Source organism: Leptosomus discolor, unplaced genomic scaffold (assembly GCF_034619465.1).
Source record: "Leptosomus discolor isolate bLepDis1 unplaced genomic scaffold, bLepDis1.hap2 HAP2_SCAFFOLD_27, whole genome shotgun sequence".
NCBI classification, from domain to species: domain Eukaryota; kingdom Metazoa; phylum Chordata; class Aves; order Leptosomiformes; family Leptosomidae; genus Leptosomus; species Leptosomus discolor.
Window position 1 is genome coordinate 3,623,677 of NW_028237782.1, and position 72,089 is coordinate 3,695,765.

Genomic DNA, 72,089 nt, shown 5'->3' on the forward strand with positions numbered 1-72,089 from the left:
CGTTGGGCTTTACCTCTAGATGTTGGGTTTTACCTCTAGACGTTGGGTTTTACCTCTGGATGGTGGGTTTTACCTCTAGATGGTGGGATTTACATGTAAATTGTGGGCTTTAAAACTAGATTTTGGGCTTTACCTTTTGATTTTGGGTTTTAAATCTAGATTTTTGGCTTTTCCTCTAGAAGTTGGTCATTACCTCTGGACGTTGGGCTTTACCTCTAGATGTTGGTCTTTAAGTCTAGATATTGGACTTTACCTCTAGATGTAGGGGTTTACATCTAGATGTTTTGCTTTACATTTAGATTTTGGGCTTCACCTCTAGATGTTGGGATATACCTCTATATGTTTTGCTTCACCTCTAGATGTTGGGCTCTAACCTCTAGATGTTGGGCTTTTTATCTAGACTTCGGAATTTATCTCTAGAATTTGGGCTATACTTCTATATGTTGGGCTTTACCTCTCGATTTTGGGTTTTATATCTAGATGTTTGCCTTTACCTCTAGAAGTTGGGCTTTCCCTATAGACATTTCGCTTTACGACTAGATGTTCAGCTTTACATCCGAAGTTGGGCTTAAACTCTAGATGTTGGGCTTTAACCCTAGATGTTAGGCTTTACCTCCAGATTTTGGGATTTACAAATAGATGTTGGGCTTTATATCTAGACTTTGGGCTTTTAATCTAGACTTTGGGCTTTAACTCTAGATGTTGGGCTTTACATTGCTTCGGCTTTAGCTCTACATGTTCTTCTTTACCTCTAGATGTTTGTCATAACCTCCAGATGTTGGGCTTTATATCTAGGCTTTGGTCTTTAAATCTAGACGTTGGGGTTTACCTCTAGATTTTGGGCATTGCACTGCTTCTTCTTTACCTCTAGATGTCCTGCTTTACCTCTTGATGTTTTTCTTTACCTCAAGATTTTGGGTTATACATCTAGATTTTTGGCTTTACCTCTAGATGTTGGGCTTTACATCTAGATGTTTGGCTTTCCCTCAATACATTCTACTTTACCTCTAGATGTTGGGATTTAAATCTAGATTTTCTGCTTTAGCTCTAGACTTTGGGCCTTACATCGCTTGTTTTTTACCTCTAGATGTTGGGCTTTATCTCTAGATATTGGGCTTTACCTCTAGATGTTGGGTTTTACTTCTAGATGTTGGGTTTTTTCCTCTAGATGTGGGATTCATATCTAGAGGTTGGGCTTCTCCTCTAGATGTGGGGCTTTATATTTAGATGTTGGGCTTTACCTCTAGATTTTGGGATTTACCTCTAGATGTTGGGTTTTTCCTCTAGATATTGGGCCTTACCTCTAGATTTTGGGATTTACCTCTAGATGTCTGTCTTATCTTTAGGTGTTGGGTCTTAACATTGGATTTGGAATTCACCTCTAGATGTTAGGCTTTACGTCTAGATTCTGGGCTTTACCTCTAGATGTTGAGCTTTACTTCTAGATTTTGGGTTTTCCATCTGGATTTTTGGCTTCTCTCTAGAAGCTGGGCTTTACCTCCAGACGTTGGGCTTTACCTCTAGATGTTGGGTTTTACCTCTAGACGTTGGGTTTTACCTCTGGATGGTGGGTTTTACCTCTAGATGGTGGGATTTACATGTAGATTGTGGGCTTTAAATCTAGATTTTGGGCTTTACCTTTTGATTTTGGGTTTTAAATCTAGATTTTGGCTTTTCCTCTAGAAGTTGGTCATTACCTCTGGACATTGGGCTTTACCTCTAGATGTTGGTCTTTAAGTCTAGATATTGGACTTTACCTCTAGATGTAGGGGTTTACATCTAGATGTTTTGCTTTACATTTAGATTTTGGGCTTCACCTCTAGATGTTGGGCTTTGCATCTAGACGTTGGACTTTACCTCTAGAAGTTGATATTTATATGTAGACATTGGGCTTTACGTTTAGATGTTGGGCTATACCTCTAGATATTGGCTTTAGATCTAGAATTTGGGATTTACATGTAGATTGTGGGCTTTAGCTCTAGATGTTGGGCTTTACCTCTAGATTTTGGTTTTTAAATCTATATATTTGGCTTTTACTCTAGATGTTGCGTTTTAACTCTAGATATCTGTCTTTACCTCTAGATGTTGGGCTTTACCTCTGTATTTTGGGCTCTAACTCTAGGTATTGGGCTTTAAATCTAGATTTTGGGCTTTACCTTTAGATTTTGGGTTTTAAATATAAATCTTTGGCTTTTCCTCTAGAAGTTGGTCCTTACCTCTAGACGTTGAGCTTTACATCTAGATGTTTGGGCTTTACCTCTAGATTTTAAGCTTTACCTCTAGACTTTGTGCTTTAACTCTAAATGATGCGCTTTAACTTTAGATATTGGGCTTTACCTCTAGAAGTTTGGGTTTTACATCTAGGTGTTTGGCTTTAACTGTAGGTGTCGGGCTTTAACACTAGATTTTGGAATTCACCTCTAGTTGTTAGGCTTTACCTCTAGATGCTGGTCTTTACCTCGAGATGTTGGGCTTTAGATCTAGAAGTTGGGCTTTACATCTAGATTTTGGTCTTTACCTCTAGATGTTTGGCTTTAGATCTAGAAATTGGGATTACATCTAGATTTTCGGCTTTATCTCTAGATGTTGAGATTTACCTCTAGATTTTGGGCTTTGCATTGCTTAGTCTTTACCTCTAGATGTCCTGCTTTACCTCTAGATGTTTGTCTTTACCTCAAGATGTTGGGATTTAGATCTAGATTTTTGGCTTTACCTCTAGATGTTGGGCTTTACATCTAGATGTTTGGATTCCCCTCAATACATTCTGCTTTACCTGTAGATGTTGGGCTTTAAATCTAGATTTTCTGCTTTAGCTCTAGACTTTGGGCCTTACATCACTTGGTTGTTACCTCTAGATGTTGGGCTTCATCTCTAGATATTGGGCTTTATCTCTAGATATTGGGCTTTACCTCTAGATGTTGGGTTTTACTTCTAGATGTTGGGTTTTTTCCTCTAGATGTGGGATTCATATCTAGAGGTTGGGCTTCTCCTCTAGATGTGGGGCTTTATATTTAGATGTTGGGCTTTACCTCTAGATTTTGGGATTTACCTCTAGATGTTGGGTTTTTCCTCTAGATATTGGGCCTTACCTCTAGATTTTGGGATTTACCGCTAGATGTCTGTCTTATCTTTAGATGTTGGGCCTTAAAGTTAGATTTTGGAATTCACCTCTAGATGTAAGGCTTTACGTCTAGATGTTGGGCTTTACCTCTAGATGTTGGTTTTTACATCTAGATGTCTGTCTTTAACTTTAGATGTTGGGTCTTAACATTGGATTTGGAATTCACCTCTAGATGTTAGGCTTTACGTCTAGATTCTGGGCTTTACCTCTAGATGTTGAGCTTTACTTCTAGATTTTGGGTTTTCCATCTGGATTTTTGGCTTCTCTCTAGAAGCTGGGCTTTACCTCCAGACGTTGGGCTTTACCTCTAGATGTTGGGTTTTACCTCTAGACGTTGGGTTTTACCTCTGGATGATGGGTTTTACCTCTAGATGGTGGGATTTACATGTAGATTGTGGGCTTTAAAACTAGATTTTGGGCTTTACCTTTTGATTTTGGGTTTTAAGTCTAGATTTTTGGCTTTTCCTCTAGAAGTTGGTCATTACCTCTGGACGTTGGGCTTTACCTCTAGATGTTGGTCTTTAAGTCTAGATATTGGACTTTACCTCTAGATGTAGGGGTTTACATCTAGATGTTTTGCTTTACATTTAGATTTTGGGCTTCACCTCTAGATGTTGGGCTTTACATCTAGACCTTGGACTTTACCTCTAGAAGTTGATATTTATATGTAGACATTGGGCTTTACCTATAGATGCTGGTCTTTACCTCGAGATGTTGGGCTTTAGATCTAGAAGTTGGGCTTTACGTCTAGATTTTGGGCTTTACCTCTAGATGTTGGGCTTTACCTCTAGACATTGTCTTTAACTCTAGATGTAGACTTTTACATTTAGATGTTTGGTTTTACCTGTAGATCTCAGGGTTTAATTCTAGATTTTGCTATTCACCTCTAGATGTTAAGATTTACCTCTAGATATTGGGCTTTACCTCTAGATGTTAAGCTTTTATTCTAGACATTGGGCTTTACCTCTAGACTTTGGGCTTTACCTCTAGATGATGTGCTTTAACTCTAGATATTGGGGTTTACCTCTAGAAGTTGGGGTTTACATCTAGGTGTTTGGCTTTAACTGTAGGTGTCGGGCTTTAACACTAGATTTTGGAATTCGTCTCTAGATGTTAGGCTTTACGTCTAGATGTTGGGCTATACCTCTAGATATTGGCTTTAGATCTAGAATTTGGGATTTACATGTAGATTGTGGGCTTTAGCTCTAGATGTTGGGCTTTACCTCTAGATTTTGGTTTTTAAATCTATATATTTGGCTTTTCCTCTAGATGTTGCGCTTTAACTCTAGATATCTGTCTTTACCTCTAGATGTTGGGCTTTACCTCTGTATTTTGGGCTCTAACTCTAGGTGTTGGGCTTTAAATCTAGATTTTGGGCTTTACCTTTAGATTTTGGGTTTTAAATATAAATCTTTGGCTTTTCCTCTAGAAGTTGGTCCTTACCTCTAGACGTTGAGCTTTACATCTAGATGTTTGGGCTTTACCTCTAGATTTTAAGCTTTACCTCTAGACTTTGGGCTTTAACTCTAAATGATGCGCTTTAACTTTAGATATTGGGCTTTACCTCTAGAAGTTTGGGTTTTACATCTAGGTGTTTGGCTTTAACTGTAGGTGTCGGGCTTTAACACTAGATTTTGGAATTCACCTCTAGTTGTTAGGCTTTACCTCTAGATGCTGGTCTTTACCTCGAGATGTTGGGCTTTAGATCTAGAAGTTGGGCTTTACATCTAGATTTTGGTCTTTACCTCTAGATGTTTGGCTTTAGATCTAGAAATTGGGATTACATCTAGATTTTCGGCTTTATCTCTAGATGTTGAGATTTACCTCTAGATTTTGGGCTTTGCATTGCTTAGTCTTTACCTCTAGATGTCCTGCTTTACCTCTAGATGTTTGTCTTTACCACAAGATGTTGGGTTTTACATCTAGATTTTTGGCTTTACCTCTAGATGTTGGGCTTTACATCTAGATGTTTGGCTTCCCCTCAATACATTCTGCTTTACCTCTAGATGTTGGGCTTTAAATCTAGATTTTCTGCTTTAGCTCTAGACTTTGGGCCTTACATCACTTGGTTGTTACCTCTAGATGTTGGGCTTCATCTCTAGATATTGGGCTTTACCTCTAGATGTTGGGTTTTCCTTCTAGATGTTGTTTTTTCCTCTAGATGTGGGATTCATATCTAGAGGTTGGGCTTCTCCTCTAGATGTGGGGCTTTATATTTAGATGTTGGGCTTTACCTCTAGATTTTGGGATTTACCTCTAGATGTTGGGTTTTTCCTCTAGATATTGGGCCTTACCTCTAGATTTTGGGTTTTACATCTAGATATCTGTCTTATCTTTAGATGTTGGGCCTTAACTTTAGATTTTGGAATTCACCTCTAGATGTAAGGCTTTACGTCTAGATGTTGGGCTTTACCTCTAGATGTTGGGTTTTACATCTAGATGTCTGTCTTTAACTTTAGATGTTGGGTCTTAACATTGAATTTGGAATTCACCTCTAGATGTTAGGCTTTACATCAAGATTCTGGGCTTTACCTCTAGATGTTGGGATTTACCTCTAGATTTTGGGCTTTGCATTGCTTCGTCTTTACCTCTAGATGTCCTGCTTTACCTCTAGATGTTTGTCTTTACATCAAGAATTTGGGTTTTACATCTAGGTGTTTGGCTTTAACTGTAGGTGTCGGGCTTTAACACTAGATTTTGGAATTCACCTCTAGTTGTTAGGCTTTACCTCTAGATGCTGGTCTTTACCTCGAGATGTTGGGCTTTAGATCTAGAAGTTGGGCTTTAGATCTAGAAGTTGGGGCTTACATCTAGATTTTGTTCTTTACCTCTAGATGTTTGGCTTTAGATCTAGAAATTGGGATTACATCTAGATTTTCGGCTTTATCTCTAGATGTTGAGATTTACCTCTAGATTTTGGGCTTTGCATTGCTTCGTCTTTACCTCTAGATGTCCTGCTTTACGTCTAGATGTTTGTCTTTACCTCAAGATGTTGGGATTTAGATCTAGATTTTTGGCTTTACCTCTAGATGTTGGGCTTTACATCTAGATGTTTGGCTTGCCCTCAATACATTCTGCTTTACCTGTAGATGTTGGGCTTTAAATCTAGATTTTCTGCTTTAGCTCTAGACTTTGGGCCTTACATCACTTGGTTGTTACCTCTAGATGTTGGGCTTCATCTCTAGATATTGGGCTTTATCTCTAGATATTGGGCTTTACCTCTGGATGTTGGGTTTTACTTCTAGATGTTGGGTTTTTTCCTCTAGATGTGGGATTCATATCTAGAGGTTGGGCTTCTCCTCTAGATGTGGGGCTTTATATTTAGATGTTGGGCTTTACCTCTAGATTTTGGGATTTACCTCTAGATGTTGGGTTTTTCCTCTAGATATTGGGCCTTACCTCTAGATTTTGGGATTTACCGCTAGATGTCTGTCTTATCTTTAGATGTTGGGCCTTAAAGTTAGATTTTGGAATTCACCTCTAGATGTAAGGTTTTACGTCTAGATGTTGGGCTTTACCTCTAGATGTTGGGTTTTACATCTAGATGTCTGTCTTTAACTTTAGATGTTGGGCCTTAACATTGGATTTTGGAATTCACCTCTAGATGTTAGGATTTACGTCTAGATTCTGGGCTTTACCTCTAGATGTTGAGCTTTACTTCTAGATTTTGGGTTTTCCATCTGGATTTTTGGCTTCTCTCTAGAAGCTGGGCTTTACCTCCAGACGTTGGGCTTTACCTCTAGATGTTGGGTTTTACCTCTAGACGTTGGGTTTTACCTCTGGATGGTGGGTTTTACCTCTAGATGGTGGGATTTACATGTAGATTGTCGGCTTTAAATCTAGATTTTGGGCTTTACATTTTGATTTTGGGTTTTAAATCTAGATTTTTGGCTTTTCCTCTAGAAGTTGGTCATTACCTCTGGACGTTGGGCTTTACCTCTAGATGTTGGTCTTTAAGTCTAGATATTGGACTTTACCTCTAGATGTAGGGGTTTACATCTAGATGTTTTGCTTTACATTTAGATTTTGGGCTTCACCTCTAGATGTTGGGATATACCTCTAGATGTTTTGCTTCACCTCTAGATGTTGGGCTCTAACCTCTAGATGTTGGGCTTTTTATCTAGACTTCGGAATTTATCTCTAGAATTTGGGCTATACTTCTATATGTTGGGCTTTACCTCTCGATTTTGGGTTTTATATCTAGATGTTTGCCTTTACCTCTAGAAGTTGGGCTTTCCCTATAGACATTTCGCTTTACGACTAGATGTTCAGCTTTACATCCGAAGTTGGGCTTTACCTCTAGATGTTGGGCTTTAACCCTAGATGTTAGGCTTTACCTCCAGATTTTGGGATTTACAAATAGATGTTGGGCTTTATATCTAGACTTTGGGCTTTTAATCTAGACTTTGGGCTTTAACTCTAGATGTTGGGCTTTACATTGCTTCAGCTTTAGCTCTACATGTTCTTCTTTACCTCTAGATGTTTGTCATAACCTCCAGATGTTGGGCTTTATATCTAGGCTTTGGTCTTTAAATCTAGACTTTGGGGTTTACCTCTAGATTTTGGGCATTGCACTGCTTCTTCTTTACCTCTAGATGTCCTGCTTTACCTCTTGATGTTTTTCTTTACCTCAAGATTTTGGGTTATACATCTAGATTTTTGGCTTTACCTCTAGATGTTGGGCTTTACATCTAGATGTTTGGCTTTCCCTCAATACATTCTACTTTACCTCTAGATGTTGGGATTTAAATCTAGATTTTCTGCTTTAGCTCTAGACTTTGGGCCTTACATCGCTTGTTTTTTACCTCTAGATGTTGGGCTTTATCTCTAGATATTGGGCTTTACCTCTAGATGTTGGGTTTTACTTCTAGATGTTGTTTTTTCCTCTAGATGTGGGATTCATATCTAGAGGTTGGGCTTCTCCTCTAGATGTGGGGCTTTATATTTAGATGTTGGGCTTTACCTCTAGATTTTGGGATTTACCTCTAGATGTTGGGTTTTTCCTCTAGATATTGGGCCTTACCTCTAGATTTTGGGATTTACCTCTAGATGTCTGTCTTATCTTTAGGTGTTGGGTCTTAACATTGGATTTGGAATTCACCTCTAGATGTTAGGCTTTACGTCTAGATTCTGGGCTTTACCTCTAGATGTTGAGCTTTACTTCTAGATTTTGGGTTTTCCATCTGGATTTTTGGCTTCTCTCTAGAAGCTGGGCTTTACCTCCAGACGTTGGGCTTTACCTCTAGATGTTGGGTTTTACCTCTAGACGTTGGGTTTTACCTCTGGATGGTGGGTTTTACCTCTAGATGGTGGGATTTACATGTAGATTGTGGGCTTTAAATCTAGATTTTGGGCTTTACTTTTTGATTTTGGGTTTTAAATCTAGATTTTGGCTTTTCCTCTAGAAGTTGGTCATTACCTCTGGACATTGGGCTTTACCTCTAGATGTTGGTCTTTAAGTCTAGATATTGGACTTTACCTCTAGATGTAGGGGTTTACATCTAGATGTTTTGCTTTACATTTAGATTTTGGGCTTCACCTCTAGATGTTGGGCTTTAAATCTAGACGTTGGACTTTACCTCTAGAAGTTGATATTTATATGTAGACATTGGGCTTTATGTTTAGATGTTGGGCTATACCTCTAGATATTGGCTTTAGATCTAGAATTTGGGATTTACATGTAGATTGTGGGCTTTAGCTCTAGATGTTGGGCTTTACCTCTAGATTTTGGTTTTTAAATCTATATATTTGGCTTTTACTCTAGATGTTGCGTTTTAACTCTAGATATCTGTCTTTACCTCTAGATGTTGGGCTTTACCTCTAGACATTGTCTTTAACTCTAGATGTAGACTTTTACATTTAGATGTTTGGTTTTACCTGTAGATCTCAGGGTTTAATTCTAGATTTTGCTATTCACCTCTAGATGTTAAGATTTACCTCTAGATATTGGGCTTTACCTCTAGATGTTAAGCTTTTATTCTAGACATTGGGCTTTACCTCTAGACTTTGGGCTTTACCTCTAGATGATGTGCTTTAACTCTAGATATTGGGGTTTACCTCTAGAAGTTGGGGTTTACATCTAGGTGTTTGGCTTTAACTGTAGGTGTCGGGCTTTAACACTAGATTTTGGAATTCGTCTCTAGATGTTAGGCTTTACGTCTAGATGTTGGGCTATACCTCTAGATATTGGCTTTAGATCTAGAATTTGGGATTTACATGTAGATTGTGGGCTTTAGCTCTAGATGTTGGGCTTTACCTCTAGATTTTGGTTTTTAAATCTATATATTTGGCTTTTCCTCTAGATGTTGCGCTTTAACTCTAGATATCTGTCTTTACCTCTAGATGTTGGGCTTTACCTCTGTATTTTGGGCTCTAACTCTAGGTGTTGGGCTTTAAATCTAGATTTTGGGCTTTACCTTTAGATTTTGGGTTTTAAATATAAATCTTTGGCTTTTCCTCTAGAAGTTGGTCCTTACCTCTAGACGTTGAGCTTTACATCTAGATGTTTGGGCTTTACCTCTAGATTTTAAGCTTTACCTCTAGACTTTGGGCTTTAACTCTAAATGATGCGCTTTAACTTTAGATATTGGGCTTTACCTCTAGAAGTTTGGGGTTTACATCTAGGTGTTTGGCTTTAACTGTAGGTGTCGGGCTTTAACACTAGATTTTGGAATTCACCTCTAGTTGTTAGGCTTTACCTCTAGATGCTGCTCTTTACCTCGAGATGTTGGGCTTTAGATCTAGAAGTTGGGCTTTACATCTAGATTTTGGTCTTTACCTCTAGATATTTGCCTTTAGATCTAGAAATTGGGATTACATCTAGATTTTCGGCTTTATCTCTAGATGTTGAGATTTACCTCTAGATTTTGGGCTTTGCATTGCTTAGTCTTTACCTCTAGATGTCCTGCTTTACCTCTAGATGTTTGTCTTTACCTCAAGTTGTTGGGTTTTACATCTAGATTTTTGGCTTTACCTCTAGATGTTGGGCTTTACATCTAGATGTTTGGCTTCCCCTCAATACATTCTGCTTTACCTCTAGATGTTGGGCTTTAAATCTAGATTTTCTGCTTTAGCTCTAGACTTTGGGCCTTACATCACTTGGTTGTTACCTCTAGATGTTGGGCTTCATCTCTAGATATTGGGCTTTACCTCTAGATGTTGGGTTTTACTTCTAGATGTTGGGTTTTTTCCTCTAGATGTGGGATTCATATCTAGAGGTTGGGCTTCTCCTCTAGATGTGGGGCTTTATATTTAGATGTTGGGCTTTACCTCTAGATTTTGGGATTTACCTCTAGATGTTGGGTTTTTCCTCTAGATATTGGGCCTTACCTCTAGATTTTGGGTTTTACATCTAGATATCTGTCTTATCTTTAGATGTTGGGCCTTAACTTTAGATTTTGGAATTCACCTCTAGATGTAAGGCTTTACGTCTAGATGTTGGGCTTTACCTCTAGATGTTGGGTTTTACATCTAGATGTCTGTCTTTAACTTTAGATGTTGGGTCTTAACATTGAATTTGGAATTCACCTCTAGATGTTAGGCTTTACATCAAGATTCTGGGCTTTACCTCTAGATGTTGGGATTTACCTCTAGATTTTGGGCTTTGCATTGCTTCGTCTTTACCTCTAGATGTCCTGCTTTACCTCTAGATGTTTGTCTTTACATCAAGAATTTGGGTTTTACATCTAGGTGTTTGGCTTTAACTGTAGGTGTCGGGCTTTAACACTAGATTTTGGAATTCACCTCTAGTTGTTAGGCTTTACCTCTAGATGCTGGTCTTTACCTCGAGATGTTGGGCTTTAGATCTAGAAGTTGGGCTTTAGATCTAGAAGTTGGGCTTTACATCTAGATTTTGGTCTTTACCTCTAGATGTTTGGCTTTAGATCTAGAAATTGGGATTACATCTAGATTTTCGGCTTTATCTCTAGATGTTGAGATTTACCTCTAGATTTTGGGCTTTGCATTGCTTCGTCTTTACCTCTAGATGTCCTGCTTTACGTCTAGATGTTTGTCTTTACCTCAAGATGTTGGGATTTAGATCTAGATTTTTGGCTTTACCTCTAGATGTTGGGCTTTACATCTAGATGTTTGGCTTGCCCTCAATACATTCTGCTTTACCTGTAGATGTTGGGCTTTAAATCTAGATTTTCTGCTTTAGCTCTAGACTTTGGGCCTTACATCACTTGGTTGTTACCTCTAGATGTTGGGCTTCATCTCTAGATATTGGGCTTTATCTCTAGATATTGGGCTTTACCTCTGGATGTTGGGTTTTACTTCTAGATGTTGGGTTTTTTCCTCTAGATGTGGGATTCATATCTAGAGGTTGGGCTTCTCCTCTAGATGTGGGGCTTTATATTTAGATGTTGGGCTTTACCTCTAGATTTTGGGATTTACCTCTAGATGTTGGGTTTTTCCTCTAGATATTGGGCCTTACCTCTAGATTTTGGGATTTACCGCTAGATGTCTGTCTTATCTTTAGATGTTGGGCCTTAAAGTTAGATTTTGGAATTCACCTCTAGATGTAAGGCTTTACGTCTAGATGTTGGGCTTTACCTCTAGATGTTGGGTTTTACATCTAGATGTCTGTCTTTAACTTTAGATGTTGGGCCTTAACATTGGATTTTGGAATTCACCTCTAGATGTTAGGCTTTACGTCTAGATTCTGGGCTTTACCTCTAGATGTTGAGCTTTATTTCTAGATTTTGGGTTTTCCATCTGGATTTTTGGCTTCTCTCTAGAAGCTGGGCTTTACCTCCAGACGTTGGGCTTTACCTCTAGATGTTGGGTTTTACCTCTAGACGTTGGGTTTTACCTCTGGATGGTGGGTTTTACCTCTAGATGGTGGGATTTACATGTAAATTGTGGGCTTTAAAACTAGATTTTGGGCTTTACCTTTTGATTTTGGGTTTTAAATCTAGATTTTTGGCTTTTCCTCTAGAAGTTGGTCATTACCTCTGGACGTTGGGCTTTACCTCTAGATGTTGGTCTTTAAGTCTAGATATTGGACTTTACCTCTAGATGTAGGGGTTTACATCTAGATGTTTTGCTTTACATTTAGATTTTGGGCTTCACCTCTAGATGTTGGGATATACCTCTATATGTTTTGCTTCACCTCTAGATGTTGGGCTCTAACCTCTAGATGTTGGGCTTTTTATCTAGACTTCGGAATTTATCTCTAGAATTTGGGCTATACTTCTATATGTTGGGCTTTACCTCTCGATTTTGGGTTTTATATCTAGATGTTTGCCTTTACCTCTAGAAGTTGGGCTTTCCCTATAGACATTTCGCTTTACGACTAGATGTTCAGCTTTACATCCGAAGTTGGGCTTAAACTCTAGATGTTGGGCTTTAACCCTAGATGTTAGGCTTTACCTCCAGATTTTGGGATTTACAAATAGATGTTGGGCTTTATATCTAGACTTTGGGCTTTTAATCTAGACTTTGGGCTTTAACTCTAGATGTTGGGCTTTACATTGCTTCGGCTTTAGCTCTACATGTTCTTCTTTACCTCTAGATGTTTGTCATAACCTCCAGATGTTGGGCTTTATATCTAGGCTTTGGTCTTTAAATCTAGACGTTGGGGTTTACCTCTAGATTTTGGGCATTGCACTGCTTCTTCTTTACCTCTAGATGTCCTGCTTTACCTCTTGATGTTTTTCTTTACCTCAAGATTTTGGGTTATACATCTAGATTTTTGGCTTTACCTCTAGATGTTGGGCTTTACATCTAGATGTTTGGCTTTCCCTCAATACATTCTACTTTACCTCTAGATGTTGGGATTTAAATCTAGATTTTCTGCTTTAGCTCTAGACTTTGGGCCTTACATCGCTTGTTTTTTACCTCTAGATGTTGGGCTTTATCTCTAGATATTGGGCTTTACCTCTAGATGTTGGGTTTTACTTCTAGATGTTGTTTTTTCCTCTAGATGTGGGATTCATATCTAGAGGTTGGGCTTCTCCTCTAGATGTGGGGCTTTATATTTAGATGTTGGGCTTTACCTCTAGATTTTGGGATTTACCTCTAGATGTTGGGTTTTTCCTCTAGATATTGGGCCTTACCTCTAGATTTTGGGATTTACCTCTAGATGTCTGTCTTATCTTTAGGTGTTGGGTCTTAACATTGGATTTGGAATTCACCTCTAGATGTTAGGCTTTACGTCTAGATTCTGGGCTTTACCTCTAGATGTTGAGCTTTACTTCTAGATTTTGGGTTTTCCATCTGGATTTTTGGCTTCTCTCTAGAAGCTGGGCTTTACCTCCAGACGTTGGGCTTTACCTCTAGATGTTGGGTTTTACCTCTAGACGTTGGGTTTTACCTCTGGATGGTGGGTTTTACCTCTAGATGGTGGGATTTACATGTAGATTGTGGGCTTTAAATCTAGATTTTGGGCTTTACCTTTTGATTTTGGGTTTTAAATCTAGATTTTGGCTTTTCCTCTAGAAGTTGGTCATTACCTCTGGACATTGGGCTTTACCTCTAGATGTTGGTCTTTAAGTCTAGATATTGGACTTTACCTCTAGATGTAGGGGTTTACATCTAGATGTTTTGCTTTACATTTAGATTTTGGGCTTCACCTCTAGATGTTGGGCTTTACATCTAGACGTTGGACTTTACCTCTAGAAGTTGATATTTATATGTAGACATTGGGCTTTACGTCTAGATGTTGGGCTATACCTCTAGATATTGGCTTTAGATCTAGAATTTGGGATTTACATGTAGATTGTGGGCTTTAGCTCTAGATGTTGGGCTTTACCTCTAGATTTTGGTTTTTAAATCTATATATTTGGCTTTTACTCTAGATGTTGCGTTTTAACTCTAGATATCTGTCTTTACCTCTAGATGTTGGGCTTTACCTCTGTATTTTGGGCTCTAACTCTAGGTATTGGGCTTTAAATCTAGATTTTGGGCTTTACCTTTAGATTTTGGGTTTTAAATATAAATCTTTGGCTTTTCCTCTAGAAGTTGGTCCTTACCTCTAGACGTTGAGCTTTACATCTAGATGTTTGGGCTTTACCTCTAGATTTTAAGCTTTACCTCTAGACTTTGGGCTTTAACTCTAAATGATGCGCTTTAACTTTAGATATTGGGCTTTACCTCTAGAAGTTTGGGTTTTACATCTAGGTGTTTGGCTTTAACTGTAGGTGTCGGGCTTTAACACTAGATTTTGGAATTCACCTCTAGTTGTTAGGCTTTACCTCTAGATGCTGGTCTTTACCTCGAGATGTTGGGCTTTAGATCTAGAAGTTGGGCTTTACATCTAGATTTTGGTCTTTACCTCTAGATGTTTGGCTTTAGATCTAGAAATTGGGATTACATCTAGATTTTCGGCTTTATCTCTAGATGTTGAGATTTACCTCTAGATTTTGGGCTTTGCATTGCTTAGTCTTTACCTCTAGATGTCCTGCTTTACCTCTAGATGTTTGTCTTTACCACAAGATGTTGGGTTTTACATCTAGATTTTTGGCTTTACCTCTAGATGTTGGGCTTTACATCTAGATGTTTGGCTTCCCCTCAATACATTCTGCTTTACCTCTAAATGTTGGGCTTTAAATCTAGATTTTCTGCTTTAGCTCTAGACTTTGGGCCTTACATCACTTGATTGTTACCTCTAGATGTTGGGCTTTATCTCTAGATATTGGGCTTTACCTCTAGATGTTGGGTTTTCCTTCTAGATGTTGGGTTTTTTCCTCTAGATGTGGGATTCATATCTAGAGGTTGGGCTTCTCCTCTAGATGTGGGGCTTTATATTTAGATGTTGGGCTTTACCTCTAGATTTTGGGATTTACCTCTAGATGTTGGGATTTTCCTCTAGATATTGGGCCTTACCTCTAGATTTCGGGATTTACCGCTAGATGTCTGTCTTATCTTTAGATGTTGGGCCTTAAAGTTAGATTTTGCAATTCACCTCTAGATGTAAGGCTTTACGTCTAGATGTTGGGCTTTACCTCTAGATGTTGGGTTTTAGATCTAGATGTCTGTCTTTAACTTTAGATGTTGGGTCTTAACATTGGATTTGGAATTCACCTCTAGATGTTAGGCTTTACGTCTAGATTCTGGGCTTTACCTCTAGATGTTGAGCTTTACTTCTAGATTTTGGGTTTTCCATCTGGATTTTTGGCTTCTCTCTAGAAGCTGGGCTTTACCTCCAGACGTTGGGCTTTACCTCTAGATGTTGGGTTTTACCTCTAGACGTTGGGTTTTACCTCTGGATGGTGGGTTTTACCTCTAGATGGTGGGATTTACATGTAGATTGTGGGCTTTAAATCTAGATTTTGGGCTTTACCTTTTGATTTTGGGTTTTAAATCCAGATTTTTGGCTTTTCCTCTAGAAGTTGGTCATTACCTCTGGACGTTGGGCTTTACCTCTAGATGTTGGTCTTTACCTCTAGATTTTAAGCTTTACCTCTAGACTTTGGGCTTTAACTCTAAATGATGCGCTTTAACTTTAGATATTGGGCTTTACCTCTAGAAGTTTGGGTTTTACATCTAGGTGTTTGGCTTTAACTGTAGGTGTCGGGCTTTAACACTAGATTTTGGAATTCACCTCTAGTTGTTAGGCTTTACCTCTAGATGCTGGTCTTTACCTCGAGATGTTGGGCTTTAGATCTAGAAGTTGGGGTTTACATCTAGATTTTGTTCTTTACCTCTAGATGTTTGGCTTTAGATCTAGAAATTGGGATTACATCTAGATTTTCGGCTTTATCTCTAGATGTTGAGATTTACCTCTAGATTTTGGGCTTTGCATTGCTTCGTCTTTACCTCTAGATGTCCTGCTTTACGTCTAGATGTTTGTCTTTACCTCAAGATGTTGGGATTTAGATCTAGATTTTTGGCTTTACCTCTAGATGTTGGGCTTTACATCTAGATGTTTGGCTTGCCCTCAATACATTCTGCTTTACCTGTAGATGTTGGGCTTTAAATCTAGATTTTCTGCTTTAGCTCTAGACTTTGGGCCTTACATCACTTGGTTGTTACCTCTAGATGTTGGGCTTCATCTCTAGATATTGGGCTTTATCTCTAGATATTGGGCTTTACCTCTGGATGTTGGGTTTTACTTCTAGATGTTGGGTTTTTTCCTCTAGATGTGGGATTCATATCTAGAGGTTGGGCTTCTCCTCTAGATGTGGGGCTTTATATTTAGATGTTGGGCTTTACCTCTAGATTTTGGGATTTACCTCTAGATGTTGGGTTTTTCCTCTAGATATTGGGCCTTACCTCTAGATTTTGGGATTTACCGCTAGATGTCTGTCTTATCTTTAGATGTTGGGCCTTAAAGTTAGATTTTGGAATTCACCTCTAGATGTAAGGCTTTACGTCTAGATGTTGGGCTTTACCTCTAGATGTTGGGTTTTACATCTAGATGTCTGTCTTCAACTTTAGATGTTGGGCCTTAACATTGGATTTTGGAATTCACCTCTAGATGTTAGGATTTACGTCTAGATTCTGGGCTTTACCTCTAGATGTTGAGCTTTACTTCTAGATTTTGGGTTTTCCATCTGGATTTTTGGCTTCTCTCTAGAAGCTGGGCTTTACCTCCAGACGTTGGGCTTTACCTCTAGATGTTGGGTTTTACCTCTAGACGTTGGGTTTTACCTCTGGATGGTGGGTTTTACCTCTAGATGGTGGGATTTACATGTAAATTGTGGGCTTTAAAACTAGATTTTGGGCTTTACCTTTTGATTTTGGGTTTTAAATCTAGATTTTTGGCTTTTCCTCTAGAAGTTGGTCATTACCTCTGGACGTTGGGCTTTACCTCTAGATGTTGGTCTTTAAGTCTAGATATTGGACTTTACCTCTAGATGTAGGGGTTTACATCTAGATGTTTTGCTTTACATTTAGATTTTGGGCTTCACCTCTAGATGTTGGGATATACCTCTATATGTTTTGCTTCACCTCTAGATGTTGGGCTCTAACCTCTAGATGTTGGGCTTTTTATCTAGACTTCGGAATTTATCTCTAGAATTTGGGCTATACTTCTATATGTTGGGCTTTACCTCTCGATTTTGGGTTTTATATCTAGATGTTTGCCTTTACCTCTAGAAGTTGGGCTTTCCCTATAGACATTTCGCTTTACGACTAGATGTTCAGCTTTACATCCGAAGTTGGGCTTAAACTCTAGATGTTGGGCTTTAACCCTAGATGTTAGGATTTACCTCCAGATTTTGGGATTTACAAATAGATGTTGGGCTTTATATCTAGACTTTGGGCTTTTAATCTAGACTTTGGGCTTTAACTCTAGATGTTGGGCTTTACATTGCTTCGGCTTTAGCTCTACATGTTCTTCTTTACCTCTAGATGTTTGTCATAACCTCCAGATGTTGGGCTTTATATCTAGGCTTTGGTCTTTAAATCTAGACGTTGGGGTTTACCTCTAGATTTTGGGCATTGCACTGCTTCTTCTTTACCTCTAGATGTCCTGCTTTACCTCTTGATGTTTTTCTTTACCTCAAGATTTTGGGTTATACATCTAGATTTTTGGCTTTACCTCTAGATGTTGGGCTTTACATCTAGATGTTTGGCTTTCCCTCAATACATTCTACTTTACCTCTAGATGTTGGGATTTAAATCTAGATTTTCTGCTTTAGCTCTAGACTTTGGGCCTTACATCGCTTGTTTTTTACCTCTAGATGTTGGGCTTTATCTCTAGATATTGGGCTTTACCTCTAGATGTTGGGTTTTACTTCTAGATGTTGTTTTTTCCTCTAGATGTGGGATTCATATCTAGAGGTTGGGCTTCTCCTCTAGATGTGGGGCTTTATATTTAGATGTTGGGCTTTACCTCTAGATTTTGGGATTTACCTCTAGATGTTGGGTTTTTCCTCTAGATATTGGGCCTTACCTCTAGATTTTGGGATTTACCTCTAGATGTCTGTCTTATCTTTAGGTGTTGGGTCTTAACATTGGATTTGGAATTCACCTCTAGATGTTAGGCTTTACGTCTAGATTCTGGGCTTTACCTCTAGATGTTGAGCTTTACTTCTAGATTTTGGGTTTTCCATCTGGATTTTTGGCTTCTCTCTAGAAGCTGGGCTTTACCTCCAGACGTTGGGCTTTACCTCTAGATGTTGGGTTTTATCTCTAGACGTTGGGTTTTACCTCTGGATGGTGGGTTTTACCTCTAGATGGTGGGATTTACATGTAGATTGTGGGCTTTAAATCTAGATTTTGGGCTTTACCTTTTGATTTTGGGTTTTAAATCTAGATTTTGGCTTTTCCTCTAGAAGTTGGTCATTACCTCTGGACATTGGGCTTTACCTCTAGATGTTGGTCTTTAAGTCTAGATATTGGACTTTACCTCTAGATGTAGGGGTTTACATCTAGATGTTTTGCTTTACATTTAGATTTTGGGCTTCACCTCTAGATGTTGGGCTTTACATCTAGACGTTGGACTTTACCTCTAGAAGTTGATATTTATATGTAGACATTGGGCTTTACGTTTAGATGTTGGGCTATACCTCTAGATATTGGCTTTAGATCTAGAATTTGGGATTTACATGTAGATTGTGGGCTTTAGCTCTAGATGTTGGGCTTTACCTCTAGATTTTGGTTTTTAAATCTATATATTTGGCTTTTACTCTAGATGTTGCGTTTTAACTCTAGATATCTGTCTTTACCTCTAGATGTTGGGCTTTACCTCTGTATTTTGGGCTCTAACTCTAGGTATTGGGCTTTAAATCTAGATTTTGGGCTTTACCTTTAGATTTTGGGTTTTAAATATAAATCTTTGGCTTTTCCTCTAGAAGTTGGTCCTTACCTCTAGACGTTGAGCTTTACATCTAGATGTTTGGGCTTTACCTCTAGATTTTAAGCTTTACCTCTAGACTTTGGGCTTTAACTCTAAATGATGCGCTTTAACTTTAGATATTGGGCTTTACCTCTAGAAGTTTGGGTTTTACATCTAGGTGTTTGGCTTTAACTGTAGGTGTCGGGCTTTAACACTAGATTTTGGAATTCACCTCTAGTTGTTAGGCTTTACCTCTAGATGCTGGTCTTTACCTCGAGATGTTGGGCTTTAGATCTAGAAGTTGGGCTTTACATCTAGATTTTGGTCTTTACCTCTAGATGTTTGGCTTTAGATCTAGAAATTGGGATTACATCTAGATTTTCGGCTTTATCTCTAGATGTTGAGATTTACCTCTAGATTTTGGGCTTTGCATTGCTTAGTCTTTACCTCTAGATGTCCTGCTTTACCTCTAGATGTTTGTCTTTACCACAAGATGTTGGGTTTTACATCTAGATTTTTGGCTTTACCTCTAGATGTTGGGCTTTACATCTAGATGTTTGGCTTCCCCTCAATACATTCTGCTTTACCTCTAAATGTTGGGCTTTAAATCTAGATTTTCTGCTTTAGCTCTAGACTTTGGGCCTTACATCACTTGATTGTTACCTCTAGATGTTGGGCTTTATCTCTAGATATTGGGCTTTACCTCTAGATGTTGGGTTTTCATTCTAGATGTTGGGTTTTTTCCTCTAGATGTGGGATTCATATCTAGAGGTTGGGCTTCTCCTCTAGATGTGGGGCTTTATATTTAGATGTTGGGCTTTACCTCTAGATTTTGGGATTTACCTCTAGATGTTGGGATTTTCCTCTAGATATTGGGCCTTACCTCTAGATTTCGGGATTTACCGCTAGATGTCTGTCTTATCTTTAGATGTTGGGCCTTAAAGTTAGATTTTGCAATTCACCTCTAGATGTAAGGCTTTACGTCTAGATGTTGGGCTTTACCTCTAGATGTTGGGTTTTAGATCTAGATGTCTGTCTTTAACTTTAGATGTTGGGTCTTAACATTGGATTTGGAATTCACCTCTAGATGTTAGGCTTTACGTCTAGATTCTGGGCTTTACCTCTAGATGTTGAGCTTTACTTCTAGATTTTGGGTTTTCCATCTGGATTTTTGGCTTCTCTCTAGAAGCTGGGCTTTACCTCCAGACGTTGGGCTTTACCTCTAGATGTTGGGTTTTACCTCTAGACGTTGGGTTTTACCTCTGGATGGTGGGTTTTACCTCTAGATGGTGGGATTTACATGTAGATTGTGGGCTTTAAATCTAGATTTTGGGCTTTACCTTTTGATTTTGGGTTTTAAATCCAGATTTTTGGCTTTTCCTCTAGAAGTTGGTCATTACCTCTGGACGTTGGGCTTTACCTCTAGATGTTGGTCTTTACCTCTAGATTTTAAGCTTTACCTCTAGACTTTGGGCTTTAACTCTAAATGATGCGCTTTAACTTTAGATATTGGGCTTTACCTCTAGAAGTTTGGGTTTTACATCTAGGTGTTTGGCTTTAACTGTAGGTGTCGGGCTTTAACACTAGATTTTGGAATTCACCTCTAGTTGTTAGGCTTTACCTCTAGATGCTGGTCTTTACCTCGAGATGTTGGGCTTTAGATCTAGAAGTTGGGCTTTACATCTAGATTTTGGTCTTTACCTCTAGATGTTTGGCTTTAGATCTAGAAATTGGGATTACATCTAGATTTTCGGCTTTATCTCTAGATGTTGAGATTTACCTCTAGATTTTGGGCTTTGCATTGCTTCGTCTTTACCTCTAGATGTCCTGCTTTACCTCTAGATGTTTGTCTTTACCTCAAGATGTTGGGATTTAGATCTAGATTTTTGGCTTTACCTCTAGGTGTTGGGCTTTACATCTAGATGTTTGGCTTGCCCTCAATACATTCTGCTTTACCTCTAGATTTTGGGCCTTACATCACTTGGTTGTTACCTCTAGATGTTGGGCTTCATCTCTAGATATTGGCCTTTACCTCTAGATGTTGGGTTTTTCTTCTAGATGTTGGTTTTTTCCTCTAGATCTTGGGATACACCTCTAGAGGTTTGGCTTCTCATCTAGACATTGGGCTTTATATCTAGATGTTGGGCTTTACCTCTAGATGTTGGGCTTTACCTCTAGATGTTGGGCTTTACATCTAGATGTTGGACTTTACCTCTAGAAATTGGGCTATACCTCTACATGTTGGGCTTTACCTCTAGATTTGGGGTTTTACATCTAGATATTTGCCTTTATCTCTAGATGTTCGGCTTTACCTCTAGATGTTGGGCTTTACCTCTAGATGTTGGGCTTTACCTCTAGATGTTGGGCTTTACCTCTAGATTTTCGGCTTTATCTCTAGATGATGCGCTTCAACTCTAGATATTGGGCTTTATCTCTAGAAGTTGGATTTTACATCTAGGTGTTTGGCTTTAACTGTAGGTGTCGGGCTTTAACACTAGATTTTGGAATTCACCTCTAGATGTTTGGCTTTACCTCTAGATGTTGGGCTTTACCTCTAGATCTTTGGCTTTAGATCTAGAAATTCGGCTTTACATCTCTAATTTGGGCTTTAGCTCTAGATGTTGGGGTTTACCTCCAGATTTTGGGTTTTGAAATTCAGATTTTTGGCTTTTCCTGAAGAAGTTGGGCTTTACCTCTAGAGGTTGGGCTTTACCCATAGATGTAGGGTTTTACGTCTAGATGTTTGCCTTTAGCTCTAGATGTTGGGCTTTATCTCTAGATGTTGGGATATACCTCTAGATGTTGGGCTCTAACGTCTAGATGTTGGGCTCTAACCTCTGGATGTTGGGCTTTTTATCTAGACTTTGGAATTTATCTCTAGAATTTGGGCTATAATTCTATATGTTGGGCTTTTCCTCCCGATTTTGGGTTTTATATCTAGATGTTTGGCTTCACCTCTAGAATTTGGGCTTTACCTATAGACATTTGGCTTTCCGACTAGATGTTGAGCTTTACATCAGAAGTTTTGCTTTACCTCTAGATTTTGGGCTTTACCCCTAGATGTTGGGCTTTACCTCTAGATTTTGGGATTTACCTCTAGATATTGGGCTTTACCTCTAGATTTTGGGGTTTAAATCTAAATTTTTGGCTTTACCTCTAGATGTTGGGCTTTACCTCTAGATGTTAGGCTTTACCTCCAGATGTTGGGATTTACAAATAGGTGTTGGGCTTTATATCTAGACTTTGGGCTTTAAATCTAGACGTTGGGCTTTAACTCTAGATGTTGGGCTTTACATTGCTTTGGCTTTACCTCTGGATGTCCTTCTTTACCTCTAGATGTTTGTCATAACCTCCAGATGTTGGGCTTTATATCTAGACTTTGGGCTTTAAATCTAGACGTTGGGGTTTACCTCTAGATTTTGGGCTTTGCACTGCTTCGTCTTTACCTCTAGATGTCCTGCTTTACCTCTAGATGTTTGTCTTTACCTCAAGATTTTGGGTTATACATCTAGATTTTTGGCTTTACCTCTAGATGTTGGGCTTTACATCTAGATGTTTGGCTTTCCCTCAATACATTCTGCTTTACCTCTAGATGTTGGGCTTTAAATCTAGATTTTCTGCTTTACCTCTAGATTTTAGGCCTTACATCGCTTGGTTTTTACCTCTAGATGTTGGGCTTTATCTCTAGATATTGGGCTTTACCTCTAGATGTTGGGTTTTACTTCTAGATGTTGGGTTTTTCCTCTAGATGTGGGATTCATATCTAGAGGTTGGGCTTCTCCTCTAGATGTGGGGCTTTATATCTAGATGTTGGGCTTTACCTCTAGATTTTGCGATTTACCTCTAGATGTTGGGCTTTATCTCTAGATATTGGGCTTTACCTCTAGATGTTGGGCTTTACATCTAGATGTCTGTCTTTAACTTTAGATGTTGGGCCTTAACATTGGATTTTGGAATTCACCTCTAGATGTTAGGCTTTACGTCTAGATTTTGGGCTTCACCTCTAGATGTTGGGCTTAGATCTAGAAGTTGTGCTTTACATCTAGATTCTGGGCTTTACCTCTAGATGTTGAGCTTTACTTCTAGATTTTGGGTTTTCCATCTGGATTTTTGGCTTCTCTCTAGAAGCTGGGCTTTACCTCCAGACGTTGGGCTTTACCTCTAGATGTTGGGGTTTACCTCTAGACATTGGGTTTTACCTCTGGATGGTGGGTTTTACCTCTAGATTGTGGGATTTACATGTAGATTGTGGGCTTTAAATCTAGATTTTGGGCTTTAACTTTTGATTTTGGGTTTTAATTCTAGATTTTTGGCTTTTCCTCTAGAAGTTGGTCATTACCTCTAGACATTGGGCTTTACCTCTAGATGTTGGTCTTTAAGTCTAGATATTGGACTTTACCTCTAGATGTAGGGGTTTACATCTAGATATTTTGCTTTACATTTAGATTTTGGAATTCACCTCTAGTTGTTAGGCTTTACCTCTAGATGCTGGTCTTTACCTCGAGATGCTGGTCTTTACCTCGAGATGTTGGGCTTTAGATCTAGAAGTTGGGCTTTACATCTAGATTTTGGTCTTTACCTCTAGATGTTTGGCTTTAGATCTAGAAATTGGGATTACATCTAGATTTTCGGCTTTATCTCTAGATGTTGAGATTTACCTCTAGATTTTGGGCTTTGCATTGCTTCGTCTTTACCTCTAGATGTCCTGCTTTACCTCTAGATGTTTGTCTTTACCTCAAGATGTTGGGATTTAGATCTAGATTTTTGGCTTTACCTCTAGGTGTTGGGCTTTACATCTAGATGTTTGGCTTCCCCTCAATACATTCTGCTTTACCTCTAGATTTTGGGCCTTACATCACTTGGTTGTTACCTCTAGATGTTGGGCTTCATCTCTAGATATTGGCCTTTACCTCTAGATGTTGGGTTTTACTTCTAGATGTTGGTTTTTTCCTCTAGATCTTGGGATACACCTCTAGAGGTTTGGCTTCTCATCTAGACATTGGGCTTTATATCTAGATGTTGGGCTTTACCTCTAGATGTTGGGCTTTACCTCTAGATGTTGGGCTTTACATCTAGATGTTGGACTTTACCTCTAGAAATTGGGCTATACCTCTACATGTTGGGCTTTACCTCTAGATTTGGGGTTTTACATCTAGATATTTGCCTTTATCTCTAGATGTTCGGCTTTACCTCTAGATGTTGGGCTTTACCTCTAGATTTTCGGCTTTATCTCTAGATGATGCGCTTCAACTCTAGATATTGGGCTTTATCTCTAGAAGTTGGATTTTACATCTAGGTGTTTGGCTTTAACTGTAGGTGTCGGGCTTTAACACTAGATTTTGGAATTCACCTCTAGATGTTTGGCTTTACCTCTAGATGTTGGGCTTTACCTCTAGATCTTTGGCTTTAGATCTAGAAATTCGGCTTTACATCTCTAATTTGGGCTTTAGCTCTAGATGTTGGGGTTTACCTCCAGATTTTGGGTTTTGAAATTCAGATTTTTGGCTTTTCCTGAAGAAGTTGGGCTTTACCTCTAGAGGTTGGGCTTTACCCATAGATGTAGGGTTTTACGTCTAGATGTTTGCCTTTAGCTCTAGATGTTGGGCTTTATCTCTAGATGTTGGGATATACCTCTATATGTTTTGCTTCACCTCTAGATGTTGGGCTCTAACCTCTAGATGTTGGGCTTTTTATCTAGACTTTGGAATTTATCTCTAGAATTTGGGCTATACTTCTATATGTTGGGCTTTTCCTCCCGATTTTGGGGTTTATATCTAGATGTTTGGCTTCACCTCTAGAAGTTGGGCTTTACCTATAGACATTTGGCTTTCCGACTAGATGTTGAGCTTTACATCAGAAGTTTTGCTTTACCTCTAGATTTTGGGCTTTACCCCTAGATGTTGGGCTTTACCTCTAGATTTTGGGATTTACCTCTAGATATTGGGCTTTACCTCTAGATTTTGGGGTTTAAATCTAAATTTTTGGCTTTACCTCTAGATGTTGGGCTTTACCTCTAGATGTTAGGCTTTACCTCCAGATGTTGGGATTTACAAATAGGTGTTGGGCTTTATATCTAGACTTTGGGCTTTAAATCTAGACGTTGGGCTTTAACTCTAGATGTTGGGCTTTACATTGCTTTGGCTTTACCTCTGGATGTCCTTCTTTACCTCTAGATGTTTGTCATAACCTCCAGATGTTGGGCTTTATATCTAGACTTTGGGCTTTAAATCTAGACGTTGGGGTTTACCTCTAGATTTTGGGCTTTGCACTGCTTCGTCTTTACCTCTAGATGTCCTGCTTTACCTCTAGATGTTTGTCTTTACCTCAAGATTTTGGGTTATACATCTAGATTTTTGGCTTTACCTCTAGATGTTGGGCTTTACATCTAGATGTTTGGCTTTCCCTCAATACATTCTGCTTTACCTCTAGATGTTGGGCTTTAAATCTAGATTTTCTGCTTTACCTCTAGATTTTAGGCCTTACATCGCTTGGTTTTTACCTCTAGATGTTGGGCTTTATCTCTAGATATTGGGCTTTACCTCTAGATGTTGGGTTTTACTTCTAGATGTTGGGTTTTTCCTCTAGATGTGGGATTCATATCTAGAGGTTGGGCTTCTCCTCTAGATGTGGGGCTTTATATCTAGATGTTGGGCTTTACCTCTAGATTTTGCGATTTACCTCTAGATGTTGGGCTTTATCTCTAGATATTGGGCTTTACCTCTAGATGTTGGGCTTTACATCTAGATGTCTGTCTTTAACTTTAGATGTTGGGCCTTAACATTGGATTTTGGAATTCACCTCTAGATGTTAGGCTTTACGTCTAGATTTTGGGCTTTACCTCTAGATGTTGAGCTTGACTTCTAGATTTTGGGTTTTCCATCTGATTTTTGGCTTCTCTCTAGAAGCTGGGCTTTACCTCCAGACGTTGGGCTTTACCTCTAGATGTTGGGGTTTACCTCTAGACATTGGGTTTTACCTCTGGATGGTGGGTTTTACCTCTAGATGGTGGGATTTACATGTAGATTGTGGGCTTTAAATCTAGATTTTGGGCTTTAACTTTTGATTTTGGGTTTTAAATCTAGATTTTTGGCTTTTCCTCCAGAAGTTGGTCATTACCTCTAGACGTAGGGCTTTACCTCTAGATGTTGGTCTTTAAGTCTAGATATTGGACTTTACCTCTAGATGTAGGGGTTTACATCTAGATGTTTTGCTTTACATTTAGATTTTGGGCTTCACCTCCAGATGTTGGGCTTTACATCTAGATGTTTGGCTTTCCCTCAATACATTCTGCTTTACCTCTAGATGTTGGGCTTTAAATCTAGATTTTCTGCTTTACCTCTAGATTTTGGGCCTTACATCCCTTGTTTTTAACTCTAGATGTTGGGCTTTATCTCTAGATATTGGGCTTTACCCCTAGATGTTGGGGTTTACTTCTAGATGTTGGGTTTTTCCTCTAGATGTGGGATTCATATCTAGAGGTTGGGCTTCTCCTCTAGATGTGGGGCTTTATATCTAGATGTTGGGCCTTAACATTGGATTTTGGAATTCACCTCTAGATGGTGGGTTTTACCTCTAGATGGTGGGATTTACACGTAGATTGTGGGCTTTAAATCTACATTTTGGGCTTTACCTTTTGATTTTGGGTTTTAAATCTAGATTTTTGGCTTTTCCTCCAGAAGTTGGTCATTACCTCTAGACGTAGGGCTTTACCTCTAGATGTTGGTCTTTAAGTCTAGATATTGGATTTTACCTCTAGATGTAGGGGTTTACATCTAGATGTTTTGCTTTACATTTAGATTTTGGGCTTCACCTCCAGATGTTGGGCTTTACATCTAGATGTTTGGCTTTCCCTCAATACATTCTGCTTTATCTCTAGATGTTGGGCTTTAAATCTAGATTTTCTGCTTTACCTCTAGATTTTGGGCCTTACATGCCTTGTTTTTAACTCTAGATGTTGGGCTTTATCTCTAGATATTGGGCTTTACCCCTAGATGTTGGGTTTTACTTCTAGATGTTGGGTTTTTCCTCTAGATGTGGGATTCATATCTAGAGGTTTGGCTTCTCCTCTAGATGTGGGGCTTTATATCTACATGTTGGGCCTTAACATTGGATTTTGGAATTCACCTCTAGATGTTAGGCTTTACGTCTAGATTTTGGGCTTCACCTCTAGATGTTGGGCTTAGATCTAGAAGTTGTGCTTTACATCTAGATTCTGGGCTTTACCTCTAGATGTTGAGCTTTACTTCTAGATTTTGGGTTTTCCATCTGGATTTTTGGCTTCTCTCTAGAAGCTGGGCTTTACCTCCAGACGTTGGGCTTTACCTCTAGATGTTGGGGTTTACCTCTAGACATTGGGTTTTACCTCTGGATGGTGGGTTTTACCTCTAGATGGTGGGATTTACATGTAGATTGTGGGCTTTAAATCTAGATTTTGGGCTTTAACTTTTGATTTTGGGTTTTAATTCTAGATTTTTGGCTTTTCCTCTAGAAGTTGGTCATTACCTCTAGACATTGGGCTTTACCTCTAGATGTTGGTTATTAAGTCTAGATATTGGACTTTACCTCTAGATGTAGGGGTTTACATCTAGATATTTTGCTTTACATTTAGATTTTGGAATTCACCTCTAGTTGTTAGGCTTTACCTCTACATGCTGGTCTTTACCTCGAGATGTTGGGCTTTAGATCTAGAAGTTGGGCTTTACATCTAGATTTTGGTCTTTACCTCTAGATATTGGGCTTTACCTCTAGATGTTTGGCTTTAGATCTAGAAATTGGGATTACATCTAGATTTTCGGCTTTATCTCTAGATGTTGAGATTTACCTCTAGATTTTGGGCTTTGCATTGCTTCGTCTTTACCTCTAGATGTCCTGCTTTACCTCTAGATGTTTGTCTTTACCTCAAGATGTTGGGTTTTACATCTAGATTTTTGGCTTTACCTCTAGGTGTTGGGCTTTACATCTAGATGTTTGGCTTCCCCTCAATACATTCTGCTTTACCTCTAGATTTTGGGCCTTACATCACTTGGTTGTTACCTCTAGATGTTGGGCTTCATCTCTAGATATTGGCCTTTACCTCTAGATGTTGGGTTTTACTTCTAGATGTTGGTTTTTTCCTCTAGATCTTGGGATACACCTCTAGAGGTTTGGCTTCTCATCTAGACATTGGGCTTTATATCTAGATGCTGGGCTTTACCTCTAGATGTTGGGCTTTACCTCTAGATGTTGGGCTTTACATCTAGATGTTGGACTTTACCTCTAGAAATTGGGCTATACCTCTACATGTTGGGCTTTACCTCTAGATTTGGGGTTTTACATCTAGATATTTGCCTTTATCTCTAGATGTTCGGCTTTACCTCTAGATTTTGGGCTTTACCTCTAGATGTTGGGCTTTACCTCTAGATGTTGGGCTTTACCTCTAGATTTTCGGCTTTATCTCTAGATGATGCGCTTCAACTCTAGATATTGGGCTTTATCTCTAGAAGTTGGATTTTACATCTAGGTGTTTGGCTTTAACTGTAGGTGTCGGGCTTTAACACTAGATTTTGGAATTCACCTCTAGATGTTTGGCTTTACCTCTAGATGTTGGGCTTTACCTCTAGATCTTTGGCTTTAGATCTAGAAATTCGGCTTTACATCTCTAATTTGGGCTTTAGCTCTAGATGTTGGGGTTTACCTCCAGATTTTGGGTTTTGAAATTCAGATTTTTGGCTTTTCCTGAAGAAGTTGGGCTTTACCTCTAGAGGTTGGGCTTTACCCATAGATGTAGGGTTTTACGTCTAGATGTTTGCCTTTAGCTCTAGATGTTGGGCTTTATCTCTAGATGTTGGGATATACCTCTATATGTTTTGCTTCACCTCTAGATGTTGGGCTCTAACCTCTAGATGTTGGGCTTTTTATCTAGACTTTGGAATTTATCTCTAGAATTTGGGCTATACTTCTATATGTTGGGCTTTTCCTCCCGATTTTGGGGTTTATATCTAGATGTTTGGCTTCACCTCTAGAAGTTGGGCTTTACCTATAGACATTTGGCTTTCCGACTAGATGTTGAGCTTTACATCAGAAGTTTTGCTTTACCTCTAGATTTTGGGCTTTACCTCTAGATGTTGGGCTTTACCTCTAGATTTTGGGATTTACCTCTAGATATTGGGCTTTACCTCTAGATTTTGGGGTTTAAATCTAAATTTTTGGCTTTACCTCTAGATGTTGGGCTTTACCTCTAGATGTTAGGCTTTACCTCCAGATGTTGGGATTTACAAATAGGTGTTGGGCTTTATATCTAGACTTTGGGCTTTAAATCTAGACGTTGGGCTTTAACTCTAGATGTTGGGCTTTACATTGCTTTGGCTTTACCTCTGGATGTCCTTCTTTACCTCTAGATGTTTGTCATAACCTCCAGATGTTGGGCTTTATATCTAGACTTTGGGCTTTAAATCTAGACGTTGGGGTTTACCTCTAGATTTTGGGCTTTGCACTGCTTCGTCTTTACCTCTAGATGTCCTGCTTTACCTCTAGATGTTTGTCTTTACCTCAAGATTTTGGGTTATACATCTAGATTTTTGGCTTTACCTCTAGATGTTGGGCTTTACATCTAGATGTTTGGCTTTCCCTCAATACATTCTGCTTTACCTCTAGATGTTGGGCTTTAAATCTAGATTTTCTGCTTTACCTCTAGATTTTAGGCCTTACATCGCTTGGTTTTTACCTCTAGATGTTGGGCTTTATCTCTAGATATTGGGCTTTACCTCTAGATGTTGGGTTTTACTTCTAGATGTTGGGTTTTTCCTCTAGATGTGGGATTCATATCTAGAGGTTGGGCTTCTCCTCTAGATGTGGGGCTTTATATCTAGATGTTGGGCTTTACCTCTAGATTTTGCGATTTACCTCTAGATGTTGGGCTTTATCTCTAGATATTGGGCTTTACCTCTAGATGTTGGGCTTTACATCTAGATGTCTGTCTTTAACTTTAGATGTTGGGCCTTAACATTGGATTTTGGAATTCACCTCTAGATGTTAGGCTTTACGTCTAGATTTTGGGCTTTACCTCTAGATGTTGAGCTTGACTTCTAGATTTTGGGTTTTCCATCTGGATTTTTGGCTTCTCTCTAGAAGCTGGGCTTTACCTCCAGACGTTGGGCTTTACCTCTAGATGTTGGGGTTTACCTCTAGACATTGGGGTTTACCTCTGGATGGTGGGTTTTACCTCTAGATGGTGGGATTTACATGTAGATTGTGGGCTTTAAATCTAGATTTTGGGCTTTAACTTTTGATTTTGGGTTTTAAATCTAGATTTTTGGCTTTTCCTCCAGAAGATGGTCATTACCTCTAGACGTAGGGCTTTACCTCTAGATGTTGGTCTTTAAGTCTAGATATTGGACTTTACCTCTAGATGTAGGGGTTTACATCTAGATGTTTTGCTTTACATTTAGGTTTTGGGCTTCACCTCCAGATGTTGGGCTTTACATCTAGATGTTTGGCTTTCCCTCAATACATTCTGCTTTACCTCTAGATGTTGGGCTTTAAATCTAGATTTTCTGCTTTACCTCTAGATTTTGGGCCTTACATCCCTTGTTTTTAACTCTAGATGTTCGGCTTTATCTCTAGACATTGGGCTTTACCCCTAGATGTTGGGTTTTACTTCTAGATGTTGGGTTTTTCCTCTAGATGTGGGATTCATATCTAGAGGTTGGGCTTCTCCTCTAGATGTGGGGCTTTATATCTAGATGTTGGGCCTTAACATTGGATTTTGGAATTCACCTCTAGATGTTAGGCTTTACGTCTAGATTTTGGGCTTCACCTCTAGATGTTGGGCTTAGATCTAGAAGTTGTGCTTTACATCTAGATTCTGGGCTTTACCTCTAGATGTTGAGCTTTACTTCTAGATTTTGGGTTTTCCATCTGGATTTTTGGCTTCTCTCTAGAAGCTGGGCTTTACCTCCAGACGTTGGGCTTTACCTCTAGATGTTGGGGTTTACCTCTAGACATTGGGTTTTACCTCTGGATGGTGGGTTTTACCTCTAGATTGTGGGATTTACATGTAGATTGTGGGCTTTAAATCTAGATTTTGGGCTTTAACTTTTGATTTTGGGTTTTAATTCTAGATTTTTGGCTTTTCCTCTAGAAGTTGGTCATTACCTCTAGACATTGGGCTTTACCTCTAGATGTTGGTCTTTAAGTCTAGATATTGGACTTTACCTCTAGATGTAGGGGTTTACATCTAGATATTTTGCTTTACATTTAGATTTTGGAATTCACCTCTAGTTGTTAGGCTTTACCTCTAGATGCTGGTCTTTACCTCGAGATGTTGGGCTTTAGATCTAGAAGTTGGGCTTTACATCTAGATTTTGGTCTTTACCTCTAGATATTGGGCTTTACCTCTAGATGTTTGGCTTTAGATCTAGAAATTGGGATTACATCTAGATTTTCGGCTTTATCTCTAGATGTTGAGATTTACCTCTAGATTTTGGGCTTTGCATTGCTTCGTCTTTACCTCTAGATGTCCTGCTTTACCTCTAGATGTTTGTCTTTACCTCAAGATGTTGGGTTTTACATCTAGATTTTTGGCTTTACCTCTAGGTGTTGGGCTTTACATCTAGATGTTTGGCTTCCCCTCAATACATTCTGCTTTACCTCTAGATTTTGGGCCTTACATCACTTGGTTGTTACCTCTAGATGTTGGGCTTCATCTCTAGATATTGGCCTTTACCTCTAGATGTTGGGTTTTACTTCTAGATGTTGGTTTTTTCCTCTAGATCTTGGGATACACCTCTAGAGGTTTGGCTTCTCATCTAGACATTGGGCTTTATATCTAGATGTTGGGCTTTACCTCTAGATGTTGGGCTTTACCTCTAGATGTTGGGCTTTACATCTAGATGTTGGACTTTACCTCTAGAAATTGGGCTATACCTCTACATGTTGGGCTTTACCTCTAGATTTGGGGTTTTACATCTAGATATTTGCCTTTATCTCTAGATGTTCGGCTTTACCTCTAGATGTTGGGCTTTACCTCTAGATTTTCGGCTTTATCTCTAGATGATGCGCTTCAACTCTAGATATTGGGCTTTATCTCTAGAAGTTGGATTTTACATCTAGGTGTTTGGCTTTAACTGTAGGTGTCGGGCTTTAACACTAGATTTTGGAATTCACCTCTAGATGTTTGGCTTTACCTCTAGATGTTGGGCTTTACCTCTAGATCTTTGGCTTTAGATCTAGAAATTCGGCTTTACATCTCTAATTTGGGCTTTAGCTCTAGATGTTGGGGTTTACCTCCAGATTTTGGGTTTTGAAATTCAGATTTTTGGCTTTTCCTGAAGAAGTTGGGCTTTACCTCTAGAGGTTGGGCTTTACCCATAGATGTAGGGTTTTACGTCTAGATGTTTGCCTTTAGCTCTAGATGTTGGGCTTTATCTCTAGATGTTGGGATATACCTCTATATGTTTTGCTTCACCTCTAGATGTTGGGCTCTAACCTCTAGATGTTGGGCTTTTTATCTAGACTTTGGAATTTATCTCTAGAATTTGGGCTATACTTCTATATGTTGGGCTTTTCCTCCCGATTTTGGGGTTTATATCTAGATGTTTGGCTTCACCTCTAGAAGTTGGGCTTTACCTATAGACATTTGGCTTTCCGACTAGATGTTGAGCTTTACATCAGAAGTTTTGCTTTACCTCTAGATTTTGGGCTTTACCCCTAGATGTTGGGCTTTACCTCTAGATTTTGGGATTTACCTCTAGATATTGGGCTTTACCTCTAGATTTTGGGGTTTAAATCTAAATTTTTGGCTTTACCTCTAGATGTTGGGCTTTACCTCTAGATGTTAGGCTTTACCTCCAGATGTTGGGATTTACAAATAGGTGTTGGGCTTTATATCTAGACTTTGGGCTTTAAATCTAGACGTTGGGCTTTAACTCTAGATGTTGGGCTTTACATTGCTTTGGCTTTACCTCTGGATGTCCTTCTTTACCTCTAGATGTTTGTCATAACCTCCAGATGTTGGGCTTTATATCTAGACTTTGGGCTTTAAATCTAGACGTTGGGGTTTACCTCTAGATTTTGGGCTTTGCACTGCTTCGTCTTTACCTCTAGATGTCCTGCTTTACCTCTAGATGTTTGTCTTTACCTCAAGATTTTGGGTTATACATCTAGATTTTTGGCTTTACCTCTAGATGTTGGGCTTTACATCTAGATGTTTGGCTTTCCCTCAATACATTCTGCTTTACCTCTAGATGTTGGGCTTTAAATCTAGATTTTCTGCTTTACCTCTAGATTTTAGGCCTTACATCGCTTGGTTTTTACCTCTAGATGTTGGGCTTTATCTCTAGATATTGGGCTTTACCTCTAGATGTTGGGTTTTACTTCTAGATGTTGGGTTTTTCCTCTAGATGTGGGATTCATATCTAGAGGTTGGGCTTCTCCTCTAGATGTGGGGCTTTATATCTAGATGTTGGGCTTTACCTCTAGATTTTGCGATTTACCTCTAGATGTTGGGCTTTATCTCTAGATATTGGGCTTTACCTCTAGATGTTGGGCTTTACATCTAGATGTCTGTCTTTAACTTTAGATGTTGGGCCTTAACATTGGATTTTGGAATTCACCTCTAGATGTTAGGCTTTACGTCTAGATTTTGGGCTTTACCTCTAGATGTTGAGCTTGACTTCTAGATTTTGGGTTTTCCATCTGATTTTTGGCTTCTCTCTAGAAGCTGGGCTTTACCTCCAGACGTTGGGCTTTACCTCTAGATGTTGGGGTTTACCTCTAGACATTGGGTTTTACCTCTGGATGGTGGGTTTTACCTCTAGATGGTGGGATTTACATGTAGATTGTGGGCTTTAAATCTAGATTTTGGGCTTTAACTTTTGATTTTGGGTTTTAAATCTAGATTTTTGGCTTTTCCTCCAGAAGTTGGTCATTACCTCTAGACGTAGGGCTTTACCTCTAGATGTTGGTCTTTAAGTCTAGATATTGGACTTTACCTCTAGATGTAGGGGTTTACATCTAGATGTTTTGCTTTACATTTAGATTTTGGGCTTCACCTCCAGATGTTGGGCTTTACATCTAGATGTTTGGCTTTCCCTCAATACATTCTGCTTTACCTCTAGATGTTGGGCTTTAAATCTAGATTTTCTGCTTTACCTCTAGATGTTTCTCTTTACCACAAGATGTTGGGTTTTACATCTAGATTTTTGGCTTTACCTCTAGATGTTGGGCTTTACATCTAGATGTTTGGCTTTCCCTCAATACATTCTGCTTTACCTCTAGATGTTGGGCTTTAAATCTAGATTTTCTGCTTTACCTCTAGATTTTGGGCCTTACATCCCTTGTTTTTAACTCTAGATGTTGGGCTTTATCTCTAGATATTGGGCTTTACCCCTAGGTGTTGGGTTTTACTTCTAGATGTTGGGTTTTTCCTCTAGATGTGGGATTCATATCTAGAGGTTGGGCTTCTCCTCTAGATGTGGGGCTTTATATCTAGATGTTGGGCCTTAACATTGGATTTTGGAATTCACCTCTAGATGGTGGGTTTTACCTCTAGATGGTGGGATTTACACGTAGATTGTGGGCTTTAAATCTACATTTTGGGCTTTACCTTTTGATTTTGGGTTTTAAATCTAGATTTTTGGCTTTTCCTCTAGAAGTTGGTCATTACCTCTAGACATTGGGCTTTACCTCTAGATGTTGGTTATTAAGTCTAGATATTGGACTTTACCTCTAGATGTAGGGGTTTACATCTAGATATTTTGCTTTACATTTAGATTTTGGAATTCACCTCTAGTTGTTAGGCTTTACCTCTACATGCTGGTCTTTACCTCGAGATGTTGGGCTTTAGATCTAGAAGTTGGGCTTTACATCTAGATTTTGGTCTTTACCTCTAGATATTGGGCTTTACCTCTAGATGTTTGGCTTTAGATCTAGAAATTGGGATTACATCTAGATTTTCGGCTTTATCTCTAGATGTTGAGATTTACCTCTAGATTTTGGGCTTTGCATTGCTTCGTCTTTACCTCTAGATGTCCTGCTTTACCTCTAGATGTTTGTCTTTACCTCAAGATGTTGTTTTTACATCTAGATTTTTGGCTTTACCTCTAGGTGTTGGGCTTTACATCCAGATGTTTGGCTTCTCCTCAATACATTCTGCTTTACCTCTAGATTTTGGGCCTTACATCACTTGGTTGTTACCTCTAGATGTTGGGCTTCATCTCTAGATATTGGGCTTTACCTCTAGATGTTGGGTTTTACTTCTAGATGTTGGGTTTTTTCCTCTAGATCTTGGGATACACCTCTAGAGGTTTGGCTTCTCATCTAGACATTGGGCTTTATATCTAGATGTTGGGCTTTACCTCTAGATGTTGGGCTTTACCTCTAGATGTTGGGCTTTACCTCTAGATGTTGGGCTTTACATCTAGATGTTGGACTTTACCTCTAGAAATTGGGCTATACCTCTACATGTTGGGCTTTACCTCTAGATTTGGGGGTTTACATCTAGATATTTGCCTTTATCTCTAGATGTTCGGCTTTACCTCTAGATTTTGGGCTTTACCTCTAGATGTTGGGCTTTACCTCTAGATGTTGGGCTTTACCTCTAGATTTTCGGCTTTATCTCTAGATGATGCGCTTCAACTCTAGATATTGGGCTTTATCTCTAGAAGTTGGATTTTACATCTAGGTGTTTGGCTTTAACTGTAGGTGTCGGGCTTTAACACTAGATTTTGGAATTCACCTCTAGATGTTTGGCTTTACCTCTAGATGTTGGGCTTTACCTCTAGATCTTTGGCTTTAGATCTAGAAATTCGGCTTTACATCTCTAATTTGGGCTTTAGCTCTAGATGTTGGGGTTTACCTCCAGATTTTGGGTTTTGAAATTCAGATTTTTGGCTTTTCCTGAAGAAGTTGGGCTTTACCTCTAGAGGTTGGGCTTTACCCATAGATGTAGGGTTTTACGTCTAGATGTTTGCCTTTAGCTCTAGATGTTGGGCTTTATCTCTAGATGTTGGGATATACCTCTATATGTTTTGCTTCACCTCTAGATGTTGGGCTCTAACCTCTAGATGTTGGGCTTTTTATCTAGACTTTGGAATTTATCTCTAGAATTTGGGCTATACTTCTATATGTTGGGCTTTTCCTCCCGATTTTGGGTTTTATATCTAGATGTTTGGCTTCACCTCTAGAAGTTGGGCTTTACCTATAGACATTTGGCTTTCCGACTAGATGTTGAGCTTTACATCAGAAGTTTTGCTTTACCTCTAGATTTTGGGCTTTACACCTAGATGTTGGGCTTTACATCTAGATTTTGGGATTTACCTCTAGATATTGGGCTTTACCTCTAGATTTTGGGGTTTAAATCTAAATTTTTGGCTTTACCTCTAGATGTTGGGCTTTACCTCTAGATGTTAGGCTTTACCTCCAGATGTTGGGATTTACAAATAGATGTTGGGCTTTATATCTAGACTTTGGGCTTTAAATCTAGACGTTGGGCTTTAACTCTAGATGTTGGGCTTTACATTGCTTTGGCTTTACCTCTGGATGTCCTTCTTTACCTCTAGATGTTTGTCATAACCTCCAGATGTTGGGCTTTATATCTAGACTTTGGGCTTTAAATCTAGACGTTGGGGTTTACCTCTAGATTTTGGGCTTTGCACTGCTTCGTCTTTACCTCTAGATGTCCTGCTTTACCTCTAGATGCTTGTCTTTACCTCAAGATTTTGGGTTATACATCTAGATTTTTGGCTTTACCTCTAGATGTTGGGCTTTACATCTAGATGTTTGGCTTTCCCTCAATACATTCTGCTTTACCTCTAGATGTTGGTCTTTAAATCTAGATTTTCTGCTTTACCTCTAGATTTTAGGCCTTACATCGCTTGGTTTTTACCTCTAGATGTTGGGCTTTATCTCTAGATATTGGGCTTTACCTCTAGATGTTGGGTTTTACTTCTAGATGTTGGGTTTTTCCTCTAGATGTGGGATTCATATCTAGAGGTTGGGCTTCTCCTCTAGATGTGGGGCTTTATATCTAGATGTTGGGCTTTACCTCTAGATTTTGCGATTTACCTCTAGATGTTGGGCTTTATCTCTAGATATTGGGCTTTACCTCTAGATGTTGGGCTTAGATCTAGAAGTTGTGCTTTACATCTAGATTCTGGGCTTTACCTCTAGATGTTGAGCTTTACTTCTAGATTTTGGGTTTTCCATCTGGATTTTTGGCTTCTCTCTAGAAGCTGGGCTTTACCTCCAGACGTTGGGCTTTACCTCTAGATGTTGGGGTTTACCTCTAGACATTGGGTTTTACCTCTGGATGGTGGGTTTTACCTCTAGATGGTGGGATTTACATGTAGATTGTGGGCTTTAAATCTAGATTTTGGGCTTTAACTTTTGATTTTGGGTTTTAATTCTAGATTTTTGGCTTTTCCTCTAGAAGTTGGTCATTACCTCTAGACATTGGGCTTTACCTCTAGATGTTGGTCTTTAAGTCTAGATATTGGACTTTACCTCTAGATGTAGGGGTTTACATCTAGATATTTTGCTTTACATTTAGATTTTGGAATTCACCTCTAGTTGTTAGGCTTTACCTCTAGATGCTGGTCTTTACCTCGAGATGTTGGGCTTTAGATCTAGAAGTTGGGCTTTACATCTAGATTTTGGTCTTTATCTCTAGATATTGGGCTTTACCTCTAGATGTTTGGCTTTAGATCTAGAAATTGGGATTACATCTAGATTTTCGGCTTTATCTCTAGATGTTGAGATTTACCTCTAGATTTTGGGCTTTGCATTGCTTCGTCTTTACCTCTAGATGTCCTGCTTTACCTCTAGATGTTTGTCTTTACCTCAAGATGTTGTTTTTACATCTAGATTTTTGGCTTTACCTCTAGGTGTTGGGCTTTACATCCAGATGTTTGGCTTCTCCTCAATACATTCTGCTTTACCTCTAGATTTTGGGCCTTACATCACTTGGTTGTTACCTCTAGATGTTGGGCTTCATCTCTAGATATTGGGCTTTACCTCTAGATGTTGGGTTTTACTTCTAGATGTTGGTTTTTTCCTCTAGATCTTGGGATACACCTCTAGAGGTTTGGCTTCTCATCTAGACATTGGGCTTTATATCTAGATGTTGGGCTTTACCTCTAGATGTTGGGCTTTACCTCTAGATGTTGGGCTTTACATCTAGATGTTGGACTTTACCTCTAGAAATTGGGCTATACCTCTACATGTTGGGCTTTACCTCTAGATTTGGGGTTTTACATCTAGATATTTGCCTTTATCTCTAGATGTTCGGCTTTACCTCTAGATTTTGGGCTTTACCTCTAGATGTTGGGCTTTACCTCTAGATGTTGGGCTTTACCTCTAGATTTTCGGCTTTATCTCTAGATGATGCGCTTCAACTCTAGATATTGGGCTTTATCTCTAGAAGTTGGATTTTACATCTAGGTGTTTGGCTTTAACTGTAGGTGTCGGGCTTTAACACTAGATTTTGGAATTCACCTCTAGATGTTTGGCTTTATCTCTAGATGTTGGGCTTTACCTCTAGATCTTTGGCTTTAGATCTAGAAATTCGGCTTTACATCTCTAATTTGGGCTTTAGCTCTAGATGTTGGGGTTTACCTCCAGATTTTGGGTTTTGAAATTCAGATTTTTGGCTTTTCCTGAAGAAGTTGGGCTTTACCTCTAGAGGTTGGGCTTTACCCATAGATGTAGGGTTTTACGTCTAGATGTTTGCCTTTAGCTCTAGATGTTGGGCTTTATCTCTAGATGTTGGGATATACCTCTATATGTTTTGCTTCACCTCTAGATGTTGGGCTCTAACCTCTAGATGTTGGGCTTTTTATCTAGACTTTGGAAATTATCTCTAGAATTTGGGCTATACTTCTATATGTTGGGCTTTTCCTCCCGATTTTGGGTTTTATATCTAGATGTTTGGCTTCACCTCTAGAAGTTGGGCTTTACCTATAGACATTTGGCTTTCCGACTAGATGTTGAGCTTTACATCAGAAGTTTTGCTTTACCTCTAGATTTTGGGCTTTACCCCTAGATGTTGGGCTTTACATCTAGATTTTGGGATTTACCTCTAGATATTGGGCTTTACCTCTAGATTTTGGGGTTTAAATCTAAATTTTTGGCTTTACCTCTAGATGTTGGGCTTTACCTCTAGATGTTAGGCTTTACCTCCAGATGTTGGGATTTACAAATAGATGTTGGGCTTTATATCTAGATTTTGGGCTTTAAATCTAGATGTTGGGCTTTAACTCTAGATGTTGGGCTTTACATTGCTTTGGCTTTACCTCTGGATGTCCTTCTTTACCTCTAGATGTTTGTCATAACCTCCAGATGTTGGGCTTTATATCTAGACTTTGGGCTTTAAATCTAGACGTTGGGGTTTACCTCTAGATTTTGGGCTTTGCATTGCTTCGTCTTTACCTCTAGATGTCCTGCTTTACCTCTAGATGTTTGTCTTTACCTCAAGATTTTGGGTTATACATCTAGATTTTTGGCTTTACCTCTAGATGTTGGGCTTTACATCTAGATATTTGGCTTTCCCTCAATACATTCTGCTTTACCTCTAGATGTTGGGCTTTAAATCTAGATTTTCTGCTTTACCTCTAGATTTTAGGCCTTACATCGCTTGGTTTTTACCTCTAGATGTTGGGCTTTATCTCTAGATATTGGGCTTTACCTCTAGATGTTGGGTTTTACTTCTAGATGTTGGGTTTTTCCTCTAGATATGGGATTCATATCTAGAGGTTGGGCTTCTCCTCTAGATGTGGGGCTTTATATCTAGATGTTGGGCTTTACCTCTAGATTTTGCGATTTACCTCTAGATGTTGGGCTTATCTCTAGTTATTGGGCTTTACCTCTAGATGTTGGGCTTTACATCTAGATGTCTGTCTTTAACTTTAGATGTTGGGCCTTAACATTGGATTTTGGAATTCACCTCTAGATGTTAGGCTTTACGTCTAGATTCTGGGGTTTACCTCTAGATGTTGAGCTTGACTTCTAAATTTTGGGTTTTCCATCTGGATTTTTGGCTTCTCTCTAGAAGCTGGGCTTTACCTCCAGACGTTGGGCTTTACCTCTAGATGTTGGGGTTTACCTCTAGACATTGGGTTTTACCTCTGGATGGTGGGTTTTACCTCTAGATGGTGGGATTTACATGTAGATTGTGGGCTTTAAATCTAGATTTTGGGCTTTAACTTTTGATTTTGGGTTTTAATTCTAGATTTTTGGCTTTTCCTCTAGAAGTTGGTCATTACCTCTAGACATTGGGCTTTACCTCTAGATGTTGGTCTTTAAGTCTAGATATTGGACTTTACCTCTAGATGTAGGGGTTTACATCTAGATATTTTGCTTTACATTTAGATTTTGGAATTCACCTCTAGTTGTTAGGCTTTACCTCTAGATTCTGGTCTTTACCTCGAGATGTTGGGCTTTAGATCTAGAAGTTGGGCTTTACATCTAGATTTTGGTCTTTACCTCTAGATATTGGGCTTTACCTCTAGATGTTTGGCTTTAGATCTAGAAATTGGGATTACATCTAGATTTTCGGCTTTATCTCTAGATGTTGAGATTTACCTCTAGATTTTGGGCTTTGCATTGCTTCGTCTTTACCTCTAGATGTCCTGCTTTACCTCTAGATGTTTGTCTTTACCTCAAGATGTTGGGTTTTACATCTAGATTTTTGGCTTTACCTCTAGATGTTGGGCTTTACATCTAGATGTTTGGTTTCCCCAAAATACATTCTGCTTTACCTGTAGATGTTGGGCTTTAAATCTAGATTTTCTGCTTTAGCTCTAGACTTTGGGCCTTACATCACTTGGTTGTTACCTCTAGATGTTGGGCTTCATCTCTAGATATTGGGCTTTATCTCTAGATATTGGGCTTTACCTCTGGATGTTGGGTTTTACTTCTAGATGTTGGGTTTTTTCCTCTAGATGTGGGATTCATATCTAGAGGTTGGGCTTCTCCTCTAGATGTGGGGCTTTATATTTAGATGTTGGGCTTTACCTCTAGATTTTGGGATTTACCTCTAGATGTTGGGTTTTTCCTCTAGATATTGGGCCTTACCTCTAGATTTTGGGATTTACCGCTAGATGTCTGTCTTATCTTTAGATGTTGGGCCTTAAAGTTAGATTTTGGAATTCACCTCTAGATGTAAGGCTTTACGTCTAGATGTTGGGCTTTACCTCTAGATGTTGGGTTTTACATCTAGATGTCTGTCTTTAACTTTAGATGTTGGGCCTTAACATTGGATTTTGGAATTCACCTCTAGATATTAGGATTTAGGTCTAGATTTTGGGCTTCACCTCTAGATGTTGGGCTTAGATCTAGAAGTTGTGCTTTACATCTAGATTCTGGGCTTTACCTCTAGATGTTGAGCTTTACTTCTAGATTTTGGGTTTTCCATCTGGATTTTTGGCTTCTCTCTAGAAGCTGGGCTTTACCTCTAGATGTTGGGGTTTACCTCTAGACATTGGGTTTTACCTCTGGATGGTGGGTTTTACCTCTAGACGGTGGGCTTTACCTCTGTATGTTGGGTTTTACCTCTAGATGTTGGTCTTTAAATCTAGATATTGGACTTTACCTCTAGATGTAATGTTTTACATCTAGAGGATTTGCTTTACATTTAGATATTGGGCTTTATCTCTAGATTTTGGTTTTTAAATCTATATATTTGGCTTTTCCTCTAGATGTTGGGCTTTACCTCTAGATTTTTGGCCTTACCTCTAGAAGTTGGGGTTTAAATCTATATGTTTGTCTTTAACTGTAGATGTCAGGCCTTAACACTAGATTTTGGAATTCACCACTAGATGTTAGTCTTTACCTCTAGATGTTGGGATTTACCTCTAGATTATGGGGTTTCAGTTTGGATTTTTGGCTTCTCTCTAGAATCTGGGCTTTACCTCCAGACGTTGGGCTTTACCTCTAGATGTTGGGTTTTACCTCTAGATGTTGGTCTTTTAGTCTAGATATTGGACTTTACCTCTAGATGTAGGGGTTTACATCTAGATGTTTTGCTTTACATTTAGATTTTGGGCTTCACCTCTAGATGTTGGGCTTTACATCGAGACGTTGGACTTTACCTCTAGAAGTTGATATTTATATGTAGACATTGGGCTTTACGACTAGATGTTGGGCTTTACCTCTAGATTTTGGTTTTTAAATCTATATATTTGGCTTTTCCTCTAGATGTTGCGCTTTAACTCTAGATATCTGTCTTTACCTCTAGATGTTGGGCTTTACCTCTGTATTTTGGGCTCTAACTCTAGGTGTTGGGCTTTAAATCTAGATTTTGGGCTTTACCTTTAGATTTTGGGTTTTAAATATAAATCTTTGGCTTTTCCTCTAGAAGTTGGTCCTTACCTCTAGACGTTGAGCTTTACATCTAGATGTTTGGGCTTTACCTCTAGATTTTAAGCTTTACCTCTAGACTTTGGGCTTTAACTCTAAATGATGCGCTTTAACTTTAGATATTGGGCTTTACCTCTAGAAGTTTGGGTTTTACATCTAGGTGTTTGGCTTTAACTGTAGGTGTCGGGCTTTAACACTAGATTTTGGAATTCACCTCTAGTTGTTAGGCTTTACCTCTAGATGCTGGTCTTTACCTCGAGATGTTGGGCTTTAGATCTAGAAGTTGGGCTTTACATCTAGATTTTGGTCTTTACCTCTAGATGTTTGGCTTTAGATCTAGAAATTGGGATTACATCTAGATTTTCGGCTTTATCTCTAGATGTTGAGATTTACCTCTAGATTTTGGGCTTTGCATTGCTTCGTCTTTACCTCTAGATGTCCTGCTTTACGTCTAGATGTTTGTCTTTACCTCAAGATGTTGGGATTTAGATCTAGATTTTTGGCTTTACCTCTAGATGTTGGGCTTTACATCTAGATGTTTGGCTTCCCCTCAATACATTCTGCTTTACCTGTAGATGTTGGGCTTTAAATCTAGATTTTCTGCTTTAGCTCTAGACTTTGGGCCTTACATCACTTGGTTGTTACCTCTAGATGTTGGGCTTCATCTCTAGATATTGGGCTTTATCTCTAGATATTGGGCTTTACCTCTGGATGTTGGGTTTTACTTCTAGATGTTGGGGTTTTTCCTCTAGATGTGGGATTCATATCTAGAGGTTGGGCTTCTCCTCTAGATGTGGGGCTTTATATTTAGATGTTGGGCTTTACCTCTAGATTTTGGGATTTACCTCTAGATGTTGGGTTTTTCCTCTAGATATTGGGCCTTACCTCTAGATTTTGGGATTTACCGCTAGATGTCTGTCTTATCTTTAGATGTTGGGCCTTAAAGTTAGATTTTGGAATTCACCTCTAGATGTAAGGCTTTACATCTAGATGTTGGGCTTCACCTCTAGATGTTGGGTTTTACATCTAGATGTCTGTCTTTAACTTTAGATGTTGGGCCTTAACATTGGATTTTGGAATTCACCTCTAGATATTAGGATTTAGGTCTAGATTTTGGGCTTCACCTCTAGATGTTGGGCTTAGATCTAGAAGTTGTGCTTTACATCTAGATTCTGGGCTTTACCTCTAGATGTTGAGCTTTACTTCTAGATTTTGGGTTTTCCATCTGGATTTTTGGCTTCTCTCTAGAAGCTGGGCTTTACCTCTAGATGTTGGGGTTTACCTCTAGACATTGGGTTTTACCTCTGGATGGTGGGTTTTACCTCTAGACGGTGGGCTTTACCTCTGTATGTTGGGTTTTACCTCTAGATGTTGGTCTTTAAATCTAGATATTGGACTTTACCTCTAGATGTAATGTTTTACATCTAGAGGATTTGCTTTACATTTAGATATTGGGCTTTATCTCTAGATTTTGGTTTTTAAATCTATATATTTGGCTTTTCCTCTAGATGTTGGGCTTTACCTCTAGATTTTGGGCCTTACCTCTAGAAGTTGGGGTTTAAATCTATATGTTTGTCTTTAACTGTAGATGTCAGGCCTTAACACTAGATTTTGGAATTCACCACTAGATGTTAGTCTTTACCTCTAGATGTTGGGATTTACCTCTAGATTATGGGGTTTCAGTTTGGATTTTTGGCTTCTCTCTAGAATCTGAGCTTTACCTCCAGACGTTGGGCTTTACCTCTAGATGTTGGGTTTTACCTCTAGATGTTGGTCTTTTAGTCTATATATATGGTACTTTACCTCTAGATGTAGGGGTTTACATCTAGATGTTTTGCTTTACATTTAGATTTTGGGCTTTATCTCTAGATGTTGGGATATACCTCTATATGTTTTGCTTCACCTCTAGATGTTGGGCTCTAACCTCTAGATGTTGGGCTTTTTATCTAGACTTTGGAATTTATCTCTAGAATTTGGGCTATACTTCTATATGTTGGGCTTTTCCTCCCGATTTTGGGGTTTATATCTAGATGTTTGGCTTCACCTCTAGAAGTTGGGCTTTACCTATAGACATTTGGCTTTCCGACTAGATGTTGAGCTTTACATCAGAAGTTTTGCTTTACCTCTAGATTTTGGGCTTTACCCCTAGATGTTGGGCTTTACCTCTAGATTTTGGGATTTACCTCTAGATATTGGGCTTTACCTCTAGATTTTGGGGTTTAAATCTAAATTTTTGGCTTTACCTCTAGATGTTGGGCTTTACCTCTAGATGTTAGGCTTTACCTCCAGATGTTGGGATTTACAAATAGGTGTTGGGCTTTATATCTAGACTTTGGGCTTTAAATCTAGACGTTGGGCTTTAACTCTAGATGTTGGGCTTTACATTGCTTTGGCTTTACCTCTGGATGTCCTTCTTTACCTCTAGATGTTTGTCATAACCTCCAGATGTTGGGCTTTATATCTAGACTTTGGGCTTTAAATCTAGACGTTGGGGTTTACCTCTAGATTTTGGGCTTTGCACTGCTTCGTCTTTACCTCTAGATGTCCTGCTTTACCTCTAGATGTTTGTCTTTACCTCAAGATTTTGGGTTATACATCTAGATTTTTGGCTTTACCTCTAGATGTTGGGCTTTACATCTAGATGTTTGGCTTTCCCTCAATACATTCTGCTTTACCTCTAGATGTTGGGCTTTAAATCTAGATTTTCTGCTTTACCTCTAGATTTTAGGCCTTACATCGCTTGGTTTTTACCTCTAGATGTTGGGCTTTATCTCTAGATATTGGGCTTTACCTCTAGATGTTGGGTTTTACTTCTAGATGTTGGGTTTTTCCTCTAGATGTGGGATTCATATCTAGAGGTTGGGCTTCTCCTCTAGATGTGGGGCTTTATATCTAGATGTTGGGCTTTACCTCTAGATTTTGCGATTTACCTCTAGATGTTGGGCTTTATCTCTAGATATTGGGCTTTACCTCTAGATGTTGGGCTTTACATCTAGATGTCTGTCTTTAACTTTAGATGTTGGGCCTTAACATTGGATTTTGGAATTCACCTCTAGATGTTAGGCTTTACGTCTAGATTTTGGGCTTTACCTCTAGATGTTGAGCTTGACTTCTAGATTTTGGGTTTTCCATCTGATTTTTGGCTTCTCTCTAGAAGCTGGGCTTTACCTCCAGACGTTGGGCTTTACCTCTAGATGTTGGGGTTTACCTCTAGACATTGGGTTTTACCTCTGGATGGTGGGTTTTACCTCTAGATGGTGGGATTTACATGTAGATTGTGGGCTTTAAATCTAGATTTTGGGCTTTAACTTTTGATTTTGGGTTTTAAATCTAGATTTTTGGCTTTTCCTCCAGAAGTTGGTCATTACCTCTAGACGTAGGGCTTTACCTCTAGATGTTGGTCTTTAAGTCTAGATATTGGACTTTACCTCTAGATGTAGGGGTTTACATCTAGATGTTTTGCTTTACATTTAGATTTTGGGCTTCACCTCCAGATGTTGGGCTTTACATCTAGATGTTTGGCTTTCCCTCAATACATTCTGCTTTACCTCTAGATGTTGGGCTTTAAATCTAGATTTTCTGCTTTACCTCTAGATGTTTCTCTTTACCACAAGATGTTGGGTTTTACATCTAGATTTTTGGCTTTACCTCTAGATGTTGGGCTTTACATCTAGATGTTTGGCTTTCCCTCAATACATTCTGCTTTACCTCTAGATGTTGGGCTTTAAATCTAGATTTTCTGCTTTACCTCTAGATTTTGGGCCTTACATCCCTTGTTTTTAACTCTAGATGTTGGGCTTTATCTCTAGATATTGGGCTTTACCCCTAGGTGTTGGGTTTTACTTCTAGATGTTGGGTTTTTCCTCTAGATGTGGGATTCATATCTAGAGGTTGGGCTTCTCCTCTAGATGTGGGGCTTTATATCTAGATGTTGGGCCTTAACATTGGATTTTGGAATTCACCTCTAGATGGTGGGTTTTACCTCTAGATGGTGGGATTTACACGTAGATTGTGGGCTTTAAATCTACATTTTGGGCTTTACCTTTTGATTTTGGGTTTTAAATCTAGATTTTTGGCTTTTCCTCTAGAAGTTGGTCATTACCTCTAGACATTGGGCTTTACCTCTAGATGTTGGTTATTAAGTCTAGATATTGGACTTTACCTCTAGATGTAGGGGTTTACATCTAGATATTTTGCTTTACATTTAGATTTTGGAATTCACCTCTAGTTGTTAGGCTTTACCTCTACATGCTGGTCTTTACCTCGAGATGTTGGGCTTTAGATCTAGAAGTTGGGCTTTACATCTAGATTTTGGTCTTTACCTCTAGATATTGGGCTTTACCTCTAGATGTTTGGCTTTAGATCTAGAAATTGGGATTACATCTAGATTTTCGGCTTTATCTCTAGATGTTGAGATTTACCTCTAGATTTTGGGCTTTGCATTGCTTCGTCTTTACCTCTAGATGTCCTGCTTTACCTCTAGATGTTTGTCTTTACCTCAAGATGTTGTTTTTACATCTAGATTTTTGGCTTTACCTCTAGGTGTTGGGCTTTACATCCAGATGTTTGGCTTCTCCTCAATACATTCTGCTTTACCTCTAGATTTTGGGCCTTACATCACTTGGTTGTTACCTCTAGATGTTGGGCTTCATCTCTAGATATTGGGCTTTACCTCTAGATGTTGGGTTTTACTTCTAGATGTTGGGTTTTTTCCTCTAGATCTTGGGATACACCTCTAGAGGTTTGGCTTCTCATCTAGACATTGGGCTTTATATCTAGATGTTGGGCTTTACCTCTAGATGTTGGGCTTTACCTCTAGATGTTGGGCTTTACCTCTAGATGTTGGGCTTTACATCTAGATGTTGGACTTTACCTCTAGAAATTGGGCTATACCTCTACATGTTGGGCTTTACCTCTAGATTTGGGGGTTTACATCTAGATATTTGCCTTTATCTCTAGATGTTCGGCTTTACCTCTAGATTTTGGGCTTTACCTCTAGATGTTGGGCTTTACCTCTAGATGTTGGGCTTTACCTCTAGATTTTCGGCTTTATCTCTAGATGATGCGCTTCAACTCTAGATATTGGGCTTTATCTCTAGAAGTTGGATTTTACATCTAGGTGTTTGGCTTTAACTGTAGGTGTCGGGCTTTAACACTAGATTTTGGAATTCACCTCTAGATGTTTGGCTTTACCTCTAGATGTTGGGCTTTACCTCTAGATCTTTGGCTTTAGATCTAGAAATTCGGCTTTACATCTCTAATTTGGGCTTTAGCTCTAGATGTTGGGGTTTACCTCCAGATTTTGGGTTTTGAAATTCAGATTTTTGGCTTTTCCTGAAGAAGTTGGGCTTTACCTCTAGAGGTTGGGCTTTACCCATAGATGTAGGGTTTTACGTCTAGATGTTTGCCTTTAGCTCTAGATGTTGGGCTTTATCTCTAGATGTTGGGATATACCTCTATATGTTTTGCTTCACCTCTAGATGTTGGGCTCTAACCTCTAGATGTTGGGCTTTTTATCTAGACTTTGGAATTTATCTCTAGAATTTGGGCTATACTTCTATATGTTGGGCTTTTCCTCCCGATTTTGGGTTTTATATCTAGATGTTTGGCTTCACCTCTAGAAGTTGGGCTTTACCTATAGACATTTGGCTTTCCGACTAGATGTTGAGCTTTACATCAGAAGTTTTGCTTTACCTCTAGATTTTGGGCTTTACACCTAGATGTTGGGCTTTACATCTAGATTTTGGGATTTACCTCTAGATATTGGGCTTTACCTCTAGATTTTGGGGTTTAAATCTAAATTTTTGGCTTTACCTCTAGATGTTGGGCTTTACCTCTAGATGTTAGGCTTTACCTCCAGATGTTGGGATTTACAAATAGATGTTGGGCTTTATATCTAGACTTTGGGCTTTAAATCTAGACGTTGGGCTTTAACTCTAGATGTTGGGCTTTACATTGCTTTGGCTTTACCTCTGGATGTCCTTCTTTACCTCTAGATGTTTGTCATAACCTCCAGATGTTGGGCTTTATATCTAGACTTTGGGCTTTAAATCTAGACGTTGGGGTTTACCTCTAGATTTTGGGCTTTGCACTGCTTCGTCTTTACCTCTAGATGTCCTGCTTTACCTCTAGATGCTTGTCTTTACCTCAAGATTTTGGGTTATACATCTAGATTTTTGGCTTTACCTCTAGATGTTGGGCTTTACATCTAGATGTTTGGCTTTCCCTCAATACATTCTGCTTTACCTCTAGATGTTGGTCTTTAAATCTAGATTTTCTGCTTTACCTCTAGATTTTAGGCCTTACATCGCTTGGTTTTTACCTCTAGATGTTGGGCTTTATCTCTAGATATTGGGCTTTACCTCTAGATGTTGGGTTTTACTTCTAGATGTTGGGTTTTTCCTCTAGATGTGGGATTCATATCTAGAGGTTGGGCTTCTCCTCTAGATGTGGGGCTTTATATCTAGATGTTGGGCTTTACCTCTAGATTTTGCGATTTACCTCTAGATGTTGGGCTTTATCTCTAGATATTGGGCTTTACCTCTAGATGTTGGGCTTAGATCTAGAAGTTGTGCTTTACATCTAGATTCTGGGCTTTACCTCTAGATGTTGAGCTTTACTTCTAGATTTTGGGTTTTCCATCTGGATTTTTGGCTTCTCTCTAGAAGCTGGGCTTTACCTCCAGACGTTGGGCTTTACCTCTAGATGTTGGGGTTTACCTCTAGACATTGGGTTTTACCTCTGGATGGTGGGTTTTACCTCTAGATGGTGGGATTTACATGTAGATTGTGGGCTTTAAATCTAGATTTTGGGCTTTAACTTTTGATTTTGGGTTTTAATTCTAGATTTTTGGCTTTTCCTCTAGAAGTTGGTCATTACCTCTAGACATTGGGCTTTACCTCTAGATGTTGGTCTTTAAGTCTAGATATTGGACTTTACCTCTAGATGTAGGGGTTTACATCTAGATATTTTGCTTTACATTTAGATTTTGGAATTCACCTCTAGTTGTTAGGCTTTACCTCTAGATGCTGGTCTTTACCTCGAGATGTTGGGCTTTAGATCTAGAAGTTGGGCTTTACATCTAGATTTTGGTCTTTATCTCTAGATATTGGGCTTTACCTCTAGATGTTTGGCTTTAGATCTAGAAATTGGGATTACATCTAGATTTTCGGCTTTATCTCTAGATGTTGAGATTTACCTCTAGATTTTGGGCTTTGCATTGCTTCGTCTTTACCTCTAGATGTCCTGCTTTACCTCTAGATGTTTGTCTTTACCTCAAGATGTTGTTTTTACATCTAGATTTTTGGCTTTACCTCTAGGTGTTGGGCTTTACATCCAGATGTTTGGCTTCTCCTCAATACATTCTGCTTTACCTCTAGATTTTGGGCCTTACATCACTTGGTTGTTACCTCTAGATGTTGGGCTTCATCTCTAGATATTGGGCTTTACCTCTAGATGTTGGGTTTTACTTCTAGATGTTGGTTTTTTCCTCTAGATCTTGGGATACACCTCTAGAGGTTTGGCTTCTCATCTAGACATTGGGCTTTATATCTAGATGTTGGGCTTTACCTCTAGATGTTGGGCTTTACCTCTAGATGTTGGGCTTTACATCTAGATGTTGGACTTTACCTCTAGAAATTGGGCTATACCTCTACATGTTGGGCTTTACCTCTAGATTTGGGGTTTTACATCTAGATATTTGCCTTTATCTCTAGATGTTCGGCTTTACCTCTAGATTTTGGGCTTTACCTCTAGATGTTGGGCTTTACCTCTAGATGTTGGGCTTTACCTCTAGATTTTCGGCTTTATCTCTAGATGATGCGCTTCAACTCTAGATATTGGGCTTTATCTCTAGAAGTTGGATTTTACATCTAGGTGTTTGGCTTTAACTGTAGGTGTCGGGCTTTAACACTAGATTTTGGAATTCACCTCTAGATGTTTGGCTTTATCTCTAGATGTTGGGCTTTACCTCTAGATCTTTGGCTTTAGATCTAGAAATTCGGCTTTACATCTCTAATTTGGGCTTTAGCTCTAGATGTTGGGGTTTACCTCCAGATTTTGGGTTTTGAAATTCAGATTTTTGGCTTTTCCTGAAGAAGTTGGGCTTTACCTCTAGAGGTTGGGCTTTACCCATAGATGTAGGGTTTTACGTCTAGATGTTTGCCTTTAGCTCTAGATGTTGGGCTTTATCTCTAGATGTTGGGATATACCTCTATATGTTTTGCTTCACCTCTAGATGTTGGGCTCTAACCTCTAGATGTTGGGCTTTTTATCTAGACTTTGGAAATTATCTCTAGAATTTGGGCTATACTTCTATATGTTGGGCTTTTCCTCCCGATTTTGGGTTTTATATCTAGATGTTTGGCTTCACCTCTAGAAGTTGGGCTTTACCTATAGACATTTGGCTTTCCGACTAGATGTTGAGCTTTACATCAGAAGTTTTGCTTTACCTCTAGATTTTGGGCTTTACCCCTAGATGTTGGGCTTTACATCTAGATTTTGGGATTTACCTCTAGATATTGGGCTTTACCTCTAGATTTTGGGGTTTAAATCTAAATTTTTGGCTTTACCTCTAGATGTTGGGCTTTACCTCTAGATGTTAGGCTTTACCTCCAGATGTTGGGATTTACAAATAGATGTTGGGCTTTATATCTAGATTTTGGGCTTTAAATCTAGATGTTGGGCTTTAACTCTAGATGTTGGGCTTTACATTGCTTTGGCTTTACCTCTGGATGTCCTTCTTTACCTCTAGATGTTTGTCATAACCTCCAGATGTTGGGCTTTATATCTAGACTTTGGGCTTTAAATCTAGACGTTGGGGTTTACCTCTAGATTTTGGGCTTTGCATTGCTTCGTCTTTACCTCTAGATGTCCTGCTTTACCTCTAGATGTTTGTCTTTACCTCAAGATTTTGGGTTATACATCTAGATTTTTGGCTTTACCTCTAGATGTTGGGCTTTACATCTAGATATTTGGCTTTCCCTCAATACATTCTGCTTTACCTCTAGATGTTGGGCTTTAAATCTAGATTTTCTGCTTTACCTCTAGATTTTAGGCCTTACATCGCTTGGTTTTTACCTCTAGATGTTGGGCTTTATCTCTAGATATTGGGCTTTACCTCTAGATGTTGGGTTTTACTTCTAGATGTTGGGTTTTTCCTCTAGATATGGGATTCATATCTAGAGGTTGGGCTTCTCCTCTAGATGTGGGGCTTTATATCTAGATGTTGGGCTTTACCTCTAGATTTTGCGATTTACCTCTAGATGTTGGGCTTATCTCTAGTTATTGGGCTTTACCTCTAGATGTTGGGCTTTACATCTAGATGTCTGTCTTTAACTTTAGATGTTGGGCCTTAACATTGGATTTTGGAATTCACCTCTAGATGTTAGGCTTTACGTCTAGATTCTGGGGTTTACCTCTAGATGTTGAGCTTGACTTCTAAATTTTGGGTTTTCCATCTGGATTTTTGGCTTCTCTCTAGAAGCTGGGCTTTACCTCCAGACGTTGGGCTTTACCTCTAGATGTTGGGGTTTACCTCTAGACATTGGGTTTTACCTCTGGATGGTGGGTTTTACCTCTAGATGGTGGGATTTACATGTAGATTGTGGGCTTTAAATCTAGATTTTGGGCTTTAACTTTTGATTTTGGGTTTTAATTCTAGATTTTTGGCTTTTCCTCTAGAAGTTGGTCATTACCTCTAGACATTGGGCTTTACCTCTAGATGTTGGTCTTTAAGTCTAGATATTGGACTTTACCTCTAGATGTAGGGGTTTACATCTAGATATTTTGCTTTACATTTAGATTTTGGAATTCACCTCTAGTTGTTAGGCTTTACCTCTAGATTCTGGTCTTTACCTCGAGATGTTGGGCTTTAGATCTAGAAGTTGGGCTTTACATCTAGATTTTGGTCTTTACCTCTAGATATTGGGCTTTACCTCTAGATGTTTGGCTTTAGATCTAGAAATTGGGATTACATCTAGATTTTCGGCTTTATCTCTAGATGTTGAGATTTACCTCTAGATTTTGGGCTTTGCATTGCTTCGTCTTTACCTCTAGATGTCCTGCTTTACCTCTAGATGTTTGTCTTTACCTCAAGATGTTGGGTTTTACATCTAGATTTTTGGCTTTACCTCTAGATGTTGGGCTTTACATCTAGATGTTTGGTTTCCCCAAAATACATTCTGCTTTACCTGTAGATGTTGGGCTTTAAATCTAGATTTTCTGCTTTAGCTCTAGACTTTGGGCCTTACATCACTTGGTTGTTACCTCTAGATGTTGGGCTTCATCTCTAGATATTGGGCTTTATCTCTAGATATTGGGCTTTACCTCTGGATGTTGGGTTTTACTTCTAGATGTTGGGTTTTTTCCTCTAGATGTGGGATTCATATCTAGAGGTTGGGCTTCTCCTCTAGATGTGGGGCTTTATATTTAGATGTTGGGCTTTACCTCTAGATTTTGGGATTTACCTCTAGATGTTGGGTTTTTCCTCTAGATATTGGGCCTTACCTCTAGATTTTGGGATTTACCGCTAGATGTCTGTCTTATCTTTAGATGTTGGGCCTTAAAGTTAGATTTTGGAATTCACCTCTAGATGTAAGGCTTTACGTCTAGATGTTGGGCTTTACCTCTAGATGTTGGGTTTTACATCTAGATGTCTGTCTTTAACTTTAGATGTTGGGCCTTAACATTGGATTTTGGAATTCACCTCTAGATATTAGGATTTAGGTCTAGATTTTGGGCTTCACCTCTAGATGTTGGGCTTAGATCTAGAAGTTGTGCTTTACATCTAGATTCTGGGCTTTACCTCTAGATGTTGAGCTTTACTTCTAGATTTTGGGTTTTCCATCTGGATTTTTGGCTTCTCTCTAGAAGCTGGGCTTTACCTCTAGATGTTGGGGTTTACCTCTAGACATTGGGTTTTACCTCTGGATGGTGGGTTTTACCTCTAGACGGTGGGCTTTACCTCTGTATGTTGGGTTTTACCTCTAGATGTTGGTCTTTAAATCTAGATATTGGACTTTACCTCTAGATGTAATGTTTTACATCTAGAGGATTTGCTTTACATTTAGATATTGGGCTTTATCTCTAGATTTTGGTTTTTAAATCTATATATTTGGCTTTTCCTCTAGATGTTGGGCTTTACCTCTAGATTTTTGGCCTTACCTCTAGAAGTTGGGGTTTAAATCTATATGTTTGTCTTTAACTGTAGATGTCAGGCCTTAACACTAGATTTTGGAATTCACCACTAGATGTTAGTCTTTACCTCTAGATGTTGGGATTTACCTCTAGATTATGGGGTTTCAGTTTGGATTTTTGGCTTCTCTCTAGAATCTGGGCTTTACCTCCAGACGTTGGGCTTTACCTCTAGATGTTGGGTTTTACCTCTAGATGTTGGTCTTTTAGTCTAGATATTGGACTTTACCTCTAGATGTAGGGGTTTACATCTAGATGTTTTGCTTTACATTTAGATTTTGGGCTTCACCTCTAGATGTTGGGCTTTACATCGAGACGTTGGACTTTACCTCTAGAAGTTGATATTTATATGTAGACATTGGGCTTTACGACTAGATGTTGGGCTTTACCTCTAGATTTTGGTTTTTAAATCTATATATTTGGCTTTTCCTCTAGATGTTGCGCTTTAACTCTAGATATCTGTCTTTACCTCTAGATGTTGGGCTTTACCTCTGTATTTTGGGCTCTAACTCTAGGTGTTGGGCTTTAAATCTAGATTTTGGGCTTTACCTTTAGATTTTGGGTTTTAAATATAAATCTTTGGCTTTTCCTCTAGAAGTTGGTCCTTACCTCTAGACGTTGAGCTTTACATCTAGATGTTTGGGCTTTACCTCTAGATTTTAAGCTTTACCTCTAGACTTTGGGCTTTAACTCTAAATGATGCGCTTTAACTTTAGATATTGGGCTTTACCTCTAGAAGTTTGGGTTTTACATCTAGGTGTTTGGCTTTAACTGTAGGTGTCGGGCTTTAACACTAGATTTTGGAATTCACCTCTAGTTGTTAGGCTTTACCTCTAGATGCTGGTCTTTACCTCGAGATGTTGGGCTTTAGATCTAGAAGTTGGGCTTTACATCTAGATTTTGGTCTTTACCTCTAGATGTTTGGCTTTAGATCTAGAAATTGGGATTACATCTAGATTTTCGGCTTTATCTCTAGATGTTGAGATTTACCTCTAGATTTTGGGCTTTGCATTGCTTCGTCTTTACCTCTAGATGTCCTGCTTTACGTCTAGATGTTTGTCTTTACCTCAAGATGTTGGGATTTAGATCTAGATTTTTGGCTTTACCTCTAGATGTTGGGCTTTACATCTAGATGTTTGGCTTCCCCTCAATACATTCTGCTTTACCTGTAGATGTTGGGCTTTAAATCTAGATTTTCTGCTTTAGCTCTAGACTTTGGGCCTTACATCACTTGGTTGTTACCTCTAGATGTTGGGCTTCATCTCTAGATATTGGGCTTTATCTCTAGATATTGGGCTTTACCTCTGGATGTTGGGTTTTACTTCTAGATGTTGGGGTTTTTCCTCTAGATGTGGGATTCATATCTAGAGGTTGGGCTTCTCCTCTAGATGTGGGGCTTTATATTTAGATGTTGGGCTTTACCTCTAGATTTTGGGATTTACCTCTAGATGTTGGGTTTTTCCTCTAGATATTGGGCCTTACCTCTAGATTTTGGGATTTACCGCTAGATGTCTGTCTTATCTTTAGATGTTGGGCCTTAAAGTTAGATTTTGGAATTCACCTCTAGATGTAAGGCTTTACATCTAGATGTTGGGCTTTACCTCTAGATGTTGGGTTTTACATCTAGATGTCTGTCTTTAACTTTAGATGTTGGGCCTTAACATTGGATTTTGGAATTCACCTCTAGATATTAGGATTTAGGTCTAGATTTTGGGCTTCACCTCTAGATGTTGGGCTTAGATCTAGAAGTTGTGCTTTACATCTAGATTCTGGGCTTTACCTCTAGATGTTGAGCTTTACTTCTAGATTTTGGGTTTTCCATCTGGATTTTTGGCTTCTCTCTAGAAGCTGGGCTTTACCTCTAGATGTTGGGGTTTACCTCTAGACATTGGGTTTTACCTCTGGATGGTGGGTTTTACCTCTAGACGGTGGGCTTTACCTCTGTATGTTGGGTTTTACCTCTAGATGTTGGTCTTTAAATCTAGATATTGGACTTTACCTCTAGATGTAATGTTTTACATCTAGAGGATTTGCTTTACATTTAGATATTGGGCTTTATCTCTAGATTTTGGTTTTTAAATCTATATATTTGGCTTTTCCTCTAGATGTTGGGCTTTACCTCTAGATTTTGGGCCTTACCTCTAGAAGTTGGGGTTTAAATCTATATGTTTGTCTTTAACTGTAGATGTCAGGCCTTAACACTAGATTTTGGAATTCACCACTAGATGTTAGTCTTTACCTCTAGATGTTGGGATTTACCTCTAGATTATGGGGTTTCAGTTTGGATTTTTGGCTTCTCTCTAGAATCTGAGCTTTACCTCCAGACGTTGGGCTTTACCTCTAGATGTTGGGTTTTACCTCTAGATGTTGGTCTTTTAGTCTATATATATGGTACTTTACCTCTAGATGTAGGGGTTTACATCTAGATGTTTTGCTTTACATTTAGATTTTGGGCTTCACCTCTAGATGTTGGGCTTTACATCGAGACGTTGGACTTTACCTCTAGAAGTTGATATTTATATGTAGACATTGGGCTTTACGACTAGATGTTGGGCTTTACCTCTAGATTTTGGTTTTTAAATCTATATATTTGGCTTTTCCTCTAGATGTTGCGCTTTAACTCTAGATATCTGTCTTTACCTCTAGATGTTGGGCTTTACCTCTGTATTTTGGGCTCTAACTCTAGGTGTTGGGCTTTAAATCTAGATTTTGGGCTTTACCTTTAGATTTTGGGTTTTAAATATAAATCTTTGGCTTTTCCTCTAGAAGTTGGTCCTTACCTCTAGACGTTGAGCTTTACATCTAGATGTTTGGGCTTTACCTCTATATTTTAAGCTTTACCTCTAGACTTTGGGCTTTAACTCTAAATGATGCGCTTTAACTTTAGATATTGGGCTTTACCTCTAGAAGTTTGGGTTTTACATCTAGGTGTTTGGCTTTAACTGTAGGTGTCGGGCTTTAACACTAGATTTTGGAATTCACCTCTAGTTGTTAGGCTTTACCTCTAGATGCTGGTCTTTACCTCGAGATGTTGGGCTTTAGATCTAGAAGTTGGGCTTTACATCTAGATTTTGGTCTTTACCTCTAGATGTTTGGCTTTAGATCTAGAAATTGGGATTACATCTAGATTTTCGGCTTTATCTCTAGATGTTGAGATTTACCTCTAGATTTTGGGCTTTGCATTGCTTCGTCTTTACCTCTAGATGTCCTGCTTTACGTCTAGATGTTTGTCTTTACCTCAAGATGTTGGGATTTAGATCTAGATTTTTGGCTTTACCTCTAGATGTTGGGCTTTACATCTAGATGTTTGGCTTCCCCTCAATACATTCTGCTTTACCTGTAGATGTTGGGCTTTAAATCTAGATTTTCTGCTTTAGCTCTAGACTTTGGGCCTTACGTCACTTGGTTGTTACCTCTAGATGTTGGGCTTCATCTCTAGATATTGGGCTTTATCTCTAGATATTGGGCTTTACCTCTAGATGTTGGGTTTTACTTCTAGATGTTGGGTTTTTTCCTCTAGATGTGGGATTCATATCTAGAGGTTGGGCTTCTCCTCTAGATGTGGGGCTTTATATTTAGATGTTGGGCTTTACCTCTAGATTTTGGGATTAACCTCTGGATGTTGGGTTTTTCCTCTAGATATTGGGCCTTACATCTAGATTTTGGGATTTACCGCTAGATGTCTGTCTTATCTTTAGATGTTGGGCCTTAAAGTTAGATTTTGGAATTCACCTCTAGATGTAAGGCTTTACGTCTAGATGTTGGGCTTTACCTCTAGATGTTGGGTTTTACATCTAGATGTCTGTCTTTAACTTTAGATGTTGGGTCTTAACATTGGATTTGAAATTCACCTCTAGATGTTAGGCTTTACGTCTAGATTCTGGGCTTTACCTCTAGATGTTGAGCTTTACTTCTAGATTTTGGGTTTTCCATCTGGATTTTTGGCTTCTCTCTAGAAGCTGGGCTTTACCTCCAGACGTTGGGCTTTACCTCTAGATGTTGGGTTTTACCTCTAGACGTTGGGTTTTACCTCTGGATGGTGGGTTTTACCTCTAGATGGTGGGATTTACATGTAGATTGTGGGCTTTAAAACTAGATTTTGGGCTTTACCTTTTGATTTTGGGTTTTAAATCTAGATTTTTGGCTTTTCCTCTAGAAGTTGGTCATTACCTCTGGACGTTGGGCTTTACCTCTAGATGTTGGTCTTTAAGTCTAGATATTGGACTTTACCTCTAGATGTAGGGGTTTACATCTAGATGTTTTGCTTTACATTTAGATTTTGGGCTTCACCTCTAGATGTTGGGCTTTACATCTAGACCTTGGACTTTACCTCTAGAAGTTGATATTTATATGTAGACATTGGGCTTTACCTATAGATGCTGGTCTTTACCTCGAGATGTTGGGCTTTAGATCTAGAAGTTGGGCTTTACGTCTAGATTTTGGGCTTTACCTCTAGATGTTGGGCTTTACCTCTAGACATTGTCTTTAACTCTAGATGTAGACTTTTACATTTAGATGTTTGGTTTTACCTGTAGATCTCAGGGTTTAATTCTAGATTTTGCTATTCACCTCTAGATGTTAAGATTTACCTCTAGATATTGGGCTTTACCTCTAGATGTTAAGCTTTTATTCTAGACATTGGGCTTTACCTCTAGACTTTGGGCTTTACCTCTAGATGATGTGCTTTAACTCTAGATATTGGGGTTTACCTCTAGAAGTTGGGGTTTACATCTAGGTGTTTGGCTTTAACTGTAGGTGTCGGGCTTTAACACTAGATTTTGGAATTCGTCTCTAGATGTTAGGCTTTACGTCTAGATGTTGGGCTATACCTCTAGATATTGGCTTTAGATCTAGAATTTGGGATTTACATGTAGATTGTGGGCTTTAGCTCTAGATGTTGGGCTTTACCTCTAGATTTTGGTTTTTAAATCTATATATTTGGCTTTTCCTCTAGATGTTGCGCTTTAACTCTAGATATCTGTCTTTACCTCTAGATGTTGGGCTTTACCTCTGTATTTTGGGCTCTAACTCTAGGTGTTGGGCTTTAAATCTAGATTTTGGGCTTTACCTTTAGATTTTGGGTTTTAAATATAAATCTTTGGCTTTTCCTCTAGAAGTTGGTCCTTACCTCTAGACGTTGAGCTTTACATCTAGATGTTTGGGCTTTACCTCTAGATTTTAAGCTTTACCTCTAGACTTTGGGCTTTAACTCTAAATGATGCGCTTTAACTTTAGATATTGGGCTTTACCTCTAGAAGTTTGGGTTTTACATCTAGGTGTTTGGCTTTAACTGTAGGTGTCGGGCTTTAACACTAGATTTTGGAATTCACCTCTAGTTGTTAGGCTTTACCTCTAGATGCTGGTCTTTACCTCGAGATGTTGGGCTTTAGATCTAGAAGTTGGGCTTTACATCTAGATTTTGGTCTTTACCTCTAGATATTTGCCTTTAGATCTAGAAATTGGGATTACATCTAGATTTTCGGCTTTATCTCTAGATGTTGAGATTTACCTCTAGATTTTGGGCTTTGCATTGCTTAGTCTTTACCTCTAGATGTCCTGCTTTACCTCTAGATGTTTGTCTTTACCTCAAGATGTTGGGTTTTACATCTAGATTTTTGGCTTTACCTCTAGATGTTGGGCTTTACATCTAGATGTTTGGCTTCCCCTCAATACATTCTGCTTTACCTCTAGATGTTGGGCTTTAAATCTAGATTTTCTGCTTTAGCTCTAGACTTTGGGCCTTACATCACTTGGTTGTTACCTCTAGATGTTGGGCTTCATCTCTAGATATTGGGCTTTACCTCTAGATGTTGGGTTTTACTTCTAGATGTTGGGTTTTTTCCTCTAGATGTGGGATTCATATCTAGAGGTTGGGCTTCTCCTCTAGATGTGGGGCTTTATATTTAGATGTTGGGCTTTACCTCTAGATTTTGGGATTTACCTCTAGATGTTGGGTTTTTCCTCTAGATATTGGGCCTTACCTCTAGATTTTGGGTTTTACATCTAGATATCTGTCTTATCTTTAGATGTTGGGCCTTAACTTTAGATTTTGGAATTCACCTCTAGATGTAAGGCTTTACGTCTAGATGTTGGGCTTTACCTCTAGATGTTGGGTTTTACATCTAGATGTCTGTCTTTAACTTCAGATGTTGGGTCTTAACATTGAATTTGGAATTCACCTCTAGATGTTAGGCTTTACATCAAGATTCTGGGCTTTACCTCTAGATGTTGGGATTTACCTCTAGATTTTGGGCTTTGCATTGCTTCGTCTTTACCTCTAGATGTCCTGCTTTACCTCTAGATGTTTGTCTTTACATCAAGAATTTGGGTTTTACATCTAGGTGTTTGGCTTTAACTGTAGGTGTCGGGCTTTAACACTAGATTTTGGAATTCACCTCTAGTTGTTAGGCTTTACCTCTAGATGCTGGTCTTTACCTCGAGATGTTGGGCTTTAGATCTAGAACTTGGGCTTTACATCTAGATTTTGGTCTTTACCTCTAGATATTGGGCTTTACCTCTAGATGTTTGGCTTTAGATCTAGAAATTGGGATTACGTCTAGATTTTCGGCTTTATCTCTAGATGTTGAGATTTACCTCTAGATTTTGGGCTTTGCATTGCTTCGTCTTTACCTCTAGATGTCCTGCTTTACGTCTAGATGTTTGTCTTTACCTCAAGATGTTGGGATTTAGATCTAGATTTTTGGCTTTACCTCTAGATGTTGGGCTTTACATCTAGATGTTTGGCTTGCCCTCAATACATTCTGCTTTACCTGTAGATGTTGGGCTTTAAATCTAGATTTTCTGCTTTAGCTCTAGACTTTGGGCCTTACATCACTTGGTTGTTACCTCTAGATGTTGGGCTTCATCTCTAGATATTGGGCTTTATCTCTAGATATTGGGCTTTACCTCTAGATGTTGGGTTTTACTTCTAGATGTTGGGTTTTTTCCTCTAGATGTGGGATTCATATCTAGAGGTTGGGCTTCTCCTCTAGATGTGGGGCTTTATATTTAGATGTTGGGCTTTACCTCTAGATGTTGGGTTTTACATCTAGATGTCTGTCTTTAACTTTAGATGTTGGGTCTTAACATTGGATTTGGAATTCACCTCTAGATGTTAGGCTTTACGTCTAGATTCTGGGGTTTACCTCTAGATGTTGAGCTTTACTTCTAGATTTTGGGTTTTCCATCTGGATTTTTGGCTTCTCTCTAGAAGCTGGGCTTTACCTCCAGACGTTGGGCTTTACCTCTAGATGTTGGGTTTTACCTCTAGACGTTGGGTTTTACCTCTGGATGGTGGGTTTTACCTCTAGATGGTGGGATTTACATGTAGATTGTGGGCTTTAAAACTAGATTTTGGGCTTTACCTTTTGATTTTGGGTTTTAAATCTAGATTTTTGGCTTTTCCTCTAGAAGTTGGTCATTACCTCTGGACGTTGGGCTTTACCTCTAGATGTTGGTCTTTAAGTCTAGATATTGGACTTTACCTCTAGATGTAGGGGTTTACATCTAGATGTTTTGCTTTACATTTAGATTTTGGGCTTCACCTCTAGATGTTGGGCTTTACATCTAGACCTTGGACTTTACCTCTAGAAGTTGATATTTATATGTAGACATTGGGCTTTACCTATAGATGCTGGTCTTTACCTCGAGATGTTGGGCTTTAGATCTAGAAGTTGGGCTTTACGTCTAGATTTTGGGCTTTACCTCTAGATGTTGGGCTTTACCTCTAGACATTGTCTTTAACTCTAGATGTAGACTTTTACATTTAGATGTTTGGTTTTACCTGTAGATCTCAGGGTTTAATTCTAGATTTTGCTATTCACCTCTAGATGTTAAGATTTACCTCTAGATATTGGGCTTTACCTCTAGATGTTAAGCTTTTATTCTAGACATTGGGCTTTACCTCTAGACTTTGGGCTTTACCTCTAGATGATGTGCTTTAACTCTAGATATTGGGGTTTACCTCTAGAAGTTGGGGTTTACATCTAGGTGTTTGGCTTTAACTGTAGGTGTCGGGCTTTAACACTAGATTTTGGAATTCGTCTCTAGATGTTAGGCTTTACGTCTAGATGTTGGGCTATACCTCTAGATATTGGCTTTAGATCTAGAATTTGGGATTTACATGTAGATTGTGGACTTTAGCTCTAGATGTTGGGCTTTACCTCTAGATTTTGGTTTTTAAATCTATATATTTGGCTTTTCCTCTAGATGTTGCGCTTTAACTCTAGATATCTGTCTTTACCTCTAGATGTTGGGCTTTACCTCTGTATTTTGGGCTCTAACTCTAGGTGTTGGGCTTTAAATCTAGATTTTGGGCTTTACCTTTAGATTTTGGGTTTTAAATATAAATCTTTGGCTTTTCCTCTAGAAGTTGGTCCTTACCTCTAGACGTTGAGCTTTACATCTAGATGTTTGGGCTTTACCTCTAGATTTTAAGCTTTACCTCTAGACTTTGGGCTTTAACTCTAAATGATGCGCTTTAACTTTAGATATTGGGCTTTACCTCTAGAAGTTTGGGTTTTACATCTAGGTGTTTGGCTTTAACTGTAGGTGTCGGGCTTTAACACTAGATTTTGGAATTCACCTCTAGTTGTTAGGCTTTACCTCTAGATGCTGGTCTTTACCTCGAGATGTTGGGCTTTAGATCTAGAAGTTGGGCTTTACATCTAGATTTTGGTCTTTACCTCTAGATATTTGCCTTTAGATCTAGAAATTGGGATTACATCTAGATTTTCGGCTTTATCTCTAGATGTTGAGATTTACCTCTAGATTTTGGGCTTTGCATTGCTTAGTCTTTACCTCTAGATGTCCTGCTTTACCTCTAGATGTTTGTCTTTACCTCAAGATGTTGGGTTTTACATCTAGATTTTTGGCTTTACCTCTAGATGTTGGGCTTTACATCTAGATGTTTGGCTTCCCCTCAATACATTCTGCTTTACCTCTAGATGTTGGGCTTTAAATCTAGATTTTCTGCTTTAGCTCTAGACTTTGGGCCTTACATCACTTGGTTGTTACCTCTAGATGTTGGGCTTCATCTCTAGATATTGGGCTTTACCTCTAGATGTTGGGTTTTACTTCTAGATGTTGGGTTTTTTCCTCTAGATGTGGGATTCATATCTAGAGGTTGGGCTTCTCCTCTAGATGTGGGGCTTTATATTTAGATGTTGGGCTTTACCTCTAGATTTTGGGATTTACCTCTAGATGTTGGGTTTTTCCTCTAGATATTGGGCCTTACCTCTAGATTTTGGGTTTTACATCTAGATATCTGTCTTATCTTTAGATGTTGGGCCTTAACTTTAGATTTTGGAATTCACCTCTAGATGTAAGGCTTTACGTCTAGATGTTGGGCTTTACCTCTAGATGTTGGGTTTTACATCTAGATGTCTGTCTTTAACTTCAGATGTTGGGTCTTAACATTGAATTTGGAATTCACCTCTAGATGTTAGGCTTTACATCAAGATTCTGGGCTTTACCTCTAGATGTTGGGATTTACCTCTAGATTTTGGGCTTTGCATTGCTTCGTCTTTACCTCTAGATGTCCTGCTTTACCTCTAGATGTTTGTCTTTACATCAAGAATTTGGGTTTTACATCTAGGTGTTTGGCTTTAACTGTAGGTGTCGGGCTTTAACACTAGATTTTGGAATTCACCTCTAGTTGTTAGGCTTTACCTCTAGATGCTGGTCTTTACCTCGAGATGTTGGGCTTTAGATCTAGAACTTGGGCTTTACATCTAGATTTTGGTCTTTACCTCTAGATATTGGGCTTTACCTCTAGATGTTTGGCTTTAGATCTAGAAATTGGGATTACGTCTAGATTTTCGGCTTTATCTCTAGATGTTGAGATTTACCTCTAGATTTTGGGCTTTGCATTGCTTCGTCTTTACCTCTAGATGTCCTGCTTTACGTCTAGATGTTTGTCTTTACCTCAAGATGTTGGGATTTAGATCTAGATTTTTGGCTTTACCTCTAGATGTTGGGCTTTACATCTAGATGTTTGGCTTGCCCTCAATACATTCTGCTTTACCTGTAGATGTTGGGCTTTAAATCTAGATTTTCTGCTTTAGCTCTAGACTTTGGGCCTTACATCACTTGGTTGTTACCTCTAGATGTTGGGCTTCATCTCTAGATATTGGGCTTTATCTCTAGATATTGGGCTTTACCTCTAGATGTTGGGTTTTACTTCTAGATGTTGGGTTTTTTCCTCTAGATGTGGGATTCATATCTAGAGGTTGGGCTTCTCCTCTAGATGTGGGGCTTTATATTTAGATGTTGGGCTTTACCTCTAGATGTTGGGTTTTACATCTAGATGTCTGTCTTTAACTTTAGATGTTGGGTCTTAACATTGGATTTGGAATTCACCTCTAGATGTTAGGCTTTACGTCTAGATTCTGGGCTTTACCTCTAGATGTTGAGCTTTACTTCTAGATTTTGGGTTTTCCATCTGGATTTTTGGCTTCTCTCTAGAAGCTGGGCTTTACCTCCAGACGTTGGGCTTTACCTCTAGATGTTGGGTTTTACCTCTAGACGTTGGGTTTTACCTCTGGATGGTGGGTTTTACCTCTAGATGGTGGGATTTACATGTAGATTGTGGGCTTTAAAACTAGATTTTGGGCTTTACCTTTTGATTTTGGGTTTTAAATCTAGATTTTTGGCTTTTCCTCTAGAAGTTGGTCATTACCTCTGGACGTTGGGCTTTACCTCTAGATGTTGGTCTTTAAGTCTAGATATTGGACTTTACCTCTAGATGTAGGGGTTTACATCTAGATGTTTTGCTTTACATTTAGATTTTGGGCTTCACCTCTAGATGTTGGGCTTTACATCTAGACCTTGGACTTTACCTCTAGAAGTTGATATTTATATGTAGACATTGGGCTTTACCTATAGATGCTGGTCTTTACCTCGAGATGTTGGGCTTTAGATCTAGAAGTTGGGCTTTACGTCTAGATTTTGGGCTTTACCTCTAGATGTTGGGCTTTACCTCTAGACATTGTCTTTAACTCTAGATGTAGACTTTTACATTTAGATGTTTGGTTTTACCTGTAGATCTCAGGGTTTAATTCTAGATTTTGCTATTCACCTCTAGATGTTAAGATTTACCTCTAGATATTGGGCTTTACCTCTAGATGTTAAGCTTTTATTCTAGACATTGGGCTTTACCTCTAGACTTTGGGCTTTACCTCTAGATGATGTGCTTTAACTCTAGATATTGGGGTTTACCTCTAGAAGTTGGGGTTTACATCTAGGTGTTTGGCTTTAACTGTAGGTGTCGGGCTTTAACACTAGATTTTGGAATTCGTCTCTAGATGTTAGGCTTTACGTCTAGATGTTGGGCTATACCTCTAGATATTGGCTTTAGATCTAGAATTTGGGATTTACGTGTAGATTGTGGGCTTTAGCTCTAGATGTTGGGCTTTACCTCTAGATTTTGGTTTTTAAATCTATATATTTGGCTTTTCCTCTAGATGTTGCGCTTTAACTCTAGATATCTGTCTTTACCTCTAGATGTTGGGCTTTACCTCTGTATTTTGGGCTCTAACTCTAGGTGTTGGGCTTTAAATCTAGATTTTGGGCTTTACCTTTAGATTTTGGGTTTTAAATATAAATCTTTGGCTTTTCCTCTAGAAGTTGGTCCTTACCTCTAGACGTTGAGCTTTACATCTAGATGTTTGGGCTTTACCTCTAGATTTTAAGCTTTACCTCTAGACTTTGGGCTTTAACTCTAAATGATGCGCTTTAACTTTAGATATTGGGCTTTACCTCTAGAAGTTTGGGTTTTACATCTAGGTGTTTGGCTTTAACTGTAGGTGTCGGGCTTTAACACTAGATTTTGGAATTCACCTCTAGTTGTTAGGCTTTACCTCTAGATGCTGGTCTTTACCTCGAGATGTTGGGCTTTAGATCTAGAAGTTGGGCTTTACATCTAGATTTTGGTCTTTACCTCTAGATGTTTGGCTTTAGATCTAGAAATTGGGATTACATCTAGATTTTCGGCTTTATCTCTAGATGTTGAGATTTACCTCTAGATTTTGGGCTTTGCATTGCTTCGTCTTTACCTCTAGATGTCCTGCTTTACGTCTAGATGTTTGTCTTTACCTCAAGATGTTGGGATTTAGATCTAGATTTTTGGCTTTACCTCTAGATGTTGGGCTTTACATCTAGATGTTTGGCTTCCCCTCAATACATTCTGCTTTACCTGTAGATGTTGGGCTTTAAATCTAGATTTTCTGCTTTAGCTCTAGACTTTGGGCCTTACGTCACTTGGTTGTTACCTCTAGATGTTGGGCTTCATCTCTAGATATTGGGCTTTATCTCTAGATATTGGGCTTTACCTCTAGATGTTGGGTTTTACTTCTAGATGTTGGGTTTTTTCCTCTAGATGTGGGATTCATATCTAGAGGTTGGGCTTCTCCTCTAGATGTGGGGCTTTATATTTAGATGTTGGGCTTTACCTCTAGATTTTGGGATTAACCTCTGGATGTTGGGTTTTTCCTCTAGATATTGGGCCTTACATCTAGATTTTGGGATTTACCGCTAGATGTCTGTCTTATCTTTAGATGTTGGGCCTTAAAGTTAGATTTTGGAATTCACCTCTAGATGTAAGGCTTTACGTCTAGATGTTGGGCTTTACCTCTAGATGTTGGGTTTTACATCTAGATGTCTGTCTTTAACTTTAGATGTTGGGTCTTAACATTGGATTTGAAATTCACCTCTAGATGTTAGGCTTTACGTCTAGATTCTGGGCTTTACCTCTAGATGTTGAGCTTTACTTCTAGATTTTGGGTTTTCCATCTGGATTTTTGGCTTCTCTCTAGAAGCTGGGCTTTACCTCCAGACGTTGGGCTTTACCTCTAGATGTTGGGTTTTACCTCTAGACGTTGGGTTTTACCTCTGGATGGTGGGTTTTACCTCTAGATGGTGGGATTTACATGTAGATTGTGGGCTTTAAAACTAGATTTTGGGCTTTACCTTTTGATTTTGGGTTTTAAATCTAGATTTTTGGCTTTTCCTCTAGAAGTTGGTCATTACCTCTGGACGTTGGGCTTTACCTCTAGATGTTGGTCTTTAAGTCTAGATATTGGACTTTACCTCTAGATGTAGGGGTTTACATCTAGATGTTTTGCTTTACATTTAGATTTTGGGCTTCACCTCTAGATGTTGGGCTTTACATCTAGACCTTGGACTTTACCTCTAGAAGTTGATATTTATATGTAGACATTGGGCTTTACCTATAGATGCTGGTCTTTACCTCGAGATGTTGGGCTTTAGATCTAGAAGTTGGGCTTTACGTCTAGATTTTGGGCTTTACCTCTAGATGTTGGGCTTTACCTCTAGACATTGTCTTTAACTCTAGATGTAGACTTTTACATTTAGATGTTTGGTTTTACCTGTAGATCTCAGGGTTTAATTCTAGATTTTGCTATTCACCTCTAGATGTTAAGATTTACCTCTAGATATTGGGCTTTACCTCTAGATGTTAAGCTTTTATTCTAGACATTGGGCTTTACCTCTAGACTTTGGGCTTTACCTCTAGATGATGTGCTTTAACTCTAGATATTGGGGTTTACCTCTAGAAGTTGGGGTTTACATCTAGGTGTTTGGCTTTAACTGTAGGTGTCGGGCTTTAACACTAGATTTTGGAATTCGTCTCTAGATGTTAGGCTTTACGTCTAGATGTTGGGCTATACCTCTAGATATTGGCTTTAGATCTAGAATTTGGGATTTACATGTAGATTGTGGGCTTTAGCTCTAGATGTTGGGCTTTACCTCTAGATTTTGGTTTTTAAATCTATATATTTGGCTTTTCCTCTAGATGTTGCGCTTTAACTCTAGATATCTGTCTTTACCTCTAGATGTTGGGCTTTACCTCTGTATTTTGGGCTCTAACTCTAGGTGTTGGGCTTTAAATCTAGATTTTGGGCTTTACCTTTAGATTTTGGGTTTTAAATATAAATCTTTGGCTTTTCCTCTAGAAGTTGGTCCTTACCTCTAGACGTTGAGCTTTACATCTAGATGTTTGGGCTTTACCTCTAGATTTTAAGCTTTACCTCTAGACTTTGGGCTTTAACTCTAAATGATGCGCTTTAACTTTAGATATTGGGCTTTACCTCTAGAAGTTTGGGTTTTACATCTAGGTGTTTGGCTTTAACTGTAGGTGTCGGGCTTTAACACTAGATTTTGGAATTCACCTCTAGTTGTTAGGCTTTACCTCTAGATGCTGGTCTTTACCTCGAGATGTTGGGCTTTAGATCTAGAAGTTGGGCTTTACATCTAGATTTTGGTCTTTACCTCTAGATATTTGCCTTTAGATCTAGAAATTGGGATTACATCTAGATTTTCGGCTTTATCTCTAGATGTTGAGATTTACCTCTAGATTTTGGGCTTTGCATTGCTTCGTCTTTACCTCTAGATGTCCTGCTTTACGTCTAGATGTTTGTCTTTACCTCAAGATGTTGGGTTTTACATCTAGATTTTTGGCTTTACCTCTAGATGTTGGGCTTTACATCTAGATGTTTGGCTTCCCCTCAATACATTCTGCTTTACCTCTAGATGTTGGGCTTTAAATCTAGATTTTCTGCTTTAGCTCTAGACTTTGGGCCTTACATCACTTGGTTGTTACCTCTAGATGTTGGGCTTCATCTCTAGATATTGGGCTTTACCTCTAGATGTTGGGTTTTACTTCTAGATGTTGGGTTTTTTCCTCTAGATGTGGGATTCATATCTAGAGGTTGGGCTTCTCCTCTAGATGTGGGGCTTTATATTTAGATGTTGGGCTTTACCTCTAGATTTTGGGATTTACCTCTAGATGTTGGGTTTTTCCTCTAGATATTGGGCCTTACCTCTAGATTTTGGGTTTTACATCTAGATATCTGTCTTATCTTTAGATGTTGGGCCTTAACTTTAGATTTTGGAATTCACCTCTAGATGTAAGGCTTTACGTCTAGATGTTGGGCTTTACCTCTAGATGTTGGGTTTTACATCTAGATGTCTGTCTTTAACTTCAGATGTTGGGTCTTAACATTGAATTTGGAATTCACCTCTAGATGTTAGGCTTTACATCAAGATTCTGGGCTTTACCTCTAGATGTTGGGATTTACCTCTAGATTTTGGGCTTTGCATTGCTTCGTCTTTACCTCTAGATGTCCTGCTTTACCTCTAGATGTTTGTCTTTACATCAAGAATTTGGGTTTTACATCTAGGTGTTTGGCTTTAACTGTAGGTGTCGGGCTTTAACACTAGATTTTGGAATTCACCTCTAGTTGTTAGGCTTTACCTCTAGATGCTGGTCTTTACCTCGAGATGTTGGGCTTTAGATCTAGAAGTTGGGCTTTACATCTAGATTTTGGTCTTTACCTCTAGATTTTGTTCTTTACCTCTAGATGTTTGGCTTTAGATCTAGAAATTGGGATTACATCTAGATTTTCGGCTTTATCTCTAGATGTTGAGATTTACCTCTAGATTTTGGGCTTTGCATTGCTTCGTCTTTACCTCTAGATGTCCTGCTTTACGTCTAGATGTTTGTCTTTACCTCAAGATGTTGGGATTTAGATCTAGATTTTTGGCTTTACCTCTAGATGTTGGGCTTTACATCTAGATGTTTGGCTTCCCCTCAATACATTCTGCTTTACCTGTAGATGTTGGGCTTTAAATCTAGATTTTCTGCTTTAGCTCTAGACTTTGGGCCTTACGTCACTTGGTTGTTACCTCTAGATGTTGGGCTTCATCTCTAGATATTGGGCTTTATCTCTAGATATTGGGCTTTACCTCTAGATGTTGGGTTTTACTTCTAGATGTTGGGTTTTTTCCTCTAGATGTGGGATTCATATCTAGAGGTTGGGCTTCTCCTCTAGATGTGGGGCTTTATATTTAGATGTTGGGCTTTACCTCTAGATTTTGGGATTAACCTCTGGATGTTGGGTTTTTCCTCTAGATATTGGGCCTTACATCTAGATTTTGGGATTTACCGCTAGATGTCTGTCTTATCTTTAGATGTTGGGCCTTAAAGTTAGATTTTGGAATTCACCTCTAGATGTAAGGCTTTACGTCTAGATGTTGGGCTTTACCTCTAGATGTTGGGTTTTACATCTAGATGTCTGTCTTTAACTTTAGATGTTGGGTCTTAACATTGGATTTGAAATTCACCTCTAGATGTTAGGCTTTACGTCTAGATTCTGGGCTTTACCTCTAGATGTTGAGCTTTACTTCTAGATTTTGGGTTTTCCATCTGGATTTTTGGCTTCTCTCTAGAAGCTGGGCTTTACCTCCAGACGTTGGGCTTTACCTCTAGATGTTGGGTTTTACCTCTAGACGTTGGGTTTTACCTCTGGATGGTGGGTTTTACCTCTAGATGGTGGGATTTACATGTAGATTGTGGGCTTTAAAACTAGATTTTGGGCTTTACCTTTTGATTTTGGGTTTTAAATCTAGATTTTTGGCTTTTCCTCTAGAAGTTGGTCATTACCTCTGGACGTTGGGCTTTACCTCTAGATGTTGGTCTTTAAGTCTAGATATTGGACTTTACCTCTAGATGTAGGGGTTTACATCTAGATGTTTTGCTTTACATTTAGATTTTGGGCTTCACCTCTAGATGTTGGGCTTTACATCTAGACCTTGGACTTTACCTCTAGAAGTTGATATTTATATGTAGACATTGGGCTTTACCTATAGATGCTGGTCTTTACCTCGAGATGTTGGGCTTTAGATCTAGAAGTTGGGCTTTACGTCTAGATTTTGGGCTTTACCTCTAGATGTTGGGCTTTACCTCTAGACATTGTCTTTAACTCTAGATGTAGACTTTTACATTTAGATGTTTGGTTTTACCTGTAGATCTCAGGGTTTAATTCTAGATTTTGCTATTCACCTCTAGATGTTAAGATTTACCTCTAGATATTGGGCTTTACCTCTAGATGTTAAGCTTTTATTCTAGACATTGGGCTTTACCTCTAGACTTTGGGCTTTACCTCTAGATGATGTGCTTTAACTCTAGATATTGGGGTTTACCTCTAGAAGTTGGGGTTTACATCTAGGTGTTTGGCTTTAACTGTAGGTGTCGGGCTTTAACACTAGATTTTGGAATTCGTCTCTAGATGTTAGGCTTTACGTCTAGATGTTGGGCTATACCTCTAGATATTGGCTTTAGATCTAGAATTTGGGATTTACATGTAGATTGTGGGCTTTAGCTCTAGATGTTGGGCTTTACCTCTAGATTTTGGTTTTTAAATCTATATATTTGGCTTTTCCTCTAGATGTTGCGCTTTAACTCTAGATATCTGTCTTTACCTCTAGATGTTGGGCTTTACCTCTGTATTTTGGGCTCTAACTCTAGGTGTTGGGCTTTAAATCTAGATTTTGGGCTTTACCTTTAGATTTTGGGTTTTAAATATAAATCTTTGGCTTTTCCTCTAGAAGTTGGTCCTTACCTCTAGACGTTGAGCTTTACATCTAGATGTTTGGGCTTTACCTCTAGATTTTAAGCTTTACCTCTAGACTTTGGGCTTTAACTCTAAATGATGCGCTTTAACTTTAGATATTGGGCTTTACCTCTAGAAGTTTGGGTTTTACATCTAGGTGTTTGGCTTTAACTGTAGGTGTCGGGCTTTAACACTAGATTTTGGAATTCACCTCTAGTTGTTAGGCTTTACCTCTAGATGCTGGTCTTTACCTCGAGATGTTGGGCTTTAGATCTAGAAGTTGGGCTTTACATCTAGATTTTGGTCTTTACCTCTAGATATTTGCCTTTAGATCTAGAAATTGGGATTACATCTAGATTTTCGGCTTTATCTCTAGATGTTGAGATTTACCTCTAGATTTTGGGCTTTGCATTGCTTCGTCTTTACCTCTAGATGTCCTGCTTTACGTCTAGATGTTTGTCTTTACCTCAAGATGTTGGGTTTTACATCTAGATTTTTGGCTTTACCTCTAGATGTTGGGCTTTACATCTAGATGTTTGGCTTCCCCTCAATACATTCTGCTTTACCTCTAGATGTTGGGCTTTAAATCTAGATTTTCTGCTTTAGCTCTAGACTTTGGGCCTTACATCACTTGGTTGTTACCTCTAGATGTTGGGCTTCATCTCTAGATATTGGGCTTTACCTCTAGATGTTGGGTTTTACTTCTAGATGTTGGGTTTTTTCCTCTAGATGTGGGATTCATATCTAGAGGTTGGGCTTCTCCTCTAGATGTGGGGCTTTATATTTAGATGTTGGGCTTTACCTCTAGATTTTGGGATTTACCTCTAGATGTTGGGTTTTTCCTCTAGATATTGGGCCTTACCTCTAGATTTTGGGTTTTACATCTAGATATCTGTCTTATCTTTAGATGTTGGGCCTTAACTTTAGATTTTGGAATTCACCTCTAGATGTAAGGCTTTACGTCTAGATGTTGGGCTTTACCTCTAGATGTTGGGTTTTACATCTAGATGTCTGTCTTTAACTTCAGATGTTGGGTCTTAACATTGAATTTGGAATTCACCTCTAGATGTTAGGCTTTACATCAAGATTCTGGGCTTTACCTCTAGATGTTGGGATTTACCTCTAGATTTTGGGCTTTGCATTGCTTCGTCTTTACCTCTAGATGTCCTGCTTTACCTCTAGATGTTTGTCTTTACATCAAGAATTTGGGTTTTACATCTAGGTGTTTGGCTTTAACTGTAGGTGTCGGGCTTTAACACTAGATTTTGGAATTCACCTCTAGTTGTTAGGCTTTACCTCTAGATGCTGGTCT